The sequence below is a fragment of the Ruditapes philippinarum genome, unplaced genomic scaffold, assembly GCF_026571515.1.
Source record: "Ruditapes philippinarum isolate M1 unplaced genomic scaffold, ASM2657151v2 ctg1874_1_1_1_1, whole genome shotgun sequence".
NCBI lineage: Eukaryota > Metazoa > Mollusca > Bivalvia > Venerida > Veneridae > Ruditapes > Ruditapes philippinarum.
In genome coordinates, this window is record NW_026860657.1 from 59 (window position 1) to 72147 (window position 72089).

Genomic DNA, 72089 nt, shown 5'->3' on the forward strand with positions numbered 1-72089 from the left:
TTTAAAAAAGAAAAATTACTTGGTTTTATTTTTATGTAATTTTGTAGATATGTCCTGTATATTAGATTTTGTTGTAAGGTTATGTATACTCTCTTATAACTCATCTATGAGTGGCATTTATGTACAATGTCGTAGGTTTTATATTTGTATTGTTTTAATATTGTACATGATGATGAGACTTTAATAAACTATCTTATCTTATCTATCTTATCATGATCAGTGGTTATTTGCCATTCAAACAGGTCGTTTTAGTACCATGCCATAGTTTATTACTTAAAACTATGAAAATGATTAATCGTAACTGAAGTAACTTTTATTGTTACAAATCTCATCAATGTTTATTGATTTTGTGAAGTGACTAATAATTTACGTGACGTGCATGTCATTGTGTTACAATTAAGGAACCGGACAAAATGTGTATTATTCCACCACCCATCTTAAGTTCTCAAGAGTTTGAACAATTATTTAAATATATATGTGACTTATTTGTTTGACATCTCAGTCAAGTCGTATAAAGGATAAATTTAGATTAACTGAAAACTAAAAATGCATTTTATCACGTCTTCCAACTTTTTTTCAGAATGTTAATTAACCTCGATTTAAAATGTTATAAAATTTATATAAAAATGTTATATATAATATGTTATAAAAAAAATTTTTTATATGGACGATTTCAACAACAATTAAATTGACATCGTTATTTCCTAATACATGTATATATATTTCCATATTTTTTACAACAATAATCACAATGTCTGGTCGGGGAAATTCTTAAACAATCGTCTTTCCCATGTCTTTTTGGTGCAATCTTGGCCACAAAGCTTTGAATGCATCTTCTGTGTTTCTGAAACAAGCTATTTCATATGAATTTCTAATATTTACCTTAAACAAACTCGAAATTGTCTATGAATTTCTACTACATTTTTATGTAGGGTAAGGTTAATTTTTGCCCTACGTAAATTGCGCAAGCGCGAAAAAATCTTACTTCCGGTATTTTTTTCATAGCAACGGACACTGCGTCGTAAAAAGGTCTATAAAACGTTTAATTTTTAAATGTAATAACTTATAAGAATGACTATTACCAAAACTATTATTAATTGAATTTAACCAAAATTGACGACAGGTTTCCAAAATAAGGTTAACCAATAATCTCATTCACTTTTCAATCAATTAGCACCAACACATACAAAACATACACTGACTCTTACAAATTGGCGAGATATCTTTTTGCAGTTGCGGAAAATTTGTATATTTGTTCAAATGGCGGGAAAGTAGAACATTTCTGTTTAGTCGAATTGCTTCTGCATAGAATAGCAACATATCGGCTATTTTCATCAGTCACTAGATAAGCTCTTATTAGAAATTATTTTCCTCAGTCATTAAGCTCTTATTATGAATGAACGGCGAGGTGTTCCGAAGTTAAAGGAGCAACACAATTTCGGTATACGGTTCACTCGGTCATATAATAGGCTAGTGCTTGGTGATATGTTGAAATTCAGTAAGACGTGCCGATATTAAACGTCACCTAGAAATCCAAAGCATTCAGAATGTACTATGGGTGCGTCCATTTTAATATTAGAAAGTTTTAATTTGTGTACTATGGTAATTAAAGTAACTAGAAGTTGACGCGATAGAAAACGGTATATGTAATATAATTGATCAAACGAAGCAAAGTTTAATAGCAAAATGGCAAAAAAAATATTATCCTTCATCATACATTTTATTTCAAGTATAATACTTGTTTGAAATATTTCGTTTGTTCTCTGTAATCACATAGTGCTTCCCGTCCAGTCGGATGAGTTTATATGTTTTATCGCATGTTAAAAGCATCGTATAGTAAAATATTCCGTCAGTTATAGCCCGTTTCAAAGTCAAAGGAATCACACCTTTCGATCCCTCTACTTGTACTCCTGTTTATAACCATTTTTTTTCGAAACATAAAATAGAAGTAAAACACAATTTAGCAATATCTATAAATCTAAATGTTATTTTAAGAATTGCTAAAGCAATTGAAGTAAGATAAAATCGAAATTTTGATAGGAAATTTTGTAAATGAGAACGTTTTGTGAATGCTAAATATAACCGACACTTAAAATTTGGAAAAAACGTAGGTGACCTATTACATGTGAAATCTTAAAATACTTTTGAAAATCAATTCGTTGGCAGTCATATAAATATTTCATTAGTATGCAAAAATATATTTAAACTTATAAACTTTATTGTAAACTTATAAAAATGTAAGGGATGCGTTCATTGAATACTGCCCTTCCTTAATGGTTTTGTCTTTAATAGTTTATATCAATCACCTATTTAAATAACTGAGAGTACCAGAAAAAAATCGTTTGTCTGTGTAGTTTTGATATTTTCATGCGCATGAATTACGGGATCAACGTTATTGGTGGTATTGATATTTTGTGCGCAATTTATAACTCAATAATGAGATTTCAAAAGCTCTAGTATAATTTTAAATAATTTATGGAAGGAAACCTGGTTAACCAAAAATATCCAATAGGTTACTCATTCGCGAGTTACATGAACAATCCTTTTCAGTTACAGTGAATAAGAATTTTGTATGATAGTCAAATATTACTTTGTTTACACTTGGCTACTTTTCACATTTATCGCTACTTTTTTCAGGTAACAAGGTAAATGAAGATAGATAGCAGCAGGCTCAATATTTGAAAGGTTAGTTAAAGATGTATCGATTGTGCCATGCTTGCATGTATGCTATAGATATGAAAATATCTAGAGACAATACGACAAGGCGCCGTCTGGCGCGTTTCGCTAGTGACGAGACGAAAAAGCGATAACAATATAAGCTGTGTTGTCGCTATTGATAACGCATAACACAAAATGAACCAAATCAGCTTCAATAGTTGTTTTTCCTGTTAACAAATATTATAATTATTATAAAACCCGTTGCTCAAGACCTGAGCAAGAAGCAGATGTGTGAATTTAATTTCTCAGTACAATTTTATTATGTCCCACACCGAGACGATATATCTGCAAGTACACAAAATAATTGTCCATTAATTTGATACATATAGGATGGAAAAGTATCAATTTAAATATTGGATACTTTTAAGCAAATATTGGATAGATTTTTCATCTCAGATTCTGTAAGTAAAATATACGCACTTTGCTTGAATTGTGTTAATACAAATTTGTAAATGCAATCCTAGTAAACCGAGCCGATACATTATAAAAGTGTTACCAAAATGAATGAGGCCTTCATTCTTAACTAAAAACACAGTGTTTTCAAAAAGTGCAAATCGTGTTGAAAAATCAGTAACGTACCCATGTGCTGAAGTAAATCGATAGTAAAACCCCTGTCACACCAGGGCGGCGTTCTCATGGCGTCCAAAGAAATTTCAGAACACCGAGGTGAGCGCAGTTAGATGGCAAACATCGCCGTAGCATCGCAGTGGCATCGCATAGAACGCCGACCGACGGCGCGCATTTTGAGAATGCCCAAAACAAAAGCCGTCACTCGGCGTTTTGATAAGGAGACAGTGGGTTCGCAGTAAGGACGCCGTAGCAAGGCAAGTCAGTAGTATCTCCTTCAACGCATCAGGAACGTCGTGAAAGCGCAGAAGGATCGCTGAATGAATGCCATGGTTAGCCACGGCGCTTGTACAGAGATATTTCAGCGTCTCTACCGCGCTTATACTGCGTGTGTACGACGCTTGTATGGAGCTTTATTTTTCTAAAACGCTCTTACTGCGACTTTACGGCACTGTCACGACGACCATTGCAATCTCAAGGCGATTCTAATGCGCTTATCTGAAATCGAGAATACAGTACAGTAGAATCACTACTTAAGACCACTCAGAAATAAAGATCACCCCTGCATTAAGACCAATTTTTAAAAAGAACGGAATTGTATGTTCTTTATGTTAATGGTAGCATGGTCCACAATTAAGACCATACCACATATCCACTTTTAAGACCACCAGTTTCAGTTTCAATTCATTAATTGATTGATTGATTTATTTATTTAATCCCGCTATTCAGACCACTGATATTCCAGTCAATACCTATTCAGATCACAAGTTTGTTATTATTCATCTGTTTGAATTCTCTAAAGTATGACACTTGATGAAAAAAAGTGTTACAACTGTTATGATTGGAAAATTGTATAAAGGTGAGAACATAAACTTCAGAGTGGTTATAAGTTATTTTCTGCAAATTTATTTTGTAAAGAATTAATTTCTTAATTAGGTGAATTATGTATATGAAACATGATCTATGGAAATCAATCTGTAATATTAAATATCTTCAAACTTCAGGACTAAAGTACGTATTAGGATTAAATATTATAACATCAGTTTATAGTAATATTTGAGGCTTATAATATATTTGTTTAAACATATTTACATATAAAAATTCAAATAGAGTGGTTATGATGTATATATGCCTTGATGATTATAGCCAAAATTAAGACCATCCGCAATTAAAATCACTGTGCCTTAAGTCCAGTCCATTTGGTGTTCTTAATAGAGGGTTTCCACTGTATATATAAAACGTGTTTGCAAGTAAATGTCCGTTCAACCTTGAATGATGAACGACAGCAAGCTAGTTTATTGCTTGCATGCAGTTGCAGCAGGTACACGACTATTCAGAATGAGTGCTTGCTGGTATATGAAGCAAGATTTAAGCGCAGTGTGAACGCCGCTGTGAAAGCGCAGTGGAAGTGCAAAGCACGCAGTAGAAGCGCAGTCCGAACGCAGACATTCGCCAATTAAAACGCCGTGTGAACGCGTTATAACGTCATGGAAGCTCCGTAGCAACGCCATGATCGCCGTGAGGACGTCGTGAAGTCGTCGTGTCATAAAATATATCAGATTTTTCATGCGATCTCGCTGCGCTTTGTGCAAATGAAGTTAAAACGCAGGTTAGTGTGACAGGGCCTTAAGCCACGCGCTTACAAAAAAGTTAAATTTCGCGCAGGTTTCAAAAACATCAAAGAAAGTATAATTCTGCGAAATTGTCTCTTTTTTATCTCTCAAAACATTCTATTATTGGAAGGACTATCGTACGTACAACAATTTGTATAAGTGTCATGTATAACCACTTATAAAGTGACACTTACACTTAAACGTCGATACAGTAAATTATGCCGTAAAATACAAAAATCGAACCTTTTTGTTTTACCCCGTTTCATGACGTGGTTTAACTGACACAAAAATGATAATAATAAAGACAAAAAGTGTTTGAAAATTTAGTCATTAGAAATCAGTTAACCATTATAGCTGGAAAATATGGGGGAAAAAAAAATCAAAAAAAGGAAAGGGGGCAAATTTTAAAAAATGCAAAACTTCCCCAAAAAACAATTTATCTCCAAAATGACCCTCGGGAGAAAAAGCCCAAAAAAATATAAGAACCACCAGATTATGGGAGATTTGAAGATGAAAAGGGAAAACAAAAAATTTAATGCCCTACTATCCCCTTAAAAAAGGAAAATAACAAGTGTTTTGAAAACTTTCGAAAAACTTTATTTTTGGGGGGCCACATTGACATGGAATATGAAAAAAGAAAGATCAAGAAGGAAAAACCTCATTCCATGTTTTACTTGGCCTTCTGAATATTTAATCTAACAACAGAAAAACAATGAGACACGACTATTGATGGTAATGGAGACGCTTAACTGAAATTAAAATATTGTAAATACTGTCACATTACTCAAATCAATGAATTTTTTTTAGAGCCCAAATTTTGTCTTTTGAAAAAAGCCCTTTTGATTACCCCAAAAGCTTTTTTTCCCATTGTTTTAAAACGTTAACCCCTTTAATAATTCCCTTTTCTTTTTTAAAGGGAATAAGTACAGTTTACACTGAAATTTTAAACCTTGAAAAAGGGTTTCAACTTTATATCTTTTAGGGACAACCGCTTGGTCCAACAAGTCAGATTCTTTTTATCACATTACCATTACAATCAATTTGCACTTTATTATATGATGACATTGTGGTACTAATTTTTTTTATTTATACTTTTTGTGGGTGTTTCGTGTTTCAGGCGATGTCTCAAATTTATATTTTAAATATTGTAGAAAGACACGACATATCCAGTTTATATGTGGCCCTACAGGTACTAGGTACTTTTCGTGCATCAAAGATCAAAACGTAAATGGGGGTTTCCTCAATGTTGACTTATTAAAATGTTTTGATGTTTATAAGATTACTTTAATTCTTCTGTCATGTTCAGAAGCTAGTTTATCAAGTAAGAATGACTTAAAGAATTCGAAAGCTATATGTTAAATCTTCACATCTCTCTGTGTGGTCTGTATGAAGGAATCTAGATTTTTTATAAACGACCAACCTATCAATAAAAAAAATTTCATCGATAATCAAAGTATGGAATGTAAGGATTAAATAAAAACTATAAGAGGCCCGTTTCAAAAATTATTGTCGAAAGGCGAAAACACGATATAAAAGACATGTATTGCAGCATAGATATGTATTCTTTATTTTTTCCAACTGTCTGCCACATCGTCCTGTCAGTTGTGTAGTTGTAAATTTGTTGACAAAATTGTTGCTTCGCATGATGAATATATATGATTTAAAATAAAATGTATCAAACTAACTCTTCTTCTTAGGGAAGAGTATTTAATAATTAAAAAAATAACAGTAAGATATCTATGCGTCTAATTAAATTTACTTTGAAATACTCTTGTTTATTCTATCTGTACAAAAGAAACAGAATAGTTTGATGCAAATAAAACTTAGTTTTTAGGTAACAGTAAATATTTCCCAAGAACGATAAGACCTATTATTAACTCCTTTACTTGTACTTAACATTTTTATTCTTTTATTTCTTTTTTAAATATCTAGGAGAAAATACGCATAGAATGGGCTGTGTTTCATTTAACAACCAATCACCAAACCTTGTATATAGGTTATGAGTTACATCTTTAATCTGATATTATCAGTATATTATTTTCAACATTTTACCCTCCTGTTCTCACAATGTGCACTGCAACCGTTATCCTACTTTTGAATAGCGTTTTAAATTTTGTTTAGATATGATAAATGCTTTTAACACCAATTTCAGCTTCTCTCCTTTTATTCGATTAAACCGTTTGCTTATTTCATTTTGATAAATGTTCCTTTCAACTTTAACTGTCTCAAACCGGATGTTATATTGTCAGGTCAACGGACTATTAAATGTTTAATCGAGAAAACAATGGCAAACTTTTTTGTTTTCTGGAAAGTATACCAGACAAGTACAAATGTTGCTGCAATTAACCAATTAAGAAGCTCCGCGCAAAATGACGATCTAGTTCTAGTAGTAATAATAATCAAATTGGATTATTAACTTAGTGTTAATTTTGAAAAAATAGCATTTTAGATTTTCGAATAATTTTGTCTACACCTCTTGAAAAAGTGATGTTCTAATCTATTGCTTGTTAATTATCTCACGTATTAGCATGTCAATAAACAGTAAATCCGCCAGCTTACACGCATTAATCAGCAGATAAATTGATTTTGTTTTCATTGCTGTTTTAGCTCTACTTTTTAAAGAAAAAGCTACAATTACCATGACCCATTCGATGGCATCGGTGTTAAGTAACCTTTTTCGTTAAAGAAGAGACTCGGTTTGATTTAGCCTGTTCATGGACGTTACTGAAAGAAAATTATCGCCCACGGCCCCTAGCACTGGCTTAAGTAGTATTCAACATTTAGTTAACGGTCATTAACTTCAATACTAGTTAGCTAATTCATTAAAAATTTACGCGTGGAAGAACCTTGATGAGTTTTACATGCCACACCCATTTAGGCGCATTGTCACTGGGTCATATATCTGGTACAAAAGTATAGAGAAAAACAGTGTCCATGAAAACGTTTAAAACGACAAAAATAAAAAAAGGGTTACAGGCTCAGTTTGAAGGAGCTCGTTCTTGGACGGTACTGGAAAGTTACTTGAAAGCTACATTCCAAGAATCCAAACACCGGTTCAACTTAATTCATCACATTAAAACAGGTTTAAATAGTTCTACCATCAGCACACACTTACAGGTAAAAACGTCAAAGGATAATGCCAAATGACCTATAATAACAAAACATATTTTTTTTTAATTTAAGTACATTGACGCAGTATCTCAAAAGTTTGTTTGCATGAGATTTACCTTGATGAGTTCTATCTGCAACACCTACTTTCTGGTCAATATATCAAAGGTCAAGGTCTCTGGTATCTGTTATAACAAAACAAAAAACTTGTTATTAAGTGCATTGACCTTAGAACATCAGTCTTTGTATGAAGATCAACCTGGATGAATTTTTCAAATTCATTTTAGGTCAAAACTTTAGAGATCAACGTCATTGAAATAGGTTATGATTTGATATCAGTTTTCTCACAAGCAATGAAAGCTATTCACTTCAAACTTAGTTTGGTTGACAATTATCAAAATGTTAAGGAATAACATAGGCTCGTAAAAATACATCTGAAATAAGAGATAGCAAAGTTAAACTAAACTTTCCCCTGGATAATCATTTTCTCAAATTGTATAAATGATATTCACTTTAAACCTGTAGTAATTGTTGTAGTAATTGTCCACTATCGAAATTAAAATGGCATTTCTTAAGAGCAAAACTCCATGAAAAATCATTCATTGTTTAATTAACCTACGTTTTACTTAATTGATCAAAAACTTTCAGATATATTCACTTTAATTAAATAGTTGTTTACTTTAAAAGGGCAGATAATTCTGATTCTATTTCCAACATCAGTTTTGCGTAATTATGACCCCTTTTTTGCACTATTACGAAGTAAAAAATGTGGAGCGCGCTGCTCCTTGCTCAGCTCTTGTCTTTATCTTACATGTATTAAGAGGTATAAGTACGTTTATAAAGAAGAATAAGTCTTCATTTGAGAAGTATATTTTGACTAGTACTATTGCCCAAAGTTAAGAACAATGGGTTCATTGGGTATTATAATTGTTGTAATTGTCCCTCTAATTAGTTGCAGTAGTTTTGAGCCACAATGTTCGAAGTTTCATTATGAGGAAAAACTGTTAGAAAAAATGATAAGACAGGAATTTTCTGTTGAGGCTTTGAGGAAAGAAATAGAAACTTATCGGAATCAAGTACAGACCGCTCTTAATACTTTACAGAACGAGAGAATTATTTGGGAGAAGAGTTTACAAGCAAAGTCCGACAAAAGTGCTACAGATCTGGCTGCTGTCATCCAAGAAACGAAAACTAAGGTTCAGGAGGAAATGACAAAACTTGAGAAAGAAAAAACTAACTGGAATTCTGAATTGAAAGGTATGCTTACTATTCAATTTTACATAAGTTGTTGTCTAATCTCTTACGGTAAATTACGACCTATAAGGATGCTATCATAATATCCTAATAGGTCCTGTAAGGTCAGAGGCCCTACTCGGGCGTCTATACGTGCATGAAAAAAAATTACCTACGGACACATAGGGTCGCGTCCGCCATTTAATCTTCTTGATTGATGTCAAGTGTATAAAGCTATATATCTGCAAGAATTTTTTTTATTTAAATGTGACAAAATAATACTTCTAAAATACACATTTGAAAGAAATATGCTTATATATTTCCTAAAGAGCGGTTGGCTCATGCTCGACGTCAATTCTAAACAATTTTAACCCTTCTAAAATAGCTGCATAATATTTCGTTCTATTGCCAACATTTTATTCTGTTTACATATAACATTTATATGTGTGAAATACAAAACACAGGCAATGCGTTTCAACGATGTTGAGAATCAACTGTAATATAATTTTACTGTTTATTTCGTTTTTTCATAATGTACAGCTTAATATGTGTAATTGGATTTGCCGTTTTGGCACTGCGTTCAGTGACAACTGTTCGGTTCTCTGCATTGTATATAACGGTAATTACCACACAAAAACATACTATTGTTCGGTATATAAAATTTTATAACCCAATCAACACTTATATTAAATATGTCCCAAATACTTCACAGCACTTAATTGAAAAAGTTGTTTGCAGTCTTTTTTGGAAGAGAATGCCAGAGCCTTTGTATTATTTTTCTGCCCACCGGAATCCGGAATAAACTTACTTAAAAATCGGGACTTACCACGGTCTTCAAAGAAGTCTTATTGAACGAAGGCGGTGCTTACAACAAAGAAAATGGTGTTTTTACAGTTCCTTACGCTGGCGCTTATACATTTAGCGTGCAATTGTGTGTTAACTCAGGAAGATATGTCGATTTTGCTTTTATGGCCAATGATAAGCCTTTTACACAGGTGCGTTTTAACAAACATTCGACAAGTCATCTTTCATGTAACAATTATGATGCTGTCACAATTGCTCGTAAAAACGATCAAATAAAAATAAAGGTTACGAGCTGCAGCTCTGGAGGAATTTTAGGAGAAGACTATAGTAGTTACTGGAACATGTTTTCTGGACGTCTACTTTTTACAAATTAAGATTTGTTGCACAATGTATAAAATGTTAATTGTTACATTTTTGACAGTTATGGTTTAGACTAATATCCAGAACATGTATCAAATAAGATGGTTCATTTCTCTGTATAATGTGTAAAAATTAAAGGTAGTATAATATTTTGTATTGTATTGAGTTGATATATTGTGCTATTTTATGTAAGTGCAATAGACGTAGAAACAATATGTCGACCCCCCAGAATCTGACTTTTGATATTGAAATATTTCGACTATCTGTAGGTTCTGAATCACACTAGTCAATTACTCTTCGGCAAAAGTTTCTATGAGACAAATCAGTTTTTCATGGATGCATGTGACTCAATGGTCATATGCCTTTGCTTTCTATGTTTTTTACATAACGTAATGTTTTACTTTTAAAATTAATATATAACTGATAAGAAGTAAGGATTTCTGATTAGTCGAAATACTTCTGCATACAATAGCAACATATCGGCTATTTACATCTGTCACCGGATAAGCTCTAATAAGGAATAATCGGCGAGGTGTTCCGAAGTTAAAGGAGCAGCACAATTTCGGTACACGGTTCACTCGGTCATATTATTAGCTAGTGCTTGGTGATATGTTTGTTGAAATTCACTAAGACGGGACGATATTAAACGTCACCTAGAAGTCCAAAGCATTCAGAATGTACAATGGGTGCGGTTATCTTAACATTAGAAGTTTTAATTTGTGTTAAATGGTAGTTAAAGTAACCAGAATTTGACGACATAAAACAGTATGTGTGTGATCATTGATGAAACGAAGCAAAGTTTAATAGCAAAATGGCAAAAACATATTATCCTTCATCATATATTTCATTTAAAGTATAATGCTTGTTTGGAATATTTATTTTGTTCTTTGGACTCACCCTGTGCTCCCCCGTCCAATGGGATGAGTTTATATGTTTTATCGCACCATTAAAGCATCGTTTAGTAAAATATTCGGTCAGTTATAGCCCGTTTAAAAGTCAAAGCAAACACACTTTCCGACCCCTCTACTTATACTCCTGTTTATAACCACTTTGTTCGAAACATGAAATAGTAAAACATGATTTAGCAATATGTATAATTTTAAATGTTATTTTAAGAATTGATTAGCTAAATAAAATCGAAATTTTGATAGGAAATTTGTAAATGAGAACATTTTGTGAATGCTTAAGATGACCGAGACATGAACACACGTAGTTAACCTATTACCTGTGCAATCTTAAAATATTTTTCAAAATCAATTCTTTACCAGTCGTATAAATATTTCATTGATATGCAAAAATATATTTGAAAATTATAAACTTTATTGTTAACTTATAAAATGTAGGGGACGCGTTCTTTGAATACCGCCCTTCCTTGCTGATTTTGACTTTCATATTTGATATCAATGAATACATCAATCACCTATTCCAGAAAAATTCGTTTGTCTGTATTTTTTTTATATTTTCATGCGCATGGATTACGGGATCAACGTTATTGGTGCTCTTGTTATTTTGCACACAATTAACAAGTCCATAATGAGGTTTTAAAAGCACATTTATTATTTTTTAATAATAAATGGAAGGAAACCTGGTTATACAAAAAGTATCCAAAAGGTTACCTGAACAAACCGAAAGTAGTCTAAACTCCTCGAAGCGGTTACTTCCCTTTATATGTACACTTACGCCGCAAAATTAAGGGGAAATCACTGCCTAAAGATGTGCAAATGACGAGACGCATTAAATTTTTCAATCTTTCTGGGGGGGGGTGGGAGTTCTTGAATTCGAAAAGAATTCTAATACCTTTATTTGTTATCTTTATAATTCTTTATAAGCTATATATTAAGCCTCATATTATTTACATCAATTTAAAAAAACGTTATACCTAACAAAATATATCGAAATTAAAAGGGCTTACAAAACCCTATATTTAGAAAATTGTTTTCTCGGGCCATTAAACAGGCCTCGATTTATACACCTCTCTTAGAAGCGTGACAGGGTTCAAATCCCCATTAAGGCAAACCTTTTTAAGTCTCTACCTTCACCCTTTCTCCTTTCTTACATCTTAACCCCATAACCAAACTTCAGCGCCTTCTGTGCTTTGATTTGTATAAAGTCAAATATTAGTGCTTTTGAACTTTCACTTAAAATCGCAATTTTCTTAGAAACACATCTAACCCCCCTTTTAACCATTATTTAACATTAAATATATTTTCCCCTTTTCTAAAAAATTAAAAAAACGATATGTTTTTAGCAAATTCCCCTTACATATATTATTCAGAAAAAACAGAAACTGATACACATATGAAAAAATTTTGGGACACACCTTTTTTTTCATGGCAGTCGCAAAAAATTACTAAAAATTGCAAACTCTTTTATTGAGCCTGTACACGGGGGGAAATGAAAAAAGTGAACATCCCTCACGCCTAACACTCTGGGGATGTTTCAAAATTCAAATTTTATATTTCACTTAAATGTTAATTTTGCTTAACCGGCTAGGGGGGGGATTAACTTGCCTTTCCCTACCGCCCCATAACAGGCTAAATAAAACCGAGCCTGCAACATTTTCAATTTTGCCGTGTTGGGCTTTCTTTAGGGATTCTGTATTTATCTGTTTGATGGTTGTAAAATCTTTAAAATAGAGAAAATAAGAATCCCTAAAGAAAGCCCAACACGGCAAAATTGAAAATGTTGCAGGCTCGATTTGAGCCTATTCATGGACGGTACTGTCAATTATACGCCCCCTAGCACCGGCTTAAGCAGAATTCAACATTTAACATGAACTGGTACAATTTTGAATTTTGAAACATCCGCAGATGTGTTCATATGGCGGTCATCATGGAACCTTAAATGTGACACTTTCGTTTCATTCCATGAAAAGCGGCATATGTTCCCCAAGTAAAAAAATGCGTATGCCCTAAACGAAAAAAAACAATGGGTGGAACTAAATTAAATGAAATTTTGAAAGGGGATCAGAGGTTATGAAGCCTGCATATCACAGATAAGACGTCAAAAGACAAAATTAAAAAGCAGGCCACATATCCTAAGATAGATAAATACAGAATCCCTAAAGAAAGCCCAACACGGCAAAATTGAAAATGTTGCAGGCTCGGTTTGATTGAGCCTGTTCATGGACGGTATTGGAAAGTGCAAGCCACCGTCCACGCCCCCTAGCACCAGCTTAAGCAGAATTCAACATTTAAACATGAAATAGTAAAATTTTGAATTTAGAAACATCCACAGATGTGTTCATACGGCGGTGATCATGGAACCTTCAATGTGACACTTCCGTGCCATTCCATGAAAAGCGGCGTATGGTCCCCAAGTAATAAAAAGCGTGTGCCCTAAACGATAAAACAATGGGCGGAACTAAATAAAATGGAATTTTGAAAGGGGATCAGAGGTTATGAAGCCTGCATATCACAGATAAGACGTCAAAAGACAAATTTAAAAAGCAGGCCACATATCCTAAGGGTGATTCAACAGTATTCAAGTGAGGAATACTGGAACCACCCAACAAGAAAATAGCCGAATAGAAAGAACTAAAATACCACAAGCACAACAATAATGTCGTGCTGAACGATCTATAAGGATCGGAAATATAACATCCCTGATTGAATGTACGGGGCGACTTTTTACAGCCTTCATACGGCACAAACAACGCTGATGTGGCGATAAAATAGAGAAAATAAGAATCCCTAAAGAAAGCCCAACACGGCAAAATTAAAAATGATGCAGGCTCGGTTTGATAACCGCCGTATGAACACATCTGCGGATGTTTCTAAATCCAAAATTTTACCAGTTCATGTTTAAATGTTGAATTCTGCTTAAGCCGGTGCTAGGGGGCGTAGACGGTAACTTGCACTTTCCAGTACCGTCCATGAACAGGCTCAATCAAACCGAGCCTGCAACATTTTCAATTTTGTCGTGTTGGGCTTTCTTTAGGGATTTTGTATTTATCTATATTTGATTGAGCCTGTTCATGGACGGTACTGTAAAGTGCAAACTACCGCCCACGCCCCCTAGCACCGGCTTAAGCGGAATTTGAATTTTGAAACATCCGTAGAAAATCAATGATCTTTGGAACTTTTGAAATCAATGAAAAATGCAGAAATGGCATTATTAGCAGTAAGGCAAGTTTGATGGAAATCAGCATAAAAGCATAAACTAGAAATGTGTCCATAGGACACGGGTGCCCCCACCGCGCCACTGTTCTGTCAATCTTTTTACTAAGTCAAGGGAAATAACTCTACAAATACTGGATAAATCCACAAGCAAAACCCCAGGTGCAAATCTAAAATATGCTGAGCAACCTGCCTATAAGGTTAAATGACTATGTCAAATCCTTTTTGAGAAACTTGCGACACAAGTTGAAAATTGCAAAAATTTTCTAAGTGAAGGGCAATAACTCTAAAAATACTAAATAAATCCAGACGAAAATACCTGGTGCACAACTGCACATGCTAATCAATATTCCTGTAAAGTTACTAGGTCAAATACTTTTTGAGTTACCTGTGACACATGTTGAAAATTGCCAAATTTTAACTCAAGGGCAATAACTCTGAAAATACTAAAAATATCCAGACGAAAATACCCAGGTGCACAACTACACATGCTGATCAACATTCCTGTAAAGTTTCATGACTCTAGGTCAAATACTTTTTGAGTTACATGCGACACAAGTTGAAAATTGCAAAAGTTTACTAAGTCAAAGGCAATAACTCTGAAAATACTAAGAATATCCAGACGAAAATACCCAGGTGCACAACTACACATGCTGATCAACATTCCTATAAAGTTTCATGACTCTAGGTCAAATACTTTTTGAGTTACATGCGACACAAGTTGAAAATTGCAAAATTTTACTAAGTCAAGGGCAATAACTCTGAAAATAATAAAAATTTCCAAACGAAAATACCCAGGTGCACATCTACACATGCTGATCAACATTCCTGTAAAGTTTAATGACTCTAGGTCAAATACTTTTTGAGTTACATGCGACACAAGTTCAAAATTGCAAAATTTTACTAAGTCAAGGGCAATAACTCTGAAAATACTTAAAATATCCAAACGAAAATACCCAGGTGCACAACTACACATGCTGATCAACATTCCTGTAAAGTTTAATGACTCTAGGTCAAATACTTTTTGAGTAACATGCGACACAAGTTGAAAATTGCAAAATTTAACTAAGTCAAGGGCAATAACTCTGAAAATACTAAAAATATCCAGACGAAAATACCCAGGTGCACAACTACACATGCTGATCAACATTCCTGTAAAGTTTCATGACTCTAGGTCAAATACTTTTTGAGTTACGTGCGACACAAAAGTGAACGGACGGACGGAAGGACGGGCGGACGGACGGACAAGGGTAAATCTAAATGCCCGCCACTAACGTGGGGGCACAACAAACATTAAAACATTACAGTTGGCGCCAATTATTATATAATAATTATAACGAGACATTTACTGTACACGTTGACGACAACATGGAGCTCTATAAATCAAACAAATCAATTTTTATTTGGCTGTCGAATATAAATTAAAAGAGTCTAAAATGAGAGATTCCAATCCACCATATCTCATTTTATTGAACTTAATAATAATGATTATGTACACGTAAACAGGCGAGGCTTGTTTAAAAAACAACAGTATATATCATTAAATAGTAAACATTTGTTCGTGAAGAAGCTACATTTCATTTGTTTGCTATTGATTAGTGCATACGTCATTGTACGTTATTCATTTATTTCAATATATTTTTTCTTACAATTAGCATTTACAACATGTGATTTCTAAAGCACAGCGAAACAATCTGTTTTTATAATACGATATGTTGGTATCAATACTGGCAGAGATATGAGCTGGAAACTTATGATGAACTCCGAGTCACTGTTTTAAGGTATGACCATCCTAATGCAATACCTCCGTGTTGAAGGGTATTCAAATTGGCTAGTACTACTGTTAAATACATTGAAACTTCGGATCGTGGGTTCCAATCCCAGAAGATCTAACTTTTTCCCCTTTTTATATAATTATTTATGTATCTCTTATATCCCTTTGGGTAAAAAAAGTGTTTAATTTTTATAATTTAATTAATATAGGTATTTTGCGGCTAAATAATGCAAAATTTTATAACAAATATGGTACATGATATTTTTAAAGTGCAATAAAAATCAAAACTTGACGATAAAAGCATTTTACAATTTACAAGATCAACTACTATACATGTGAAAAAAATTAGAAAAATTTTGATAACAAGCACTCATTTAAGTAAATTGTAGGGATTATTTTAATTAGGCTCTGAAAGTAGAACATTGGTCAAAAATGTGTTAAAATAGGTGGGGTAGGGTAACATTTTTAAACATATTTCATAAATTACGAGTAGAAACAATCATTTGCTTATGTGGATTGTTAGCTAAATCTTACATTTTGTTTCTCACCAAAAATTAATGGAAAAAAACGTTTTTATAAGGATGATATTGCAAATTATTTAAAGGTTCCTTATTTCTGAAAAGGGACCCTTCTTACATCAAAGATTAAATTCAGAGAAATGGCCATAACTCGATTTCGTAAGGTACAGTTTGTTAAACTTTTGCATACAAGTGTCCTTTAAGGTATATATCTGACCTATGGATGGTCATACCTTAAAACGTGTAGTATAGTATATAATATAGTTTAATATAACGACAAACCATATATACAATATATAAACAATAATGTTTCAAAACGATTGTATCAAATATTAACACAAACTATATATAAAGTATATATAAACATAAGAAATAAACGAAATACTACCTTTATATTTTTGTACATCATATGTAAAGCAATGTAAAATGGCGTCATTGTGATGGCAACTGGTGAACATAACACCTGTAAGCGATCCGAAAGGCTCTTAATGTATAATCATGACGCTACTTCTTATGTGTTATTTGAAATTGCAAATAATTTCCTTCACAAAAAAAACACGAGCGTCATGGTATAAATTTGATAATTACTAACAAAAATTGTAAGTTGAAAATATTTTTTTAAATTTTTCTGGAACATTTAGAATTAACCTGATTAAATCTTGAATCAGAAAGATTTACATTTACAGTATTTCTATAGTTTCAGTCTTGTTTGTTGTTGGCAACTTGTTACTATCATCTACCTAAAGAACTGAGCCATGTTTTGTCGGAGCTTAATTGCGATTGATTCCTACAATGGAAAGGAAACGCTGCCTTTAGAATAGAAAACAACCCTTCTAAAAATTCGTTGTTACAAAAACAATAGACAAACGGGTTCAAAGCTGAACATAAAAGATAGGACTTTAACAGCAATTGAAAAACTGTTTTCCCAGCTGTCGAGAGTTTGTTGTAATATGCAGGATTACTAAGACGTAAGCAGACGACACTTAAACATGGAAGGTAGCAAATTTCAAATAACAGTGTAAGAATGATCATCATAAATGTTATCTTCTGTATCCGGTTTGCCGACGTCTCTCTCATTTTCCCTTCCTTTTGACACAACGATTCCTTCCGGCGCTTTGCCAAAGAGTTTATGACGAGACTATAGAGCACTATGAGGGCCAGAAATATTACTATAATTGACGAAATATATTGCACGGACGTCACGACAGAAAATGGAAATGATAATTGTTCCATTGCATCATCCATTAAACAAGACTTTCCGTCAATCAGAACATCTAGACCTTCCACAGATGTATTAAATCTGTTACCGTCGGTAATATTCTGTATTGCAAATAACGGAATAGTTTGTGTTCCGTAGACGAAAAACATTGGTAACGCAATAGCAACCGATATTATAATATTCACATAACACATGCGCCTTGATGTTGTATCTGTGAATTTTGGTTTCCAAGGCTTGCAGACTAGTCTGTAACGTTCAAAAGCAATTGCTAGTAGTGTAAGACTTGATATATTATTCACACTGTAGGCAAACCACCGAAAAGACTTGCACAACCATCTTAAATCCAAATCGAAAAAGTGTGTCATTATCACAAGTTCTGTTGGCATGACAACCGCGCATGTTAGAAAATCACATATCGCCATCGTTATAAGAAATTGTCTAGCAATAGCCTTCTTTAAGCGCCGAGTATATACAAGCAAAGTTAATATATTACCAGGTATTCCAATAACCATTAAGATTATTATCAATGTAAATGATGGTAAAAATATTTCAAACTGTTTATCATTGGCCTTTGTAATAACTGTATAGCGGATATCTTGATAATCTTGATGGACCAAAGCATCATACGATACAGCTCTGAGACTGTTATTCGACATGATTACTTTCAGCGAATAGTTTTCAAAAGAATATTAAAATTAACGTAGTCATGAACTTGATTTAACGTCGTATCTCTATCAAACTGCCACTGCCTCGAAAGTTAGCCTGTTGTTAGCTATTACATGTTCCTTGAAGTAATGTTGCGACTGGCGAAACTCAACTGGAATCTCTCCGGTATTAATTTTTTTGGTAGCCTTTCTTTTCTGAAATGTAAATTGGATAAATGTAATATTTTAAAAAATGAGATCTTAGGAGATTATCATCTATTCGATTATTGTCTTAAAATAGAACAATCATATTGTTTGATCACAATGAAAATTGCTATTTAAGAATGCATCAATAATATTAGCAATAACAGATGCATGGTTATCTAAAAGATATCATGGTATAGGCATTTTGTGTGTAACATTTAAAGTTATTGAGCTAAATTTTATAATGTGTTTGATAAATCATGTTAAGTGTATTAAGTGTGAAGGAAACCTGAATATTGACATTATCGAGCATAAAAAGATATTCAGATAGTGTTTTTCTAACAGATAATGTTGCGTTCTGCTAAATCCGGAGCAAGGAGGCGCGGACCGCACCTCTCTTGTTCATGGACAGCCTCAATCAAACCGAGCATGCAACATTTTTAAAAAGATTTTCATTTTTTTTCAATACACAATTAGTATTCAAATTGACATTCTTATGGTTGCTGTTTTCGTTTCCATAATTGGCGCTGTATTAAAATTCGTAAGTTACGCGGAACCATCAAAATGTACTTAGGGGAAATAACCTGAACTTGTTACACAATATGGAATTTAAACAAACACAATTGTAGTAAAACAACTGATGACAAACTAAAACAATCTGGATAAAGTGTGATCCATCGAAAGCATTAATCACAACAAAATTACATTAAAATTGAATACTCGGTTTGATTGAGTATGTACATGAGGGATAATGATAAAGTGCAACTTCCCTCACGCCCCCAAACACCGAGAGCCAGCTTAGTAGAAAAAGGTAAACGATAAATATAATGTCATGCAAAACAAGAAGAATGGTAAAATTTACGAATATAAATGCCACAATTAACATCCAAACACACTATAAACTTGTATGAAAGCTATTATACCAGCGACAAGATAATAATCAAAGCTTTTATGCTTGAAAAATATGTGATTCTGTAATACAATCTTTTAATCACCATACAATATAAAGTTTTATTATGACTATGAGTAACAATGTGAAGTTAGAGATTTAAGCGGAAAAGTCAATTGTTAAGGCTTTTTTAAAAGGAAAAGAAAGTAAAAACTTCACCACATCAAGTAATGAATTTTGTCAATAAGAAAATATTTGATATTTCGAGACAATTAGTTAACACCTACAATATATTTTTGCAGACTTTGAATTAAATTATTGACTGTGAAGTAATGAACTTTGAAACATTTTACGACAGCCGCCAACACAAGAACAATCAACTAGAAATAAAATGTTGAAATCAATAACATAAACACTAATATAAAAACAATAATATAAACACTGATGTAAAATACAACAATATAAACACTGATATAAAAAAACAATAAAGTAAATTCTGATATAAATTATAATAATGTAAACACTGATATAAAGTACAATAATATAAACAAAGATGTAAAATAACAATAATATAAACACTGATATAAAAACCAATGGTATAAACACTGAAATAAAATATAATGATATAAACACTGATATAAAATACAATAATATTAACCATGATATAATACCCAATAATATAAACACTGATATAAAATACAATACTGTTAATACTGATATAAAATACAAAAATATAAACATTGATATAAAATACAATAATGTAACTTCGTTGACTTAATTGTGTGATGCTCATAAGATAAAGGTGTTTCTTAATTTACCACAACTTAATTTAACAGAATATTTGAAACGAAATTCTATTCAATTAATAATACAATAAAGGTATTATTAAAAGCTGCAAGCCGATCAAATAAGGACTTATATTCTTAAATGAGTAAACAGCTTACATGCGTTTGCTTATTTTTGTTTAAAAGAAATATAATTGTACGTATAAAACTGTTTTTATTAAGAGGCATATAAGTTACTGGACCATTTAGCAGACGAAATATTTGAATTGAATAAAGTTCCTAACTTAAACCTGATAGAGTCATTTTTCCACTTTCTATTGAGAGAATGATTTCAAAGAATCTTTTTCTTTCATTTTGAATGGTAACCAAACATTATAAATTTGAATATATTCAGTTATATGAAACAATACATTATCTCATGATTACAAGTCATGTTCAATTACTATAATGGCATAAGTAAAGACAATTCAATAATAGTTGATTTCTGTGTAGTTCATTGTGGTGACAATCATTACGGTTAAGCAATTTTGTCACATATTTGTGTCAGTAATTGATAAATCAGGATATTGAGTAATTACAGCCATCAAGTGATATTATGTTCGATAAATATTGAAAATTGAAAAAGTAGGCCAAGTTGCACTAGTGAAATGCTATTTCAAGAGCAAGTCAATGCTTAATGGGAGATACTACATTTTATTGTAAACTGCGGTTAAAATTCCTTCGTTGTTAAATGCATAGGTGCTATGACCTTATAAGTTGTCACTGATCATATTCTTTTTCTAATCTACTTAATAAATAGAGGATATTCAAGTTTTTTCTATAAATACACGGTTTATGTTCATCGAGTGGTATGAAAATAAATATTTCGTGAGTGGCGGCAGTCACGAGTGAAATACGGTAATTTTCATGCCACAAGATGAAAAAAAATCATGTAGTTATAGAAAAAAACTTGAATTTTCTATTTATTATATACATTTTTCTCTTTTTTGACATTAAAATTTGAAAAACGTTCCCTTAAGTTTTGTGTACTGGCAGAATTTAAAAGAAAGTAGTCCGGCAAGACACCAGTGAAAATACGGAAAATATGTTTCACTGCAGTGAAAAATAATTTTTTTCAGTGATAAATACGCATTTTATTTTATCAATATTTCTCAATAAGTATATAATAAAGAGAAAAATGGAATCCTAAAAGAACGCATAAAAGAACAATATTGAAAATTTTGCAGGCTCGGTTTGATTGAGCCTGTTCATGGACGGTGCTGGAATGTGCAAGTTACCGTTCACACACCTTAGCACCGGCTTTAGCAGAATTCAATATTTAAAATGAAAAGAAGTTTACTTAGTTTTCATAAACTTTTCAGAAAATTGAAAAGCTTTCAATTATTGAATCTATATTGTTGTCCAGTTAACAAACGTTTATTAAATGTAATATTGTACGCACACGACGGCAATGGTTTTAAAGTTTTACCAAAACATATGAGGTTCATTTCAAGGCTATAAATATATGTAGTAACTAGACCAAAAGGTATTTCATTATGTGCAGTCAGTCCTAATGATTTTCTCATAGAATTATACCAAATGTAGATGTAACAGTTTAACAGCTCCTTTATGTTTATTTAAATGTATGTTCATGTATACGTGCGCATGGCTATTTATGAACACCATACATATTTACAGTAATTTCTGTTATCTAAGGAACGTCACCATAATTGTATTTTGGTAGAAAGCTGAATAGTTCTGTACTGTTATGTTTGTATAGACTTTAGTGACAAATATCATTTAAAGGTACTAGTAAAGTAACGATTATATACATGTATTTCATTTCTGAGAAATCCAGCAATGATTTCTTGCTACCCTCACTTAAAACGCATATTAGATATTTTGTTTTGGAACATTTTTATTCACTATACGTATGTGTTAAAGACAATCATAGTTGCAAACTCTCTCGAAACATGAACATGACATTCAATGAATATGACAGCAACGTGAGTGTACACATTCCCAAATTGATACAGTATAATTAATTTTTAATTATACCATTAAACCTTTAATTGACGCATTTTTATCTGATTTAGATTCAAGATATTTCATTTATTTATAATTAGTATAACTGTTTATAATAATTCTCTTTTTCCCGTCAATGATCAAAATTTTCTTGTTACGAAAACCGTATTTCCGTTGATACGTTGTCATAAATATCATTAAAATTTTAACAGTAACATTAGACAAACAAAAGCAGGACCACGAAATCGTCATAAGATTAGCTAGGGACGAGCTCGTTATTGCTAAATCGGTTCACGTATTGGGTTAAATATTTTATATATATACAGTAAGAGTTGTCATATGGCGACAGTCTCTCAGTCGCTTCTTGTGATGTTCACCGAACATTTTTTGTTGATGGCAATTGTTATAAAAAGAGGACATTAACGATATCTTTACATTGCTGGTGGGTATGATTATTTAATTTTGTCTATTAGTTTTCTGTGTATCTTTTGTAAATATATTGTAACAGAGGTATATGTATTTAGATCTACGATTGCCTTGATATATACGCAAAATAATTGAGATTATTTAAAGACTATGTATAATTAAAAAAAGAAAAAAAAACAACAAAAAGCAACAACAACAACAGCACGCGCATGAATTTGCATGATTTCTAAGTACATAGTCATGTTAATGATAAGTTATGCTATTTTGACGTTACACGTATACGTATCCTCAGAAATTGTTCAAAATAATACTCAGCAAACATTAGAACATCTTATCATATGATAAGTATTTACATTATATCTGCTGTCCATATATTGTAAATGATTTAGTTTTCTAGAGCACAATTTAACTTAATTTAATGTTTAAAGAAATATTAACCAGACATTACTTAATAGATGCATAGATTCATAGATTTATATATTTATGTTTTTATGATTGTTTTTCATAAACTAAATCATAAACCAAATCAATCTTAGTTACTAATTGCAAAACAACATTTATTAGATAATTTACACAGTAACATATCAATATAAATTGAAAATTGCAAGTGATTCCTTGCTACATTTAAATGTTTCATGGATCTTTCTGCTTAGTGATATTGTATTTCATTTTTGTCTTTGTCCTGTGTTTTCGTCCAATTGGAACATTTCTGACAGTCTACTTCGTATAAACATGTTTACAATAGCATTTATTTAACGGTTCATTTAATCGTCACATCTATCTTGAAATTTGACATAGACAATAATCAGATACTCGTACAAATGAAAGTCTCTAACAGCTACTGTCGATCCAACGTCACTCCTTTTGAACTGTTTAAGTCGTTTCTGTCTTTTTTCTTAATATCGTCTGTTACATAAATTACAGAATCGAGGATGAATGTTATTACCAAAAGTTTATAAGAGTAAATCAGGTATACAGGATATTCATGGATTTTTAAAAAGCATTTATAACGCTTAAATGATATTGATTTGTTATTCGCTTTAGTGCTCTATACACTTAATATATTTTCTCATGTATGGAAGTTTAATTTCCTGTGATATTCTATCATAGCAACCTTCATCAGACTTTATTGCTAGGTTGTTAGGTCTCATATTGTTTGATTTTAAATAGTTTTATTATACACGTTAATATGGCAATATAGGATATAAAATATTCATCTTTTAAAATGTATTTGTTAAGTACAAATATTCTTTTTAAAAGCGCGCACAAACTTACACACGCACGCACGCACAAGAGGCATAGAAATCAATGTCCTTTGTGGTGTTTTGCTAACGGTTAACTATTTAATTTCTTTTTACCGCTGACCAAAACATGGAAAACTACATGAATTTATACACAACAATCAGTGCACAAAAATATTTCTAATGCATATTTTTGAAACATTTTCAATAAATTAAATGTCAAATGTTATAATTTTTACAGCATATAGTGTTATTTAGCTGTAGAATTGTTTTATATCTATTATAGAAGTACTGGTAAAGAGAATTAGGGATTAAAGGCCCTCTAGGGCAACTACTTGAATAAGCTTTACATCGATTCTTTTTCCTAGAAAGTAAAATACAATTATCTTTTAAATAATAGCATATTTCAGCATCCAATAGTTTAGGTTTTTATTTCTTTAGTGGTATTTGCATTTAGAAGAATCATTTTTTCGATATAAAATTCGTTTTTAGTAGAAGTCACTGTATTATATTTATGTTTTTCCTGGCTTGCATTTTGGACCTATACAATGAACAAAGAAACTTAAATACTTTTAATAACGTTTTCATCTTATATAATAAACGCAATGCGTTTTATATAGCTTAATATACATTAGATATTGTTGTTAACAGTTGAATGGCCATAGCGTTATAAAAAAGTTGAAAAGTAACTAACATTTGATATTCAAATTAAGAAAAAAGTAGAACTTATTAATAATTATGAAAACTAGAGAAAATAAGGCATTTATTTACATGTACTTCTTTATTAAATTTCGTTAAATTAATCTAGAACAATAAATTGTATATTTATTTCTTATTCACAATTTGTCTGGACTAATATTCGAATTTCGAATTAAACTACATGTATATTGCATTTTTATACCTTGAATCAATTTACTGAAAATCAAAGCTAAATGCATAATCAATGATATCTTGTTGTTTTTGCGTAGAGATGTATGTTGATAAATGAACAAACTAAACATTCAATTGCTCATATATGATTAGGTTAATGCATCCTTTCAATATCACCAATTATAGTCAACGATCGAAAGTCTGGTTAAATATTTAATATGAAGTATTCAGGTTATTATCCGTTATATGAAATTACTTAATAACTGTCTATTTTCATTTCATTCGTTGTCGTACTTTAGGTTAGCTAAAATGTGACACGTATTTGTATCAGTAATTGAATTGATTCAGATATTGAATAATGAATTATAAACCTTAATTACACACTCAAATAACTGACAATGAAATGATCATACACTGCATTCAAAGTCCAATGTTATTTCGAGAACAATCAATATTTGTGACTGTTTATTATCACAACAAAACAAAGCTATCACCTTTTATCTACCTTTAGCCATTAATTTAGCTTAATTGAGTTTTCATTGTTCTTCACAGAATGATGATTCGATCTGAAATTATACGTATTTCTCGAACATTTATTAATAAATAATTAAATATATCAATTCATGGTTAATACTGATCACGAAAACCACAAGGTTACATATTTCTGAAATTTTATGAAACCAAAATTTATTAACAGGTCAAAACTACTGGCAAAATTATTGACAACCCGCAAAAGCAGACATATTTGAAACAACAAAAGCAACTGCAATTAAAGTTCTGATTTTCATATGTAACTTACTATTTCCTGATACCTTATAATTCTACAGGTTCGTATACGTGTTGGAGTAGGGTTTGCATTTAAATATCGTCTTTGAAAGCCATCTATTGTGCATGTACAAAATTCTTGAGAAAGGGTGATCCCTCGAAAGCATTAAAAACTACAATATTACATGCAAATTGCAGACTCGGTTTCATTGAGTTTGTACATATCGGATACTGAAAAAATGCAACAGCCTCGCGCCCTCTTACACAAGCTGGTGTGATACTCAATCCTTAACTCTAAACATGCTGGAACCAACGATCCCGAATGGCACGTGACGCCTGTTTATGTGAAGTCAAAAATTCTGCAAACTATCGCTGGATAAGGTAACAATGAAATAACGTTGTTTTCCCTGAAGAGTCGAGATCTTCCACCATCTAAGTGATGTCAGGATTCGTATATACCACATAAGAACTTAATATTAAGCCGACGGTTTGGCACTTGAACGAGATCGTTTTGGAAGAACGGAGGTTCCGTCTCGTCGCACCCCCTTGTCCCTATCAAATGTCTGACACTACAAAGATGAGAATCTGGCGAGGCACATCCCCAACTGTTTCAAAATAATGCCAATATTACTATGTTCCAACAGATTAATGGTACGTGCAAAACTGCAATAAACACTGTGAATTTCCCTAATGCTTGGCCACGTCTCTCTTTTCCACCGTCAAAAATAAATTAAAAGACACAAACCTTATCAAGGAATAAAATATCAGTCGCAGCAAAAATCAAGACACTTGACGTTTCCCTTGCAAATGATTCATGTGAAAGGTAGCCATACCCGGTATTAATTTGTGATCATGTCAAACCGAGTCTGCAATTTCCATGTAATTTTGTTGTTTTAATGCTGTCGAGAGATCATTGTTTTTCCAGATTTTTAGTATACGATCTCTACCACATTTTATCAACCATTTCATCAGTTTTATTTATACCTAGAAAAATTTGCTTTGGAATACAAGTAAAAAAGTTTAACCCTTCTTACCTTTTTAGAATATATCTGATCTTAATTTAAACAGTGGAAGTTTTTTTTGTTCAGTATATATATTAATGTTATTAAGTGTTATTGAGATTATCTATACTTGACATAAATTAGCGATATAAAATATAGAGATACAGAATCCCTAAAGAATGCACAAAAAGCCGAAAAGTGAAATGCAACAGTCTCAATCAATCTAATTCATGTAATTGAGCCTGTTAATGGAAAGAAGTGGTAATTGCAAGCTATGATCCACGCCACCTAAAAATAAATGAAATGGAATTTTGAAAGATGATCAAAGGTAACGAGAGTTGAATATCACAGGCTAACCGTAAAAGGACAAATCTAATCTTTGACGCTGTTATTTTTCACGTCTCTTTATTTGTTGGTGTTTTTTTCTTTCTTACTGGAACTTTTTATTTCTATGAATGATAATGATGTTATGGTGTTTTTTGTTCCTTTATTTGCAGCTGTCTGTTCTCCGTTTGAAACAAATTTTCTAGAATGTCATCAGTTAAAACTTTTTATGTTCTTATTATTTTTTTCTTTGCTTTTGTCATGTGACCACAGAATTATTATATTTGTAATTATTGTATGTAACGAGATACTGTAAATGTATGAGTTAACGAAATAAACTACATGTATTTCTTCTTCCAAAAGAAACACTGTAATCACCCAACTAGAAATTTTTTTTTAAAAAATAAAAAAAAAATCCAAAAAAGAAAAGAAACTTAAATCATTAAAGAATATCAAAGTTGAAAATGTTCTACGAGTATACCTTTCTCAATGTTTAATTTGTTTGTCATTTCGCGATTATTTAGTAAGACAAAAATGACATTAAGTTAAACGGCTTGGTGTATAACAACAACGACAGCAGCAGCAGCAGCATCAACAAAAAATATTAATTGAAAATCTACCAACTGTAACCTATCGTGGAATAGCTTTGCGCTACATCAGTCAATAGTGATATTATATATAATATTTTGAAATACTGGTGTTTTATCACACAATGTTTTAATTTACATTAACTTAAAATATTTTTGTTTTGCATTTTATATTTTGATATTGCCACTTTTAAATTTGCCTCAGTTTGTCATTTTGCAAAGAAAATAATAGCCAATTATTTATTTATCAAAAGATATTTAATCTTTATAGATAGCTATATTCATAAACAATTATGTTTTAAGTTTCATGTTATGATTATAAACTATTTAGGGTAAACAAGGGACATATGTAAAAAAAAGGAAAAATATATACACACCGCATTTATAGCTAAAGGAGGTGATATATTTTTTTTTATTAAATTTATGAAATAATATGTCATTGTTGAATTGAAAAAAAATATAAAATTAATCTTTTCATATTATCTATAATTGTTTATTTATATAGGCATGAACATGTAAAGCTATGATCATTTGAAGCTTAAAATTTGATTATGTTCAAGAGGTTCTTGGTATATATGGAATATTTCAACGTGCATAATTATTTGAACCGTAAACATATGCTTTGAAGAACTGTGCTAATGTTTTCCCCTAAGATTTCAATTTTTTTATCTATATCGTTATTTAACTGACATGGAAACGAAACCAAATTAAAGCTTAAATTTTTTATCGCATATACTGTACAAAATTAGATTTCGAATTCATCTAGTAAACATCAATATGTGAAATTGCAAACCAGTTTTTTTATCAACCTACTTGTGCATAATATTTATGGTTTTGTTTCACAAATCATACAATAGAGATCAAGTTTCAATACATATTTAATAAATGATTACTTTCTAATGAGCAATTACTACATGAGGTTTTTGATGTATAATTTTCAATTATTTTTACAAAATAAACAATGATATTGACCACAAATCGACATGAAACCTCATAGCTTTTCAAGTATATTACGATATTGTAAGTAAGTACTCGTCGAGATATATTATTTGATTCAAACAAATATTAAATTCAAAATATATATTTATTTCTATCAACAATAGAGATATATGTTCATTAATAAGCACACTTTTATAACCGAATGATAATAAAAAAATCAACTGAGGAGAGTAAATTATATTCAAAGTCCTGTATCAATGTAATTTCACAAAAAAGTTACCTATGAGTTTATGCTGTTGCAAAAGGTTTTCCATTTAACGTCATGTGTATGATGAAAAAACCTAACCATTATCTGGACAAGTAATAGAAAGAGCGTGGAAACATTCAGGCTATCTGATTTGTACGAGGGGCGTGATGTTATTTCACTTTTGTGTCACAGTTAGCCTTAAAAACACGTTCTCTGTTGTTACAATATGAAACCCCAGAGAAAGTAACCAATGAACGAGCATCTACATATGATATTTCTATCGCTTTCCCTTTCTCTGATGTCACAATAAGTAAACCCCAGCAAAAATGAGCCAATCAATGGGCATGCTTTAGAATGCGGGTAAATAATACCTGCACGCCAGTTAACGCATGTGCTTGAATTTGTATACGATTTAACTCTGACACATTTTCAACAGAAAGGTCCCAAACTATTATACAAATGAATTATATTGACGATATTTTCAATACTGTGTGCAACCATTTATAATAGAAACAAACATATCGCATTTCAATCGTTAAATAGCTTAAAAATGGAACAAAATTGGAACAAAAGTAAACTCTCTGGCTAGTTTTACACGCAGGAACTGTTGTATCAGATTTACCCACATACAAAAGATAATTGATTCGATACAATTCTTAACATGTGTATGTTTCTGTAGTATACAGAATATTTGTTTCATCACAAATTGGACAACATTTGTATATGGTTTTTGGCCAAAAAAAATATTATATTTGTTTTTATTTTGAGGTAAAAAAAAGCTTGACATTATGTTTCCCCAAGTTGATGTATTTCCTGAACACAGCAACTATCACAGTGCGCATTTTGTATCAAAAACTTAAAATATGATGGTTTGCAAATAAATAATTTATTTCTCTGATAAAAGTGGCAAATATCTTACGTCAAAACAGACATTTGAATCTTGAATTGAATATAAAATGCTATTAAAATCTTTTATTCATTTTTCATTTTTTGCCAAACTCTCTGATTGTTTTTTTTTCTGAAATGTATTTGATAGAAATTTCATTTCATTAAATTATGAATTCAAGGATATAATGAGAAAGAGACCCATGCTGTTCAATAAACAATTTTTAACTCAAAAATGTTTGACTTTTGCGTACAAAACGTAATATGTTATAACACACTAAGTATGATGGAATCAAAATATCAAAATAACTGGAAATTTCAAAAACAAAAGCATCTATTACATTAGGGTATGTTATTATAAATGTTGATATAAGGTATGATTAGATTCATGTTGCTATTGATAACGAATTTTCACAAATAAATTATTTCTATTCCTTTTTTCAAAACAAACAAAACTGAAGTCAATACATTTGTTGATTTCATGTTCAAATGTTAGGCAATATCACATGTTTGCACGTTCAAACATATTTATGAACACAAGCAAAGGAAATGCTATGAAATATGAATTAATAAATCATTAATATCATCCTGTTTACAAGATATGTCTTGATGTTATCCGTTTTAAATCTGTTTTTTTCCACCTCTAAAACCTTTATATATCTTTCATCAATACTCGAATATGTCAATATTGGTTATAAATGTTTGAGAAATATTGCTGAAATAAAATGCATTTTTATTTTCCGTATTTTTACTGTTAAATATTATTTTTCACTGCAGTGAAACATATTTTTCCATATTTTCTATGGTGTCATGCCGGACTACTTTCTATACACAGAATGTTAGAGATTGTCTTTCAAAGTGTGATAGAAAAAGAGAAAAATGTATATAATATAGAAAATTCAAACTTTTGCTATAAATGCAGGATTTACTCCCATCTTCTGGTATGAAATTTATAATATTTCACTCGTGACCACTCGATGAAAATGAAACCTGTAGTTATAGAAAACAACTTGAATATCCTATATTTATTGTGCTGCAACTTTATCCATATAAAATATATCATGATACATCATAATGATAAACTGACAAGATTTGAAAACAATATACCATTTAACTTTTCAGAACACAGCAGCAATACCCAACCTACTGCTAGATGAATATAAATTGAGGATCTAGGAATGTAAATGACTTTTAGAAGACTAGCAGTTTTTATGCGACGTTAGATGTATTGAAGTATTGAAGGAAAATCTATTTTGGAATAGTATCGATGAACTGCAGACTGTTGAAATGTGTTTTGTTTGATAAAATTCCTTAAGTGCTACATATGCAATCAACAGTGAAAGTACACTAATGAGAAATCTCTCTTACGTGTTATAAGTGATTTGAAAATACCGATTACTTCACTGCGGACAACATGAATTAAAACAATTAGTAATTAGAATTACAATTGTGAAGCATCGTTTTATGCAATCTTTCTAGCAAAAAGGTTGGATGTAAATATTGACATTAATTATCTACAAGAGATTTGCAATTTTACAAATGTTAGAAAAAATGTCAAACATAAGTTACAATATTGTAAAATATGATGTGTTGCTTTATCACAGATATCAAGATATCCGCTTTACAGTAATTACAAAGGCCAACGATAAACAGTTTGAAATATTTTTACCATCATTTACATTGATTATAATCTTGATGGTTATTGGAATACCGGGCAATATATTAACTTTACTTGTATATACTAGGCGCTTAAAGAAAGCTATTGCCAGACAATATTTAATGACTATGGCGACATGTGACTTTCTAACTTGCGCGGTTGTCATGCCAACAGAACTTGTGATAATGGCACATTTTTTTAATTTGGATTTAAGATGGTTGTGCAAGTCGTTTCGATGGTTCTCTTACAGTGTTAACAATATATCGAGCATTACATTGATAATTATTGCCATTGAATGTTATAGATTGGTCTGTAAGCCTTGGAAATCGAAATTTACTCCTGATAAATCAAGAAAGATGTGTTACATAAACATTGTATTTTCGATAATAACAGCGTTACCAATGTTCTTCATTAACGGGACACAAAGTATACCATTAATCACATTACATAAAATTCTGGAAACAAAGTGATCCCTCGGAAGCATTAATCACAACAAAATAACATAAGAATTGCAGACTCGGTTTGATTGAGTCTGTACATGAGGGATAATGAATAAGTGCAACATCCCTCACGCCCCCTAGCACCGGCTTGAGCGGTACTCAATTCTCAACACTTTATAGTGTTGGCATCAATGATCCCGAAGGACCAGAAAATAAAACAACACTGAAGTGAAGTACGGGGCAACTTTTTACGGCTGCCACACGGCACTTGACACCTGCTGTTGTGAAGTACAAAATTCTGGAAACAAAGTGATCCCTCGGAAGCATTAATCACAACAAAATAACATAAGAATTGCAGACTCGGTTTGATTTAGTCTGTACATGAGGGATAATGAATAAGTCCAATACTTCAATGGGCGAAATATCAAATTCTTCTCCGGATCATTTAAATGAAATACCGACAATTTACGGAAAGTCATGTTTAATGGATGACACAATGACACAATTGACATTTCCGTTTCCTGTGGTAACTACCTGGGTATACATAACCTCAATCATACTGGCGTTTATTATACTTATATTTTTGTATGGTCAAGTGATACAAACTTTGGTTAAGCGCCGAAAAGAATCAATGTGTCAACAGGATGGAAAAACTAAAGAAGTATCGACGAACCGAATACAGAAGATTACTTTTATGATGATAATTCTAACAATGTTGTTTGAAATTTGCTACCTTCCATGTTTAAGTGTCGTCTGCTTACGTCTTAGTAATCCTACCTTTTACAACAAGCTCTCTAAAGCTGGGAAAACAGTTTTCCAGTTGTTGTTAAAGTCCTACCTTTTATGTTCAGCATTAAATCCGTTTGTTTACTGTTTTTGTAACAAGGAATTCTTAGCGGGCTTGTTTTGGATTCTCCGTTCAGTATGTCCGCTTCAAACAAGACGAAAATCATTTTTACAATCGCAGAAGCTTGTAACAGTTTCAAAATCTAAAGATGAAGAGGAAAATGGAATGATGTCTAGAGCAAAAACATTGGAAACTGAAGACCTGTTGTAAATCATCACATTTTACCAAGATTGTTTAATGCTATTCAAGAAATAATTATTATACAAAGTTCTCGTTTTTTGTTAAATTTCCATTGCTGTGACCATTGCTTTGATACCAAGATAAGCTTGGGAAACCGTGTTCAGTCAGTAAATATTTTGAAATTATCTCTAAAATGGTGAGACATTATGCTCAGATTTATAGATGAACAAGTTTAAAAACATATAGCGTGGTAAGGGTAAAAAAATGATACATCTTATAAATTCTATGCATACTCTGTTTCATACTTAAGATTTTAGAGTTTGCAGATTTGTGTCAGCAGAACGGTCATCGAATAAAAATGAGAAATAAAATTGAATACAGAAGTGTTTTCAAAATAAAAAAAAGTAAATTGCTTTGTTCAGAAATTATGATGATGAGTATGTAAGACAAAAAAAAAACGTAGACAAACCTCTAAAGTAATCCAAAGCACATCAGTGAAATTACTCTCATTTTTTTTTACAAAATGAAGTATACTTTCAAATCATAACTGTAACTCCAACGTTATTCTGGGCATCTTATTACTTATATAATATAAATCATATAGAAATGTTGATTATATTTTACTAATGAAAAACCTCATCATTACTGATCGTTGTTTGATAGCTTTGTTCGGTTAGGTAATTCGGCGTAATGAATTTGAATCTAACGGAGGGCATATCTCTATGAATACAGGACAACAGTTTTACTCCCTCGTATAAATTACAATCATTGTGGGTTTTTGTTGTGTGAGTGTTAATCAATGCGATACAACGTGTTAGTGAAATGTTTCTGATACTAATATGCTATGATCAAAATAAGGTAACACGAACAAAAACTTGCTTCAAAATAATCTTTCTTTATAAAATGTTACAATGAAAGGCGTAGGATAAATTGCAGTGAATTATTGCAGAAGCGATAAATTCTTGTTCTAAGACCGGTTAAGTTATATCTAGTTGATCAAATAATAATATGATACGTTTACTTTTATAATTTATTATTTACATTGAATGAAAATTTTAATAAACTGCCCAGAATTGATTTCAAATTCCAAAATATGCTGCAAACGTTTAAAACATTTAAGAGTTCATAGACTACCCACGTATGCATGCTATGTTATGGAATCATATACATATACAGAGAACTTTTGTGGAAAAAAATATCAACAACTAAACAGACAAGTATACAATTGCATATCAAACAACTAATGAGTATAACATGAATGAGGCAGAGTTTGCTGTGGAGGTAACAAATATATTAGTACATTATATTTTCGAAATATCGTTTGATATCATTATCAAAAGTACTTTATTGGTGGTAAACTTAAATCGTTTTGTGAAGTTTAATGTGTTATTAGACTTACAATTATGACAAGGCTGAATATTTAGGGGACAAATGACCAGTGAAAGGAACCGTGTAACACACATTGTAAGCATATAATCTCACTATTAACACTCGTCATTGTAAACACAGGAAAGAAGCGCGCCATATAAACTTGTAATGTGGGCCTCAACATCTGATGTTGTGATTAAAAAAATTCATAATTAACACTTGTTTTTTGAAGGCAAAGAATTACAAAAGTTCCGCTTGTTGCATGGACATTTACACATGTTATAATGAGTACAGAAATATACCAAATTAATAGCCTTATTTCAATGATTTATAAGGTAGCAAATCTCTGTCTAAAATTTAAAGTTTATATGCATTTAAAAAGTAACGAATTGTCGCAGGGTTTCATTATTAACCTTTTTCTTATTGTTTGTGTAAGATAAATATTTAAAGTCCACCTCCCCTTACACCGAGTTCATTTCCCTTTGTTTCCCGTACCAAACCTTTTGGTTGTATTCTTTTTTAATTTTCCTGTAATTTTTCTAACTAAACAGATATGCTTAACAGATATTGGTTAATCCGTCCCCTCTTTCTCCGCTAGTATGCTCTTTACTGTTTTTGTTTTGGTGTAGTACTGAGTGCTTTGTCGGTGTGGCTGTGGTACGTCGGGGCTGTGTTATGTGATTGTTCTCTTGCCTTATCTTTATTCACATTTTTTCAGACAAAAAAAAAGATGCATGTTGGATTTCATTGTAATGAAAACGATTTAAGGATTTTGTTTTATATTTTATGCTATATATTGAATTCCTTTACTTGTCGGTACCTTCCTTTGCGATTCTTCAAAGTATGCAATTTTAGTCTTTTATTGGCCCATATGCCAGAAATGCTTATATTTTCATTTCCCGAAAGTTTTGTTTTTAATTTTGGTTTCCTGTTATAATTTCAAGAAAGTTACTTATTGGCCAATTACCTGAAACCTCTTTTGTTCTATTGTTTTTTGGCAATTAGTACACTTTTATTTTATAGAGTGTTTAATTCATGATTAGCTTAACTCAGTTACGGAGTTCAAGCTGAAGAAATAATAATTAATTATGAACTTTCCGTGGATAGACAATTCGTGTTTGTATAAACATATCCTTTACAAACATATATTATTTCTTCTCTTTAATAGAAAACGTTTCGATTATATTATCGAATGTTGAAAACCAAACCAAATAGCTTCTTTATTGTTTTTTCTAGTATTTTAAGTTTTCTATTTAAGTTGAAGTAGTTACAATGACTATACTGTAATAAGATATCATTCCATTTATACCCGCATGAATAGATCAAGCTAAACAGAGTTTGTGTTCGTTTATGTAGCAGACATAAATACTGACATTATCTTGAAAATGTATTGAATACATTGGCTCACTATATTGATATTCTTAAATTCTTGTACATTACAATAGGGCACACAAGTAATTCAAATTTTGTTGCAATATAAAGATCTGGTGAAAGAGTGAGCCCTCGGAAGCATTAATCGCAACAAAATTATAATTATATGAAAATTGCAGACTCGTTTTGATTGAGTCTGTACATGAGGGATAGAGAAAAATTGCAACATCCCTTAGTCCCCTAGCACCGGCTTAAAATGTACTCAATTTATATCACTAATAAGTGCTGGAATTAATGATCCCGAAGGACCAGAAAATTATAACAACACTAAAGTTAAGTACTGAGCGACGTTTACAGCTGCCACATGGTACTTGACACCTGCTGTTGTGGTGTATAGCGATCTTGAGACGGAATCATTAATCGCAACAAAATTACATGTACATTGCAGACTTTGTTTGATTAATTAACGAGGATTAATGAATAAGTGCAACATCCCTCACGCCCCCTAAACTTAATGGTTGTAATATTTTTAAAACAACCAAGAAAATCAATGATCTTTAGAAGTTTTTGAAATCAATGCAAATTGCAGTAATGTAATTACTCGCAGAAAGGCAATTTTGATGAAATTCATCTGACTTTTAATCTAAATTACGAACCCTGTTTGTGTACCTGAAGTAAACAGAAAATTAAGGTAAATATTGACAATGCCTTATTAACAACCACTACCATTTATTGACCCTCAGCGAATATGATGAATACAATATGACGTTTGGGTAGGTTAAAATTCATCTTGTATATAAGAAGAGCTTGTATTGTGTTTACCGGTGTATATCAGATATAGAGATGTTTATATCTAATAAACGGTCAACTTCCTGTGTAAAAACGTTTCTTAAAGGGGAAAAAGAAAGGATTCCAATGAATGGGAACGTGTAAAAGCATAAACAAACAACACATTACAGTTGGTGCCAATTATTTTATAACAATTATAACGAAACATTTATTGTACATGTCGATCAACATTTCTTGATAACATGCAGCATGTTATTCTATTTATCAAAAAATCAATTTTTATTTGGCTGTCGGATATAAATTAAGGCAGTCTAAAAATGAGAAATTCCAATCCACCATATCTCATTTTATTTAACTTACTTATAATGATTATGTACATGTAAACAGGTAAGGCTTTTAATCTGTTTTTATCATACGATATGTTGGTATCAAAACGGGCATAGATATGAGCTGGAAACTATTGATGAACTCCGAGACAATGTTAGGAGGTTACGTTTGTATTTTATTACACGATTGCCAATCTATTCAGACCAGAGATAACAATGATTGCGATCTTGTTTACATTGTGTTTAGCAACATGCTTCTGAAGCAAAGCAATATATGTTAGTGCAACAAACAATGGGTATTTTCTCAGGTTTCTGACGGGAACTGTGTCACTATGAATGTGATTCGTGATTTTTATTTTGATTCAAATAATAACAATCCTGCAGACAACAAATGGTGGTGGATATGTAACCCTTATTTTAACATAGTCAGATGAAATTTCTTCCATTTACTTCCAAATAAGATATATATCCAGAAATAATTATAAAAATGTAAATAAATTAACCAAATTTTTATTGATTGACATGCTCTTTATCATATAAAATACATGTATTTACCACTAATTATTTATCTCCCGAAATCTTTATATAACTGTACAGTTATGTATATATATATATAAATCTTATTTGGAGTTGATTTCTATATTAATGTAAAAGCCAACGAAAGTATATGAAAAGAAAAAAAATATCAAGAACCTGTCGCTTCAATTTTCTATCTGTCAAACAGTTACATTTTCATGTGTCTTTTCATTATTATTTTGCGAAATATTGACATTAATATTGGTATTTGCAAATATTTTTGTTGCTGTTACTTATTTATTAAAAAAAAAAGAAAACAGAAATAAGCTATTCAAAATCATTGACATTATGTGATTGATGTTATATAAAATAACCAGCAGCTTCATATTACATTTTGAACTAAATGGTTTTTAGATCACGGATTTAGAAATAAGAAAACAAAGAGCGAAAAAGACCAAATTTTATAACAACATGTTTTTAAAAAACATATTCGTATTCAGAGGTTAATAGAAACATTGTAATGACATAGTTTGTTGTTCTGATTTTTATACTATAAAAGTATTTTTTCCGAATATCTTACATTTATAGTATATTTGCAATCATGATGAGTGGAAAAGTGATGTATATACTTCTCTTAACCACCGTGCTTTTCCATTAAAATAATGTCCTTTATCACTCTTATTGATGTTTCATTTATCTCGTTCACCATTTCCATAAATCTATTATCATTACAGCTTGACCAAGATATAATATAATCGCATTATATATACAACATTAATGTCGGTGATGGGCTTAAAAGTGAAAGATTATCATACAGCATTATCGTTGTAAGTACAAATGCGAATGTTTTTTTTCTGCTTGAATGAAGGCACAAAACAATACTTTTAAATCCAAGTACTAATGGTAGCATACTTCTTACATTAAGATTATCGTTGCGAAATTCGGCACCAAATATGACAACCAATACAATGTTGAAATTTTTTAAACCACATACAAACAAAAACACAAATAAAGTTCAATGTGACAAAGTTCACCTAATAAGAACTTATTGTCATAAACCTTGCACATTATAATTGGTTGGGACAGAAGAAAAAAAATCGACATAAGTATTTAAAGAGTTCCTTTAACAAACACAAACAAAATATAGTTGAATTGCTCTTTTTACCCACGGAATAATACCATTGTTATTTCATACCATTTACACTCTATCTATATATATATTCATATTGACCGCATTTTCTAATCATTCTAATATGTTTATATAACTCGTAGACAAAGCTTTCCAAATACACTTTCCTGACGCATTTGTATCATGATGTGTATTACATTATTATCAACAACAGGTATGAAATGAAACATCTGTTCCACCAGTTGTTTTGTCGCTGCTCAGAAGTGTGTGAATTAAGGAAGAAGTACATAGTTTTTGTTGCTTGTCTCGAAGAACATTTCCATACAACATTGATATCCCGAAAAAGGAAGAATCAACTGTATTAACTTTCGTGATGGTGATTATGTCACGTCTCTAAACGATACCAACACATCTTATTTTGAGATAAATTATTTGACAATTTATACCGACTATAACTTATTGCATGTAGAATTATTTACATCCTGAATATAACAAAGAACATGCTTCAATCAAGCGATGTAACTTGTGTCAAACTAAATATTCGAATTTAAACATTCCAATACAATATCGATTAACAGAAACGATTTCAATCAAGTTTTTGTTAACATTTCTCAACAATTCTTTCTACAGTAACCATAATAAGGACAAACATTTTTAACTGTGTGATTAAGAGAGAAGATAGATAAAAGAGAAGAAAAGACTTAAAGAGATTTGAAGCGGAAAATTATAGTGAGAAGATAACGGAAGATAACAGACGAGCCAAGCCAAGTTAAGGACCAAGCAGGACAACAAAGTCGCAAGGGCTGGACAAAGAGCGGGTGTCAAGACCTGTGTTCAATATTGTTCCGGAAGAAACGTCTTTACACTGTTGGTAACGCTTGCGTGTATTGTAGATCCTGGTCAATGTGTGGTTGCATTAAAGTCGTTGATTTGCAGATCCATAACTTCAACATTATACTAAATGAGCTAAATTAAATGATATTTACGGTGCCATTTTACTGTGTTCCAGAGAGAGAGATAGAGAGATAGAGAGGCATTCCCCGGAATAACAAAAGCCTGAAAAGATCATTTAATATATCGTAAAGTGAGACAGGAATCAATTTATTTATCATTAGTTTAGAATATTAGCATAAATGTTAAGCAAAAATGCATGATTTTGCGTAAACATGTATGACGTCAACTTTGGAGAGATTGCTCTGTTGAGTTAGCCTGTTCGGCAGAAGATAATTTATTGTATCATCATTCTATGCATTCGCATCATTTTCCATATTACTGTACATCTGAACTTCATACCGTGCTGTGTTATAACAATTTTGAAAACAATTATCATTTCGTAGAATTGAACATATTGTCAATGTGTTCAAAGTATTTTAGAAGACTTATAAAAATGAGAACACGTTTGTTTTATTCGGAACAATGTTCAAAATATGATTGTTTATCAAAATTACTTTGCGTTTTGATTTATAATCTTGTCGGAATGTGAAATGCGCCGTTTTTGGCAAATACCGGAATGTTTTAATACAAACTAACACATCTCTTTATATTCAGTCCAATTATAAGCTATGTATAATTAGACATAATTGCCTTGTGAGGCATTGAATATGATGCGATATTAACAGGCAGTATGTCCTATTGACCGACGCGATATCACATCATATTTAATGGCTTACAAGTCAATAATTGTTTAATTCTATGAATAGCCTAAGATTATTTGGAAAAATTAAAAGTAAAGCCTTAAAAGGGAAATTAAAACAGGAACTTTCGGCTGTTCAATGAAGCGCGATGAAAAGACGTAAGTAAAAACATGCGTCAAGTAAAGTTGGGTATAGATGCCATCATAGCGGTGAAATTTTATACTTAAATAGTGAATCATTGATATTTAAATCGAAATATATGCCAAAAAAGAACACAATGCGACGATCAGTTTTTTATGTTCACGTGTACTTTATGGTCAATGCTGAATGATAATCAAACATAAGTCTCATTTTGAAAATGATTTTGAAAAGACAATTCAGGCTGTGAATATTATACAACACCAAATGAATACGAAGTAAAAAGTACATGTTGTATTTTTATAGAACATGAGTTTCAATCTATTTTTAGATTTGGAAAAACCAATCCAGCCAAAAGATAAACATGTATATAAATATTATACTGCATCTTGTTTTTATGGTTTATCATTTGTTCTGTTGACCAATGAGATTGCACCAAATTTTAATATAAATTAGAGTATGTTTGGGACATTTTTGCCATAATGCTATAGGAACATTTTGTGCACTTCAATGCTTTTGCGGAATACTAGTAACGCTAAAACTTTTTTTATATGTCTTAAAAAGTTTTGAGAAATATTTGCCTGACATCAGTATCGAACACGTAGTGTGGCAATTCTTCTAGACAAAACATGGCCCTTACAAAATGATCAATGTTCCTTTGTGTACAAACACTAACGAAGGTGGACAAAAGGTTGATTTTGCAAATATCCCAGTCTCATTTCAGGCCGCTATCATGTAAATATGACGTTGGAACGATTGCTTCTATATAGCAGAGCAATTTTATTCCCAGAGACAATTAGTATGTATATGTTATAAGTACGACTTGGTTTGTTTGTGCTCTCAGAGTTTATATAAATAAATAAATAAATAAATAAATAAATAAATAAATAAATAAATAATAAATAAATAAATAAACAAATAAATAAATAAATAAATAAATAATAATAATAAGCGCTGTTCAAAAATTCAATTGCTCTGGAACAAAAAGCCAGCGGCGTATTTATCATCTGTGTCTCCCATAAAGTAGATAAGTAAAGTTAGGCTGATCAAACTCCGAAAAAACTCCATAAAGGGTTAAACTATCAGCAACAGAAACAAAACTTCTGTAACAAGTACTTCTAACATTTGAACGATGATGTGAAAAAAATCGCACGTGCCATTTTTTTGAAAAAATGACATTGATTTAAGGTCCCAAATCCCGATTTCTGAGAGAAATAATAATGCAAAAAAGCCTTTTACAACGCCTATAGGCCTATAGTATTACTGTTAAAGGCTTTAATTCTTCACTGTTTATTTGAACTCGCTAATATAATGTGTGATTGCCCTACTGTGGGTATTTTTCATGCTGTTTAAGAATTTGTTTACTTTTTGACGGGGTAAATAATGTACCCCACCCACTATTTCATACAAATGTTGATACAGCAACTTAATGGAAAATATACCTTATACTTTGCATTTGCATTCAATGTGACCAAATAAACAATAAAATATCATAATCGTTATCAATGTTATTATTTATTTTTTTCATTCCTATATCTTAACAGCTGTTTTATCTATCATTCTAAAACGTTAGAAAGGTAAGCATTTCATAAACCAAGAGAACTCGTTAGACATACATTATTATAGGAATCGAAAATCAGATATTTGTGTCCATAAAACTTTAGTATACAAATTAATTTTGTAAATATTGGTGAAAACATGCATAAACGATATTTTAGCGCTAATACAAAACAATTTGAAGCTCACAAAATAGCAGTTTAACTGTTAGGCGTTGAAAATTTTATACTCTCAAGCCGTTACTAATTTTTCACTTTTCACACTTTATCATGAACATAACTAAAGAACTTACTTTAAAACATGTATTTGCACTTATTTTATCATAAATCGTGCGAGGGAATTCCCCTTTTAACTGATTCAATGGCACAAAAAAGATAACAAACACATTTCATTGAATATTCACATATTCCTTTAGATATACCGCAGATATGGATGCAAGGAGGCTTTATCAGACTTGATTATTAGCACAGTGACTCAACTGGACTGATTTTATAGGTCATATTGACGTAGGGCGGATATATGTTTTGCATATACAATGTACAACTTGTCTTGTAAAGCTATATTACAGCATTTGGTGCAGTAATTTTGCCGAAGATAATGCAATAATAGCTATATAAGGCATATTATGACATTTTCGCTTTGAACGGTGTTTTACCACTCAAATAAACAATTTGAACGTTATCTCGGCATGATTTGCTCGCAAATCTCAAAACAGTATGTTCCGAAAGTTAAAGCTACAAATATACTACGCGAATGATGCTATCTTATAATACTGGGTGTAGGGTGTAGGTCATTGTGTATTATACAATAACATTCAGTATTGTTGGCACTTTTATTAATATTCAAGGTACTAGACGAAATATAATATTATTCTGCGGATGAAGTCATATCAATTTTTATTATATATTCTGTTTATGCTTATAAATTACAAACATTTTGCCTCAAATTGATAATGAATGATGCAAACAACTTTCTTTTAAAGTATCATTGCACGTTTTGTACAGGAGATAACAATTTGGTGTCGTTTTAAACTATAAAATACCCATGAATCCAAAATAACTATCGACTATGTTAAAGAAGAGAATTATCATGAAATATTGAAACAAAAATCAAATCTAATTAAGAAACATAAATATTCACTTACAAAATTTCTGAAAAGATAGAGTATTACACACTTACCTAATAGCTTAACCAATCCTTTACCTGTGGTAATTACACATGCTAAACTAATTTATTACTCATTTCTCGTTACTGTTTGAAATCAAATGCTGTAAGTGGGTTAGGCATTTCTGTTTTACCGTTTTATCAAAATATAAAAACATAGATGATGTTTTCTCAACCACTACATAGCTAGAAGCATATTTTGTTAAGATACAGGAGTTGATATTGCATTTATACTATATTTATGATCGCTCAAAAGAGATGCATGAACTAAACTTTTATAGTGCGTATAACACATTATCATATTTTATTTAGTGTTTACTGTTAAAAAAATGAAAATAAAAAATAAGGCTAAACGTGCAGTAAGTTTAGTTGTAACAAAAACATTTTTCAATCTTTCTAAATGGAACACAAAACACTATGACCGGTCAATTGTAAAAACGTTTTATTATACATATTAGGTTTTGGAACTAACATCTTCATTCCACATCTAATCAATTTATATACTCTATGAAACATAATTATATTTATTTAATAATTACAATGTATTCAATAATTCAATATCTTTTCCATGGACATACAAGAGATGAGTATTTAACATATATCGAACCAAAATATACCGTCTAGGCATAACATTGATGTTTCATAAAACAGATGATAGAATAGATAGAAAAAGAATCTCTACAGAACGTATAAAACTGAAAAATTGAAAATATTGCAGGCTCGTTTTGATTGAGCCTGCTCAGAGACGGTAATGGAAACTGCAATCTTCCGTCCACGCCCCTAGCACCGATTTTAGCAGAATTCAACGTATAACATGAAATGGTAAAATTATCACTTAGTCTATAGAAACATTCTGCGGCGCTTATCATGGAACGTTAGTGCCATTCCACGAAAAGCGGCATATGGTCCTGAAATAAAAATGAGTGAGCCCTGAATGAAAAACAATGGGCTAAATTAAATTAAATGAAATGGGATTTTGAATCGGGATCAAAGATTATAAGAAGAACGATAGAACTACAAACATAATTCGCAGCAGATGTTCGACTTAACAGATATATGAATGAAAGACGGACAAGAGACGTAAAAATAGCCATGAAATGGGATTAAAAGATAAAAAGCAATCTTGTGTTTCAGATGTAAAGGATGCAATAGAAATTATTTTGGTATATTCTTGTAATTGATACAATATCACTTTTCATGTCTGTCTTTCATTCTAATTATTTTTTAAAGAGTATTTGAAATGCTTTTTGTACATTTGTATATTGTTAATTGAAACATGTATAAGTATTCTGAGAAATAGAAAATAAATGGTTTAAGTTACTTGTCACGTTATTCAGAATAATAAATTACAAATATACCAAAGCAAAATCTTACTACTTAGCTTTGCACAAGGGACTAGAACAATAATGCCATTGACATTTGATAGATTGAAATACATCTAAAATCAAATATTGTGAAAGGACAGGAACTGATCTTGCGCTACATATCATTTATTAAACATTTATATATTTTAACAATTCTTTACGTCAAATGTGCAGATTTGATTCATAATCATACTTTATACTGAACTGATAAATATTTTATATAAATGTTCATACAACGCTTTTATCTTTACCCGCATTTGTCATTTTGTAGCAGCTTTAATCTGGTAAAAGTACTGGAGAAATCGGGTGCATAATTCCAAATGGTTAGTGTGATCGAATATTTAGATGTTGTCTCTCTGATTACGGACATGTGGTTCTTTTTTGACGATAGAGTAATTTAATGTAATGTTATTGAACCTTCTGTTCTGTCCGTGTGGTCTACATATATATAATACTGTATAAATAAAATTGATCTCATCTAACATAAGCACAAGATCAGAATATTAATTGTCACGATTTTGGTATAACAACTTTATCCTTGGGGATATAATTGTACACATATTGTGATAAGGCGACACACGCACGATAAATCCCTTTTTGAGAAAATTTTTAATATTATATTATCATATATTTACGTAACATTATGCCCACCCTAGGTTATATAGTGAGTGAATATGTGAAAATTAAATTTGTTAACAGTTTGCCACGATTCTTTTCAATATTATAACTTACTTCGCACGAACTATACTATAGATAACTCACGAGTCCCAAGGACTTTTCTATAAATATCCATGGGAAATTGCCTGCAAGGATCAATTTATAAAAATATTGGGCCAGACTTTTTATATTTTAGGCAGATTTATATTTTATCCTAGATTTATTTTTATATTTTTTGAAATATATAGTCAATTCAGCTTAACTTGACAATGAAAAATTGAGCATAATGTCAGTTTAATATTTAATGTGTTTAATATGTATTGGCATCATGTTTAGTTTTTTTCAGCACTTGAATTTTTATTGATGCATTGCTATTTAACTCAAACAACGTTATAACCCGCGATAACTTACGTATAGTAGACGGACATCCGCTGGCGTCTTTTTTATTTTTAGAAAAAATGTTTTATTTCATTTGAAGTAAATACAAAATTCATGTATGTAATATAACTAAATAACCTTTCTTGCGGAAAGATTCAAATTCAGTTTATCATTATCTTCCTACATACAAAGTTAAAGGACCCGTTACCAAGATCTAAGAGAAAAGTATATTATTTTTAACAAACAATGTAGGATAAAATTGTTTTTGTCTTGATATATTGAAATTGAAATCATAATGTGAGAAAAATCAGTTTATGAGCACACAGATAATAAGCATTGTTTGCATGTTTCAAAATGAAAACAGGATTTCACACTTCTCCCGAATACGTTGTATATATTTTGCGTAATTCGGCACAACTTTTAAACCTGGATATAAAAATGTAGATTCCTTCGTTAGGGGTTTCAGGGTCAGTAAAAATGAAGTGGGTTTGGGGGGCGAGAAAGGGAAATTTAAATTTTTTAACTTTTTTTAAGTAAATTTGATTTTAGAAACATGTAGATACCATAATCCTGATAATATTTCAAGGCTTTTTATTTAATGAGGGAAAAATTAGCTGGAAATTTCCCGGGGTTTACCAGGAAATATTTTTGGGGGGTTGATTTTTCAAGGCGCGGGTAAAACCTTCGGGGGTTTTGGGGAACCAATATGTTCTGTTATTGTAAAGTATATTATTTTGGTTTGTTTATTTTTGGCTTTTGATGCCTTTATTTAAAAAATTCTTTTGAATAATTTAAGATTATTACGCCTTTTTTTTAAAAATTAAAAATGCTTTTTTTATCTACTTGAAAAAAGGGCCAAAACCCAATATTTTTAAATCAATTTAAAAAATGGTAGGCCATACGTCTTACTTTAAGATTACGTTCCCGAAATTCGGCCCCAAATATGAAAACCCAATAAATGTTGATTTTTTTAAAACCAAATTTAAAACAAAAACACGAAAAAAATTTCCCAAATTTTTGAAAATTTCACTTAAAAAGAAATTCGGGTTTAAAAATTTTTCCCAAATTTTTTTTAATGGGATGAGACAGAAGAAAAAAACTCGGCATATGTATTTAAAGAGTTCCTTTAACAAACACAAACAAAATATAGTTGAATTGCCTTTTTACCCACGGAATTTCATTCCATTTACACACACTTTCTCTCTCGTTATATATATATCTATATATATATATATATATATATATATATATATATATATATATATATATATATATATATATATATATATATATATATATATATATATATATATATATATATATATTCATATTGACCGCATTTTCTAATCATTCTAATATGTTTATATAACTCGTAGACAAAGCTTTCCAAATACACCTTTCTGACGCATTTGTATCATGATGTGTATTACATTATTATCAACAACAGATATGAAATGAAACATCTGTTCCAACATAGTTTTTGTTGCTTGTCTCGAAAACATTTCTATACAATATTGATATCCCGAAAAGGAAGAATAAACTGTATTAACCTTCGTGATGGTGATTATGTCACGTCTCTAAACGATACCAACATATCTTATTTTGAGATAAATTATTTGACGATATATGTATGTTGAATATAACAAAGAACTTGCTTCAATTAAACGATGTAACTTGTGTCAAACTCAATATTCGAATTTAAACATTTCAATACAATATCGATTAACAGAAACATTTCTCAACAATTCTTTCTACAGGGACCATAATAAGAACAAACTTTTAAACCTGGTTTCAGAGAAAATATGAAAGGAAAGACTTAAAAGATAGAGCGAGTTCACTGAGCATACGAAGCTACAGAGGACCACCAGTTAAGGACCAAGCAGGACAACAAAGTCGCAAGGGCTGGACAAAGAGCGGGTGTCAAGACCTGTGTTCAATATTGTTCCGGAAGAAACGTCGTTACACTGTTGGTAACGCTTGCGTGTATTGTAGATCCTGGTCAATGTGTGGTTGCATTTCAGTCGTTGATTTGCAAATCTACAACTTCAACATTATACTAAATGAGCTAAATTAAATGATATTTACGGTGCCATTTTACTGTGTTCCAGAGAGAGAGAGATAGAGAGGGATTCCCCGAAATAACAAAAGCCTAAAAAGATCATTTAATATCTCATAAAGTGAGACAGGCATCAATTTATTTATCATTAGTTTAGAATATTAGTATAAATGTTAAGCAAAAATGCATGATTTTGCGTAAACATGTATGACGTCAACTTTGGAGAGATTGTTCTGTTGAGTTAGCCTGTTCGGCAGAAGATAATTTATTGTATCATCATTCTATGCATTCGCATCATTTTCCATTTTTTATTACTGTACATCTGTACTTCATACCGTGCTGTGTTAAACAATTTTGAAAACAATTATCATTTCGTAGAATTGAACATATTGTCAATGTGTTCAAAGTATTTTAGAAGACTTATAAAAAATGAGAACACGTTTGTTTTTATTCGGAACAATGGTTCAAAATATGATTGTTTATCAAAATTACTTTGCGTTTTGATTTTATAATCTTGTCGGAATGTGAAATGCGCCGTTTTTGGCAAATACCGGAATGTTTTAATACAAACTACACATCTCTTTATATTCAGTCCAATTATAAGCTATGTATAATTAGACATAATTGCCTTGTGAGGTTCATTGAATATGATGCGACATTAACAGGCAGTATGTCCTATTGACCGAAACGATATCACATCATATTTAATGGCTTACAAGTCAATAATTGTTTAATTCTATGACTAGCCTAAGATTATTTGGAATAACTAAAAGTAAAGCCTTATAAGGGAAATTAAAACAGGAACTTTCGGCTGTTCAATGAAGCGCGATGAAAAGACGTGAGTAAAAACATGCGTCAAATAAAGTTATTTGAGTATTAATGCCATCATAGCGGTGACACTTTTAACTTTAATAGTGAATCATTGATATTTAAATCGAAATATATGCCAAAAGAGAACAAAATGCGTCGATTAGTTTTTATGTTCATGTGTCTTTTATGGTCAGTGCCGAATGATAATCAAACATGAGTCTCATTTTGTTAGATTTTGAAAATACAATTCAGGCTGTGAATATAATACTATACCAAATGAATACGATTTACGCACAGGAAGGTATATGTTGTATTGTTATAAAATCTATTTTTAGATTGGGAAAAAACAATCCAGCCAAAAGATATTTATATAAATATTATACTTCATCTTGTTTTTTATGGTTTATCATGTTTTTTTTTTTGTTTTAAATTGACCAATGGGTTTTGCAGCAAATTTTAGTATAAATAAGAGTATGTTTTGGGGATTATTTTTGCAATTAATGCTTATTAGGAACATTTTGTCATTTTGTGCACTTCAATGTATTTGCGGAATACTAGTAACGCTAACACTTTCTTATTATGTCTTAAAAGGTTTTGATAAATATTTGCTTTGACATCATTATCGAACACGTAGTGTGGCATTTCTTCTAAACAAAAACATGGCCCTTTCAAAATGACCAATAATCTTTTGCGCAAAAATACTAACAAAGGTGGACAAAAAGTTGACTTTGCAAACATCCGAGTTTCATTTTAGGCCGCGATCATGTAAATATGACGATGAAACGATCATGTTAATATGAATGATTCTATATAGCAGAGTAATTTTATTCCCAGAGACAATTAGTATGACTATGTTGTAATCACGACCTGGTTTGTTTGTGCTCTCAGAGTTTATATAAATAAATAAATAAATAAATAACAACGTTTTGTACACAATTTATTTTCACTTGAGCTTTTTGAAATATTCAACCATCTGTTGTACAGAAGAAAGAAAGATAAATAATAATAATAAGCGCTGTTCAAAAATTCAATTGCTCTGGAGCAAAAGCCAGCGGCATATTTATCATCTTTGTCTCCCATAAATTAGATAAGTAAAGTTATACAAATGAGAATATTAAGAATAACTGTTTAAAGATAGTAAATCATTTCACAATATATTTCAGATTTCTCTTTAAAGCTTTTGATATAAGATTTCTGATATCTTCAAAAGTTTTGATATATTTAAATCACCGCGAAGATAAACTCAAATATCAATAAACATTTCCCGATATACCTGTGAAATCAAAATGTTAATCATATATTCTTATTTAAAGGAACAGCTGTTTTATCCATCATTCTAACACGTTAGATAACATTGTTTAAATTTTGGAATCGGAAAAACAGATATTTGTGGCCCAATTTAAAAAATTTTTGTTTTACAAAATTTAAATTTTGTAAAAAATTGGGTTTAAAACATGCCCTAAAAGAAAATTTTTAAAGCTAATACAAAACAAGTTTGGGAAACTCATGAAATAGCAGTTTTACTGTTAGGCGTTGATAATTTATACTCTCAAGCTGTTACTGATTTTTCACTTTTCACACTAAATCATGAACATAACTAAAGAACTGACTTTAATACATGTATTTGCACTTGTTATTTTATCATAAATCTTGCGAGGAAATTTTCCTTTTCATGCCATTAACTGATTTAATAACACAAAAAAAAACACAAAAAGATAACAAAACAAATTGCATTGAATATTCATATATTCCTTTATATAAACCGCAGATATATGGATACAAGGAGACTTTATCAGACTTGACTATTAACACAGTGACTCAACTGAGATGATTCTATATTAATTCGAAAACTCAATTGGACTAGTGATCAAAGGGACATACGGGCGGTTATATGCTGTGCATTTACAACCTTATCTTGTACAGCGCTATATTACAACATTTGATGCAGTATTTATCCGAAGAAAACGCGATATAGGCTTTTATTATGGCCTATTGGGTTGTTTTCGCATTGAGCGGTGTTTTACCACTCTTGTGAAGAAGAAGAAGAAAAAGAAGAAGAAGAAGAAGAAAAAGAAGAAGAAGAAGAAGCAGCAGAAGTAGAAGAAGAATTTCAAACTAACTCTCTTAAGTCATGTACAAGCATTCATGATATATACAATTACATGTATGCATAAGTAAATAACTAATTACATAGCATGATGACGTGACTGCAAGTATTGCTTTTCTTTCATTATTAATGGTTACCATTGATTATATATTTAATTTACAAGTTATTTACAGTTTTAGAGATTCCACATTCAAATACATAATATCAAGAAATAGTTCATGTATGAATTATACTTGCAATCTTGGGAGAGACAGTGTCAACATCTATTACATAGTATACTTTAAAACATGAATGAAACTTCCATACACTGATCTATGTAGTAAATTTACTAATCTAAGCTATATGATTTTGATTTATTGTAATAGTAATATGGCACAAAGTATTGAAATTATACAAACAAAACAAATGTTACTTTTAATGTATCAATAACACATCTATGTACATTTACATGGTGTATATGTATAAACAAATTAAACATCATTTCGGCATGATTTGCTCGCAAATCTCAAAACAGTATGTTCCGATAGTAAGCTACAAATATACCACGCACATGATGGCTTTCTTATAATACTGGGTGTAGGGTGAAAGTCATTGTGTTTTTTACAATAACTTTCATTATTGTTTGTACTATTATTAATTTTCCAGGTACTATTATATATATTTAGTTTATGCTTATATATTACAAACCATTTGCCGCAAATTGATAAGGAATGATGCAAGCAACTTTCAATTAAAACTGCATGCCTCTAGATGAGCCTATATATTTCAAGGAAATCAAACTTGAGATTTCCTTTAAAGATTTTCAGAAAGATAAAAAAGATTCAAGAATCAAGTAATATTTTTACATGTTACGTGCAATTATTTACTGATTTTGCAGTATATATCACTATATTTCTACTACGTGACTAACGCGATAAGGGATATTTTATGCATATTTTGTCATCTGTTGCGTAAATTGCGTGGATTGTAAGTGTCGATTTCAATGTTTTAATTATCATCTTTATTTACCTCACAATATGTTACTTTTAAATACATTATCAAAATTTTCATAAAAATTAGCACGAATCTGGAGGTGTGCTGCTTTAAAGCATCATTGCGCGTTTTGTACCGGCGACAAAACTTTTGTGTCGTTTCAAACGATAAAATATTCATCAAAAAAACTATCGACTATGTTAAAGAAGAGATTTATCATGAAATATTGAAAAAAAATCAAATCTAATTAAGAAACATAAGTATTCACTTACGAAATTTCTAAAAAGATATAGTATTTCGCACTTACCTAATAGTTTAACCAATCCTTTACCTGTGAAAATTACACATGCTAAACTAATTTATTACTCATTTTTCGTTTCAGTTTGAAATCAAATGCTGTAAGTGGGTTAGGCATTTCTGTTTTACCGTTTTATCAAAAAATAAAAACATAGATGAAGTTTTCACAGCCACTATATAGCTAGAAGCATATTTTGTTAAGATGCAGGAATTGATATTGCATTTATTCTCTCAAAAGAGATGCAAAAACTGAATTTTTATAGTGCTTATATCTAAAACACATCAGCATATTTTATATAGTGTTTACTAATAAAAGAATAAAAAAGATGAGGCTAAGCGTGTGGTAAGTTTAATTCTAACAAAATCATTTTTCAATCTTTCTAAATGGAACTATTATATTGAGACAAAAACAACACTATAACACTATGATCGTTCGATTGTTAAAAAGCTTGTTTTAAAATGCATTATACGAGTTAGGTTTTGGTATTATCATCTTCATTCAACATATAATCAATTTATATACTCTATGAAACATAATTATATTTATTTAATAATCATTAAATTATTCAATATCTTTTCCATGGACCTACAAGAGATGGATATCTTAAATAAATCAAATCAAAATATACCGTCAAGGCACAACATTGAAGTTTCATAAAATATTACATAATAAGTTGATAAAATAAAGAAAAAACAATCGCTAAACTTGGCTAAAGAACGACAAAATTGAAAATATTGCAGGCTCGGTTTGACTTAGTCTGTTCAGGGACTGTATTGGAAACTGCAATCTACCGTTTACGCACCTGGCACCAATTTAAGCAGAATTCAACATGTTACATAAAGTGGTAGAACTTTGACTGTAGAAAAATTCTGTGGCGGTTATCCTGGAACGTTGGAGTCATTCCATGAAAAGCGGCATATGGACCTACTGAAAAAATGCGTGAGCCCTCAACGAAAAAAAAAAAATGCGCGTAACTAAAAAAATGGAATTTGGAAAGGAGATCACATATTATAAGAAGAACGATAGAAATACAGACATAACGAACATCAGATGTTTAATTCAACATAAATATAAATGAAAGACGGACAAGAGTAAAAATAGCCAAGAAATGAGATAAAAAGATATAACAAACGCTCTTGCAACTCATATGTAAAAGAATGTGATAGAGATCATTTTGGTATATTCTAGAAGTTGATCCATTATAATTTGTTTGTCTTTCATTCTAATTCTGTTTTTTTAAAGAATATTTGAAATGTTTTTTTTTGTATATTGTCAATTGAAACTTGAATTGTAAAAATATTCTAAAGAATAAAATACATGTAGGTTTAAGCTACCTGTCATGCTATTCAGAATAATAAATTACAAATATACCAAAGTAAAATCTTTATTTTATTTCCAGAAGAGACATGAAAAAAATGGAATTGACAGTTGATAGAAATCAAATATTGCGTTACGACATAAACTGATCTTGCGCTACATATCATTTTTTATGATCATCATAAAAGCAATTATATATTTTGACAATTACGGTCAATTTGTAGATTTTGATTTAAATCATACGTTACTGATCTGATAAAACTGTTATTTAAATGTTCATACAACGCTTTTATCTTTACCCGCAATTGTCATCTTGTAGCAGCTTTAATCTGGTAAAAGTATTGGAGAAATCGGGTGCATAATTTAAATGGTAAGTGTGATCGAATATTTAGATGTTGTCTCTCTGATGACGGACATGTGGTTCTTTTTTGACGTTAGTGTAATTTGATGTAATGATATTAAACCTTCAGTTCTGTCCATGTGGTCTATATATATAATTCAGTATAAATAAAATTGATCTCATCTAACATAAGCACAAGATCAGAATATTAATTGTCACCATTTTGGTATTACAACTTTATCCTTGGGGATATAATTGTACACATATTGTGATAAGGCGACACACGCACGATAAATCCCTTTTTGGGAACAATTTTTAATATTATATTATTATATATTTACGTGACATTATGCCCACCCAAGGGAATATAGTGTGTGAATATGTGAAAGTTAAATTAGTTTACATTTTGCCATGATTCTTTTCAATATTATAACTTAATTCACACGAACTATAGTATAGATAACTCACGAGTCCCAAGGACATTTCTTTAAATATCCATGGAAAATTGCCTGCAAGGATCAATTTATAAAACAAGTGGGCCAGACTTTTTATATTTTAGGCAGATTTATATTTTATCCTAGATTTATGTTTATATTTTTTAATATATAGTATTCAGCTTAACTTCAATGAAAAATTGAGCATAATGTCACTTTAACATTTAATTTGTTTAATATGTATTGGCATCATGTTAAATTTGTTCACCACTTGACCATTTGTTTATGCATTGCTATCAAATTCAAACACGGTACTAACGCAGCGATAATTTACATATACTAAAAGATTTAAATTCAGTTTATCATTTTCTTCCGACACACGAAGTTGGATAACATTGCTTTATTCTTGATATGTTAAAATTGAAATCATTATTTGAGGACAATATTAGTTTAGGAGCACACAAAAATTTGGTAAGCATCGTTTTGCGTTGTTTTTTTTTTTTTCCCAAAATTGGGAAGATTAGGATTTTCAACCATAAAAATACTGTTTGATTTCCCTATTCGAATTTAGGACAGTCTGTTAACAATGAAAAGTAGGGGCAAAATGAGCAAAAAATTAGGGGTTTGGCCTCCTTTGCCACCCGGAACTTGTTTGACTGGGTCGTTATGGGTTGGCGTTCCACTGAACGCCTACCTTTCCTTGTTGATCTTGTTTTCATATTTTATCATTTATTCATTTTAAGTTTAATGAATATAAAGATATATTTGGAAACCCCTTAGTGATACTATCTCAAGGTTTTTTTTTATTTTGATGAAATGAAAAAATTAGCGGGTTTTAAATTTCCAGGAAATGTTGCTAGAACTAAGTGATCTCCAGGTAGGGATAAATACCCGGTTGTCCTGAAACATGTATGCCCTTGTTGACATTTATTGTAAGATGTATGAATGTGGTGATAGTTTTGCTGTTGATGTCTTGTAATTGAAAATTTAATCTTTGCCAATACTAAAGGGGAGTGGGGCGGTCTTTTATAGATGCAATATTATACTAATCCCAGGCTACAAATTCTGATAATAATCGAAATATTCTTCTATTCAATGCGTGCTTTATCTATTTTTCATTTTACTACAGATCTTTTCATAAGTGTCAGTAAATAACATTTTGTCCATTGTATAAGCTTGCTCTCATAATAATCTTGAGTTAGATTCATGATATGTTGCTTTATAAGATTACAATGACAATTACAATTACAAGAGGGTATTTCGTTATTTTCATAAATTTGATATCTGTAGCTGTAGCAAATCAAACAGCGGGCCATTCAATTTGGAAGGATATCTTTAATTTTCATCAACGTCGTCACTTATTTGATTGATAAACTAAAATAATGAAATCAATTCTAGTTACTTTAATACTTTTCGGTCTTTTCAAATGAGCCGAAATGCTAAAGTTTTGCATTACGAGGAGAAATTGTTAGAAAAGATGATAAGACAGGAGATTTCCGTTGAAGCTATGAAGAAAGAAATAGAAATATCGCGGAACAAAATAACGACCTATCTTGATAATCTTCAGGAAGAAAGAATTTTTTGGGAGAAAAATTTACTAGCCACAGCTGAAGAGTGCCAAAGACATAGCAGATATTGTAAAAGAAACTAAAGCAAAAGTCCAAGAGGAATTAAGACTCTTGAAAGTGAAAAGGAAAATTTTGTTTCAAAATTAAAAGGTTCGGATTTTTACAGAACAATTATTAACAATTGATTACATTATTTTAGCATCATACCATTTGGTAAGTTAATAAATCATTAAAAAATATTTCAACTGCCAGGTATGACAATAATGAAGTCACAGTATCTGTATTGATCAATGAAATATAAAATGAATAAGTATTTATTAAGTAACATCTGTTACATAACCTCAGATCCCCTTTCAAAATTCCATTTTATTTAGTTCCGCCCATCGTTTAGAGCACACGCATTCTTTTACTTGGGGACCATACGCCGCTTTTCATGGAATGGCACTACTGTGTCACATTGAAGGTTCCATGATAACCGCCGTATGAACGGATCTGCAGATGTTTCTAAATTCAAAATTTTACCATTTTCGTGTTTAAATGTTGAATTGAGCTTAAGCCGGTGCTAGGTGGCGTTGACGGTAACTTGCACTCTCCAGTACCGCCCATGAACAGGCTCAATCAAACCAAGCCTGCAACATTTTCAATTTTGTCGTGTTGGGCCTTCTTTAGTGATTCCGGTTTTCTCTATTTTACGAATTTTCGATACCGATAATTTGGTAACACGGATTTTAAATGTTTTCAACAGATATTGCTCAACATATATATTAATCGTATCTTAATGTAGTGTAATTTAAAATGAAATACACTGGTAAAATATTTCAAGTTAAATTTCACAAGTCTAAAATAAGATGACCTTATAACTAAACTCTGATCCCCTTTACAAATTCCATTTTATTTAGTTTCGCCCATGGTTTACTCGTTTAGAGTACACTCACTTTTTACTACGATACTTTACATGTAATGGCTCTTATGTGTGTCTCATTTAAGGTTCCATGATAACCGCCGTATAAAGACATCTCAATCAAACCGAGCCTGCCGTTTTAAACTAAAAATGTTGAAGGCTCGGTTTGATGCACGGTACTGAATAACGCAAGCTACTGTCCACGCCCTTTAGCAACATCCGCAAATGTATTCATACGGCAGTTATCTTGATATTACTGTGGTTTTTCTTTTATTTTGTACTTGGAAAACTTGTGCATGGATGTTGTGATTTGGGTAATAAATGTTTATATTTCTATTTGGCAGAATTTGCGAGAATACCAGAAATTGTCTTATTTTCTGCACAAAATCCTAAAGATACAACATTAAATACTGGACTTATCATGGTTTCAAGGAAGTCTTATTGAATGAAGGTGGTTCATGATATTTTCACAGTCTCTCAGGCCGGCGCATTTGATTTTGCGTTCATAGCCAATGACAAGCCATTTAAGCGAGTGCGTATACAAAAACTCTCGACAAGTAATTTTTCATGGGCGGCTCTGGACAAACAATATCGGAATATCCAGATGATTTGTGGAACGCGTTTTCAGGTCGTCTACTTTATACACGTTATAAAGTGTAACTTGTTTTGAAAATGATTTAAAACATAAATGACATTTTTTACCTTTGATGTTACGATTTTGTGTTTTCACCGATACATATATCACGTATAGATCATGTTGGATGTTTTTATAAAATGTAGATCATTAATTTGTTAAAGTATTTTTCTTATTTATACTACAACCATAAAAGTTCATTCATATTTATCAAAATTACTATGATTGTTTCAAGAATATATCCGTCAAGTAATAGATATTAAATACACCATAACTGTGAAAAAGTATGAGGAACTATTTACTCCAGATATAAAGCTGTATACTAAGAAAAGTGAATGTTATTATGCTTAATCATTTTGAAATTTTTCCCATTTTTATGGACACGTGGTGGGGGCTTTCAAGCACGCTACTTGTATGGTAATAAAACAAAGAATAGGGACTGCTGAGCCTCAATTAGTAAATAATTTTGTTTTATTTCTGAAACAAATATTTCCGACATACAAAAAGATCTACCTTTCCTTATGCGCAATAACTTTCCTAAAATATTTGTCATAATTGTGTTCTCAAACGTTTTATGGTAAAGTGGCATTATGCTCATATTTCATTGTCAAGTTGCGTTAAATTGACTAAATATTTAAAACATTGACAGCTATAATGCTGATTGACAAACAGTTTGCTTTATAATTTTTCGGGTTTAAATATAAATATGCCAAAAAAGAAAAGACGGCCCCAACAAATTTAACGTTACGGGGTTAACTCTGTTTGATATTTACAAAAATCGTTTTGGGCCCTATTGATTTATGTATGTTTGCGAAAGTAAGATATTTTTTCAAAATTTTAAAGTACTCGGAAAATGCACCTGCTCACGCACTAAACACTTAGTGGGCATAATGTCACAAGGAGAACCCTATATTTAAAAAATTTGACAAGGGGTCTGTGTGCCCAGATTTGTTTATCCTCCACATTATGGACGTTTGAGGGGTTTTTTTTTTTTTTAAAACATGTTCTTTATTGTTTTAATAACGGACAGTTGTATCAATTCGTGATACACAAGGTCGTTTGCACTGTTTTTTTCTTTGTTATTAACATTGTACCATAAACAAATTGCTAATTTCTGTATAATAAATACTCGTATATACTTAGTTAAAATACATGATCACTTCTATTAGAAAAACATAAAAGAGAAAAGTTTGATATTGCTTATATCTCACTCATATTCCTTATAATTCTTTAAGTTAACAGTCATGTGTACGTTTCATTAAATAATGTTATACATGCATTCTAGGAATTTGACATTACAGAGAATAATCCTGATCTAGTGAAACGGACATTTATAGGAAAACCATGTTTAATAATGATTCTTTAGTTAGTTAGTCTCTGAGTAACATCAAACACAAACTGATGTTAAAGTATTCTTGTTTAGAGACGGTCTAGTCCTGTTGACAAATAAAGAATAAATTCTGTGTTACTAAGAACTTAAAAAACTTAAAAGCTCTTATATGAAATACATTATGGGAATATGTCTAATATATAAACAATATCAAACATATTTTTTTTAAATTATTGAATTGAAGGGTTCAACTTAGTATCTGTATTTTAAGTTTAGATGTTAACACTCTTGTAGTGTTTAAAAATTATTTTTTCCCACAAATGGAGCAAAGCGTTGAATTGTCCGTCTTCCCGTCCGTCTTTCCGTAAATCCCAAAAAAAAAACTTGTTTTAACGGCAATTCCTTTAAAAAAACCGGATGGAACTTGCTTAAATTCCGGAAAAACAATTTTTGTAAAATGGAAAAAAAGGAATTTTGGTTTGGAAAACCAAAATTTAAACGAATTTGGCCTTTGGGATTTTTCCCTAATACTATTAGTTTTGAGCAAAATTTTAAAAACGGTGGCCAATTTTGTTAAATTTTAGGGATGAACAACCTATTTTTAATATAAAAAAAGAAAATTTTCGTGCACCCAAATTTTAAAAGAATTTCCCTTTGTTATTTTATATTTCCATATAATTTGTCAGTGGGACTTCCTTGGCACATTTTTTTATATTTCTTTCACTGGACATTATTATTGGAACATTTGCAAAAATTTTATAATTTTTCAAATTTTCAGTACAAAAAAATACAGGTTTATGAAACATTGTGCAATCTCAGTAAACGGAGCCGATACATTATAAATTGTTACCAAAATGATATATAAAAGTTCATATTAAATCTTTTTGAACAATCAGAAGCGAATCAATGTGCTTAAGTAAATCGATAGTAAGCCGCACGCCGCACGCGCAGATGTCAAGAAGTTCAATTTAAGTATAATTTTGCAAAAGTATCTTTTTTTATCTCTCAAAACATTTTATAAGTGGGAGGACTATCGTACAACAATATGTATTATAGTCATGTAAACAAATCAAAACATAGATCAACAAGGAAAGGACATTCAATGAACGCAATCTCCCAACAAGCAATCAGCTATACTTGGTCATCAGCAAGAAGTAAAAATATGTAAGAAACACCAGTTTATGCAGACTGGAGATGGAGGGGAACACAAACAATGAACGTCAAATATGATAAACAAGATCAACAAGGAAAGGCGGTGTTCAATGAACGCAACCCCGATATGACCCAGCAACAAGAACCAGTGGCAAGGAGCCCAGGCGGACCCCAAACAAAAAACAGGACAGGGCAAAGGCAGAGCACGGACAGGTTAATCATTAAATGATAAATAATTTGTAACTGATTAGGAATTCAAAGAAAAGAATAATATGCTCACAAAGGGGAAGGGGACAGGAGACCGGGGGAAGAGGGGGGTTAATCAAAGAAATAAAAAGTAGAGGCAATGGGGAAGATACTTACCGTGGACGAGAAAACAACAAGGGACACAAACAAAAGTGTCACCAAAACACCATTCCTTAAAAATAAAATATAACAACATAAGGTGTTTGTACGGAGAGACCTTTTACGGTCTCCACAATGGAGTCGCTTAACTGAAAGTAAAATATTGTAAATACTGTCATATGTACTCAAGTCAAAGAATTATTCAGGGGCCCAAATAAGCCTCAGAAATGCCTTTTGTTTACTCAGATGTTTTTTTTACTTTTGGTGTAATTTTATAGTATCCAAAAAGTAACTCATTAGCCAGTTACCTGAACCATTTTTTTTTCATCTGTTACTTTTTGTCATTAAGCACAGTTACACGGAATTAGTCCTTGAAATGATCCAAACCCATATCTGTTAAGGCAAGTTATATTAAAACGGCGACCCAACAACCGCTTTGTCCAACAAGTCAGATTCTTTTTACCACATAACCATAACAATCAATCTGCAACTTGATATACATTTAGAAACGGGGCCTCCATGGCTGAGTAGTTTAAGTCAGTGAATATATGTCTTTTGCACTTTTATTATATGATGATATTGTGGTACTAAATGTTTTATTTATACTTTTTGTGGGTGTTCCGTGTTTCAGGCGATGTCTCAAATTTATATTTAAAATATTGTAGAAAGAAACGACATATCAAGTTTATATGTGGCCCTACAGGTACTTTGTACTTTTCGTAAATCGAGTACCTTGCATCAAAGATCAAAACGTAAAGGGGGCTTTCCTCAATGGGTTTAAATTATTAAAATGAAAAGAAGTTTATTTAAAAACTTTTTTTTCTTCTTCCCTGTTAAAAACTAATTTTATCAGGTTTTAAAAATGAATTAAAGAAATTTAAAAAACACCCTGTTAAAAACTTCCCCATCTCTTTTTGTGGTCGGGTTAATTTTTTAATAAACGACCCCAAACTATAAATAAAAAAACCAAAGTCATCGACAACCCAAAAATAATGTAAGGGTTAAATAAAAAACTATAAAGGGCCCTTTTCATAAATTAAAAGACGAAAAAGGGGAAAACCCCAAAAAAAAAAAATTGCAGGGGTTAGACCCAAAAAAAATTTTTTAAACCCCTATCCGCCACCGGTCCCCCGTTTAGGTTGTGGTTTTAAAAAAATAAAAAATTGCCACTTCCAATGAAATTTTTAAAATTGGTTTTTAAAAACAACCCCCTTTATTCACTAAACTTTTTTTCCCCCCAAACCTCCCTTTTTTTTAGCAAAAATTTAATAATTAAAAAAAAATTTTTTTTTTTTTTTTTTTTTTAAAAAAGTTAGATGTATATGCGTCCCAAAATTTTTTTTCAAGTACTCCCTTTTTTATTTTTGCTGTAAAAAAATAAGGAAAAAGAATAGTTTGATTTTAAAAACACATATGTTTTTGGGGAAAAGTACCCGATAAATGATATTTTATTGTAAAAAACACAAAACCATTAGTTAAAAATTTAATTTTAATACCCCCAAAATATACTGATCAAAAATTTTCTGAATTGAAAAATACTTTTAAACAGAAATTTAAAATTAACTTTCCCTTTTTGTTTTTTCTTTTTTCTCTGATATCTCGAGAAATTACGCATAGCTGGTGTTTTCATTTAAAAAACCCAAAACCCCCCAAAACATTAAATAACATTTAAAACTGGATGTTATCAGTATTTGATTCATTGGCTTTTTTACCCTCCTGTTTTTCACAAACGTGCCATTTGCAAATTTCCTTTATCCTACTTTTGATTTTGGGTTTTGATATGTTTAGTTTTTTTTTCAAACCAAATCTTCAGCTGGCCCCTCTTTAGTGCATTTAAAAAAAAAATCTTCGCTGCTCTCCTTTAAAAAAGAATTAAGTTAAACCTTTTGCTTGTTTCATCTTGAATTAAATCCCCATTTCAACTTAACTGTCTAAAACCGGATTGTTAACAACTTTCAGGTTATTTATTAAACTATTTTTTTAAAATGCGAAAAGACACACTACGTTACCAAACAGCTACTTCTTGTGACTCTTGGAAGATCTTAAGGAAAATTAGGACGTTTTAATCGAGAAAACCAATTCTGGGGAAACATTACCAGATTTTACCACAAGATTTTCAATGTTACAAAATTGGGAAAAAAAGGGAAAATTTAAAATGAAACCCGAGTTTTAAATTTAACGGTGCTTCTACCTAGGTAACAGGAAATTTTTCCTGGTCAAATTTAAAAAAACCCCCAAAATTTGGGTAAAAAACTAAAGCAAAACAATTTTGAAAAAAATAAAAGGGTTTTTGGGTATCAAAATTTTATTGTCAACACCTCTTTAAAAAAACTGTTTTTTTGATCTATTGCTTTTTAATTTTTTCTCACGTTTTATTTGGGAATAAACAGTAAAACCCCCCAAACTTTGGGACGATTCAAACAGCAGATAAAATGAAATTTTGTTTTTTTCTTTTTGCTGGGTTTTAAAAAAACATTAAGTTTTCCCCTTTCCCGGGGTTTGAAATTTTTTTGAGTCTTTTTTGGTTTTATGGTCGGTTTCTGGAAAACAAAAACCCTCCCCGCCCCCTAAACACGCGGCTTAAGCAGTATTTAACATTAAGTTAAAGGTCAGTGACTTCAATACTTGTTAAGCTAATCCATTAACAGTTTACGCGTAACAGTACCTTGATGAGTTTACATGCCACACCTATTGAGGTACATTGTCACTGGGACATACATGTATATCTGGTACAATAGTATAGAGAAAAAAGTGTCCCTTAGAACGTCTAGAACGACAAAGGTGAAAATGTTGCAGACTGAGTTTGAAAGAGCTCGTTCTTGGACGGTACTTAAAAATGACTTGAAAGCTACATTCCACACATCCCAGCACCGGTTTAACTGTATTCACAAAATTAAAACATGTTTAAACAGTTTTACCAGCAGCACACACTTACAGGTAAAAAAGTCAAAGGATAATGTCAAAGGACCTATAATAACAAAACATAAACTTGCTATTAAATCGAAGTGCATTGACGTAGTAACTCAAAACCTTGTATGTATGAGATGCACCTTGTCAATTCTATCTGTTACACCTATTTTCTGGTCAATATATCAAAGGTCAAGGTCACTTGTATATGTTATAACAAAACACAAAACTAGTTATTAAGTGGATTGTCCTAGGAAGTGAGTCTTTGTATAAAGATGCATCTTAAGTGAGTTTTTCAAATCTGTTTAGATGAAAAGCTTAGAGGTCAAGGTCATTGAATAAAGTTATGATTTGATATCAGATTTCTAACAATGAAAGCTATTCAGTTCAAACTTAGTTTGCTTGATAATTATCAAAATGTGAAGGAATAATACAGGCTCGTAAAATATAAATCTGAGAGTTAGCAAAGTTAAACATATCCAATTTTTAACTATACTTTCACCTGGATAAACATTTAAATAAGATTAATTTCTCAACTTGAATATATGATATTCACTTTAAACTTGTAATACGTATTGTAGTTATTATTAAAATGGCATTTTTAAAGAGCAAAACTACATAAAAAATCATTCATTGTTTAATTAACCTGTATTTTACTTAATTTATCAAAAACTTTCAGATATATTCACTTTACTTCATTAGTTCTTTACTTTAAAGAGCAGGTAATTCTGATTATATTTCCAACATCAGTTTTGCGTTATTATGCTCCCCTTTTCGCACTATTACGAAGTAAATAATGTGGAGCGCGCTGCTCCTTGCTCAGCTCTTGTCTTTATCTCACATGTATTTATAGGTAATATAAGTACGTTTACAAAGAAGAATAAGTCTACATTTGAGAAGTATATTTTGACTAGTACTATTGCATAAAATTAAAAATAATGGGTTCATTGGGTGTTATAATTGTTATAATTGTTGCCATTGTCCCTCTAATAAGTTGCAGTAGTTTTGAGCCACAATGTTCGAAGTTTCATTATGAGGAAAAACTGTTAGAAAAAATGATTAGACAGGAAATTTCTGTTGACGCTATGAGGAAAGAAATAGAAACTTCTCGGAATCAAGTAGAGACCTCTCTTAATACTTTACAGAACGAGAGAATTATCTGGGAGAAGAGTTTACAAGCAAAATCCGACAAAAGTGCTACTGATCTGGCTGCTGTCATCCAACAAACGAAAACTAAGGTTCAGGAGGAAATGACGAAACTTGAAAACGAAAAAACTAAATGGAATTCTGAATTGAAAGGTATGCTTTACAATTCAATTTCACGTCAGTTGTCTAATAAATCTCTTGCGGTAAATTAGGACCTATAGAAATGCTATCATAATATCCAGATAGGTCACGTAAGGTCAGTAGCTCGGGCGGTTACTTGTGAAATAATTTTCGTGCAGTCACATAGGGTCTCTTGCCACGAGTTAAGCTTGAAAGATGCCAATGGTATAAAGCTATATAAATCTGCAAAAAAGATTGTTTGAATTCTGAAACACCCAAAATACATATATGGAAGAAATATGTTTGTATATTTCCTGAAGAGCGAATGAAGCATCCTCGAAATCATTGCTAAACAATTATAGCCCTTATAAAGAGCTGCAGGATATTTTTGTTGTTTTCTGAACATATTATTCTGTTTACATGAAATATTTATGTGTGTTAAATAACACAGACATTCTCTGTTTCAATAGTGTTGAGAATCATCTGTAGGATAATGTTACTGTGTATTTTTTTCCATAATGTATAACTCTATACCCTTTAAAGGTATTTGTAATGGGTTTTGTTCAGCGTTCTGCCTCTGCATTGTATACACAGTCTAAGTTGTCCTAACGGTCATTTTCGAGTAGCGGTCACTCGCTAACAACGGTCATTCCGAATTCCCCCTATATAAATGACTTCGAATAGCGATCACATGCTGTCAGCGACCATCAGTTTCTAGAATAGGCTTCCCTGTGACCATTTTAATCCCAGAGAATTGTCAGTGTCACCTTGTTTACATCAAACTAAAGGTTTGAAAATATAAATAAGGCTACGTTGAGCATTAAATTATTGGACCCGACATTGTTTTAGTCACGCTTGATTGTAATACATCGAGAATGACCGTTGTAACTTGTCCTTTATTAATAGAACAGAACAGAAGGCTTGCTCATTTGAATGCAATCGGTTAAACATTCTTTTAATAAATCAAGCAAATACAGGAGGTAGCAACAATTGTAATACACACTAATTTAGCGATCATTAGGAGTGTTGTCTACAAATTAACAAGCTCAGTTAATATCAAGCTTTATTTTCTTCAGCTCATCAAAGAAACATAAAATAGAGAACATATGAAATATAAGTTCAAAACAACAAATTTGAAAATGTTACAGGCTCGGTTTGATTGAGCCTGTTATCAAGTGTAAACTACCGTCCACGCCCCCTAGCACCGACTTTAGCAGAATTCAACATTTAAACATGAAACTCACACAAGAAAAAACCTTTTTGACGAGGAGTTTTCTATGAAACATTAACTATAGAGTAGTTTTAGTTTGGTGTTTTTAGACCGACACTTGTTTTTATATATATTAATAATGTATATTTGCTTTCTGTTTCACTACAGCTATTGAAAATTATTTTTGATATGTCTTTATGAAGAAGTTACTTGATTTTATTAAATATTGTATTGTATTATATACTAATAATTAAAAAGTATTAGTAAACATGATTTGAAAATACATGTATGTGGGAGATTTTAAAAATGCCACCAACAAATAATACACATGTGTAGAACCACAACCAGATACATTTATACTAATATAAATTAAATTGTTTTTGCAGATTTTGTAAGAATACCAGAGCTTGTATTATTTTCTGCACGGAATCCGAAAGACACTGAATTAACATCGGGACTTATCATGGTCTTCACAGAGGTCTTATTGAACGAAGGCGGTGCTTACAACAAAGAAAATGGTGTTTTTACAGTTCCTTACGCTGGTGTTTATACATTTAGCGTGCAGTTGTGTGTTTACCCTGGAAAATACGTCGATTTTGCGTTTATGGCCAATGATAAGCCATTTAAACAAGTGCGTATAAACAGACATAGCACAAGTTATTTTTCATGTTACAACTATGATGCTGTGACAATTGTTCGTAAAAACGATCAAGTAATAATAAAGGTTACGAGATGCAGCTCTGGACAAATTTTAAACGAAAACGTTGGTCATCACTGGAACATGTTTTCCGGACGTCTACTTTATACAAATTAAGATTTGTTGCATAATGTATAAAATGTTAAGTGTTACATTTTATTTAATTATGGTTTAGACTGATATCAAGAACATGTATTAAATAAGATGTTTTATTTCTCTGTACAGTGTGTTAAAATTAAAGGTAGTCTAATATTTTGTATTGTATTGAAACAATACACACTTCATATTTATTAAAATGTATATGATTGTATCAAAGATATGTTCTTCCGGTACTTAATTCTCAATATAGACTGTAGAAAGCTATTTCAATATTTTAACATAGTATCATATATGTCATAATAATAAACAAGAAGTATTGTTCCAAAAGATACTTGGCCGAGGTAAATCTGCTTTACTTGCAAAACTTATTTCAGATATTTGTATTCATGAAGAAAAGTTAGCAGTGTCTGTTAAATGATATAATAATGACAATTATTACATGTACAAATTCAAGATTGTGATTGCATACATTAATGCAATGCTCTCAGTAGTGTAAGTCAAACATACAGTACTACGAGTTGATATATTGTGCTATTTTATGTAAGGGCAATAGACGTAGAAACAATATTTCGACCCAAAACAAAAAGTAACCAAGAATCTGACTTTTGATGTTGAAATATTTCGACTATCTGTAGGTTCTGAATCACACAACAATTACTCGTCAAAAGTTTCTATCAGACAAATCAGTTTTTCATGGATGCATGTGACTCAATGATCATATGCTTTTGCTTGCTATATTTTTACATAACGTAATGTTTTACTTTTGAAATTAATATATAACTGATGAGACGTAAGCATTTCTGATTAGTCGAAATGCTTCTGCATACAATAGCAACATATCGGCTATTTACATCTGTCACCGGATAAGCTCTAATAAGGAATAATCGGCGAGGTGTTCCGAAGTTAAAGGAGCAGCACAATTTCGGTACACGGTTCACTCGGTCATATAATAGGCTAGTGCGTGGTGATATGTTTGTTAAAATTCACTGAGAAGAGACGCTATTAAACGTCACCTAGAAGTCCAAAGCATTCAGAATATACAATGGGTGCGTTAATAGTAGAAAGTTTTAAGTTCAGTTTAATTGTTATTAAAGTAACTAGAAGTTGACGACATAAAACGGTATATTTGTGATCATTGATCAAACGAAGCAAAGTTTAATAGCAAAATGGCAAAATCATAGATATTATCCTTCATCATATATTTTATTTAAAGTATAATACTTGCAAAAATATATTTGAAAATTATAAACTTTGTTGTAAACTTATAAAATTTACGGGATGCGTTCATTGAAGTCTTTCATATTTTATATCAATTGAACACATCAATCACCTAATAGACATGAATAACTGAGATACCAGAACAATTCGATATTTTCATGTTCATGGATCACAGGGTCAACGTTATTGCTGCTCTTGTTATTTTGCACATAATTTAAAACTCCTTAATGAGATTATAAAAGCACTATTATCATTTTTAATAATAAATAGCTTGAAACCTGGTTAAAGAAAAAGTATCCAAAATGTTATTCATTGGCCAGTTACCTGAACAATCTTTTTAAGTTACAGTGAATTAGTTATTATCTATTACACTTTTCTATCTCCAACGTTTCGAGGGGTTTAACCCCTCTTTTTCCAGGAGTTTCTGTTTATTTTTACAAATCAAAAAAGATTTCTATTGGAGATAGAAAAGTTTGTGTAATACATGATTATTAACTAACTGTTTCCTGAATGAATTTAAAGTGAATTAGTATTTTGTATGATTGTCAAATATTACTTTGTTTACATTTGGCTACCTTTCACATTTATCGCTACTTTCTTCAGGTAACAAGCATCTAACTTTCTCTTTAACCATTATTTTAACATTATAACATATATGTTTGGCCTTTTTTATAATTAAAAAAACGTATATGTTTCTGAGGCATAATGTGCCTTACATATTATTATTCAGCAAAACAGAAACTGAGTGGACACATATGATAAATTTTGGGACGACACCTTTATTTTGCTATGTCAGTTGTCCTGGACAAAATGAAGTGTAGAGCAACACTACAGTGTCACAAAATTAAATAAATTATCAAGAATGTAACTGTTATAATATATCTGTCGAAAGTTGCGCGCCTGTTATAGGCTAGAATTCACATAAAACGAGTAATAGCGACTATTCAGCATCAGTTACTTCATAATTTTGTTTTATTTCGGTGACACATATTTCCGGAATCCAAACCAGACCTAGTCTATCATATGCGTAGTATCTTTCCTCAGGGTCTTTCAAATAGAAAAATTCTATTTGAAAGACCCTGCTTTCCTGAAAAAAAAGGTGCGTTCTCGTGTGTTTCCTTGATTTCGAGAACATTGTTTGCAACGAAATAATACTGTAACTACTTCGAGTGCGTTTCAATAACAGTATTTAGGGTATGCAAATAACTGATATATTTTCTAAATACGTAAACGCACCATCCCTTGTCATCCTAACATCAATGATAGGATTGTTATGGAAATTAATATCTTTTTAATTATGACAAAATTTAACCAAATCTCTCCTTCATCAAAACAAAATTACTATCTGATAACATGAATTCAAAGTTTAACCTTCTTCGAATCTTTATTTTATGAATGGCAAGGAACAACAAACCCGTGGTGGTATTGGAAGTTTCGTTGGCGCAAAATATGTCGACCTCGGAACTTTAAGTAATTCTTCAAGTTTGATATTTAATTTATATTAAAATGAAAAAAAGATGGCTTAATATGTTTAAAGTTCCCTGGAAGATTCAAATTACGTATCTCATTTATAGTAAATAAAGACAGATGGCGCAAGTTAAATAAATGTCTATTTTGACATGTTTGCACGTATGCTATAGATACGAAAATTATTTATGTCTGATTTCTTTTTAAAAACTGCTGGAGCAAAATGTTGACCGTGTTGGGAAAAACGCTACGGCGAGTTATATACCTTGTAAAAATAAATATATCAAACAGGTGCTGGATAGTAATTTTATTTCTGATGATTAAGTGAAAAATATTTTAATGATAATTAGACAATTATTGACAAAAATGCCTATGTATTTTACGCATTCTATTTTGCAAAATTTCAAAAGTATCTTGATAATTTCATTTTTTGTTGTAGAGCTCATTATTTGTACTAATATATCTTATCAAAACTAACAAAAGAACTAGACTACTGATGTAGTTATTTTGTTATCAAGAATACGTTAAAACCAAATTAACCGCTTATTTTTTTTACATATTTATACCTTTTGCTGGTGTTCCGTTTTTCAGGCGATTTCTCAAATTCATATTTTGATTTTGCAGAAAGACACGACATATACATGTACCAGGTACTTTTCGTAAATTTCAGAGTTCAAAACGTGAAGGGTGCTTTCCACAGTGTTAACATATTAAAATGAATTGACGTTTATAAGATAACTTTTAATTCTTCTGTCATTTTCAGAAGCTAACGTATCAAGTTAGAATGACTTTACGAATTCGAAAGCACTATGTTAAATCTTCACATCTTTCTGTGTGGTCGGTATGAATTAACTAAGATATTCAAAATTACTTTTTAATAGATAAGAAAAATTAAATAAATTAAATAAAATCAATCTTTCAAATGAAATAAAAACATTTTATTGATAGTTTAATCAAAGTATCGAATGTAAGGAATAAATTGAAAATATAAGAGGCCCGTTGCATAAATTATAGACGAAATGCAAATTACAATATAAAAGAACTGTATTGCATCATAAATCTGTATTTTTAATTTTTCGAAATGCTTGCCACGTCGTCCAGTCAGTTGTGTGGTTGTAGATTTGTTGACAAAATAATTAGTTTGCATGACGAATTTATATGATGTAACGCAACGTTTATCAAACTAAACTTTTCACCTCTTCTTTTCAGGGAAAAGTATTTAATTAAAAAAAATTACAGTAAGATGTCTATGCGTCTAATTCAATTTATTTTGAAATACTCTTTTTTATTTTAGCTGTACAATGGGAATAGAATAGTTTGATTCAAATAACACTTAGGTTTTTGGGTGACAGTAAAGATATCCCGAGGACGAGAAATGATATTTTAACTGTAACTTCTCGTGGAATGATTTTATGGAAAATTAGACGTTAAATCGAGAAATCAATGGCAAACTTTTTGTTTTCTGGAAAGTTTACCTGACAAGTACAAATGTTGCTGCAATTAACCAATTGAGAAGATCCACGCAAAAAACTTTGGAAAATTAAACGATGAATTGAGAAATTACTGGTGGGCGTTTTCTTTTCTGCAAAATGTACAACATGGCCAGAGTTTAATTGTTGAAAGGTGCTGTTACCTAGGTAACAGTGCAATATTCTTAGTCGCTTGGAAACTAGTACTAGTAGAAATGATAATCAAATTAGATTATTAACTTAGCGTTAATTTTGAAATTAAGATTTTAGAATGATTTGTCTACACCTCTTGAAAAAGTGTTGTTCCAATTTATTGCTTGTAAATTATCTCACGTATTAGCATGTCAATAAACAGTAAACCCGCCAGCTTACACGCATTAATCAGCAGATAAATTGATTGTGTTTTCATTGCTGTTTTAGCTCTACTTTTCAAAGAAAAAGCTAGAATTGTCATGACCCATTCGATTGCGTCGGTGTAAAGCAACCTTTTTTGTTAAAAATAGATTGAGTATGTTCATGGACGGTACTGAAAGCAAATTACTGCCCATGCCCCTACCACCGGCTTAAGCAGTATTCAACATTTAGTTAACGGTCATTAACTTCTATACTAGTTAGCCAATACATTAAAAATTTACGCGTGGAAGCATCTTGATGAGTTTAAAATGTCATAGTGTCACTGGGACATATATACGGTATAATGGTATAGTGAAAAACAATGACCATGAGAACGTCTAAAACGACAAAAGTTAAAATGTTGCAGGCTCTGTTTGATGGTGCTCATTCTTGGAAGGTACTGGAAAGTGACTTGAAAGCTACATTCTACGCATCCCAGCACCGGTTCAACTTTTTTCACCACATAAACACGTTTAAACAGTTTTACCAGCAGCACACATTTACAGGTGAAAAGTCAAAGGACATATAATGAAAATACATAAACTAGCCATTAAATCGAAGTGCATTGTCTTTGTATCTCAAAACTTTGTATGTTAGAGACGCAACTTGGTGAGTTCTATCTGCAACACCTATTGTAAGGTCAATAAAGCAAATGTCAAGGTCAATGGTATTTGTAATAACAAAACACAAAACTTGTTATTAAGTGCGTTTGCCTTAAGACATCGGTCTTTGTATGAAGATGCACCTTGGTGAGGTTTCAAAATCATTTTAGGTCAAACGTTAAGAGATCAAGGTCATTGAATAAGGTTATAATTTGATATCAGTTTTCTCACAATGAAAGCTATTCAGTTTATACTTATTTGTTAGTTTGATAATTATCAAAATGTGAAGGAATAACACAGGCTCGTAAAATATAAATCTGAAATAAGAGTAAGCAAAGTTAAACCTATCCCATTTTTAACTATACTTCCCCCTGGATAACCATTTCAATAAGATTAATTTCTCAAATTGTATAAATGATATTCACTTTAAACCTGTAGTACTTGTTGTACGGCCGTTCTCAGTTAGAATTTACACCCTTAGTTTTTACTTGTCGCCACCGTCTATCCTCATTATTGCAGGTTATTTGCCTGTAAATCTATGCTGGTTTAAGAAGGTAGATGTTACCTTAAATAACACACAATAACTCGCCATTTGATCATGAATAATTGTTTAATAATATTCACCTAAAGTTACGAAAATGACAGGTTCGTGATTGTCGCCGTCCAATTTATAAAAAGTGAACGTGTATTTAGATGCTTTAATTGTATTGTTTTAATTTTCTTTGATGCCGTATTATTTTGGAACAATTCACGACTATAAATTTGTAAATTAGATCTCAGTAACAATAACTCATAAAAAAATGGTAAGGGATTAGTGTTTGTCGCCGGATAGTATGAAATGTTCGTTATCCTTTTAACCATATATTGCAAGTGAAGTGTTTTTATCATTGAAACAACATTAGATGTTCTTTTTTGTATTAATATCAAAATATAATACTTTCATATTATCACCATGTTCATAGTGTGCACAATTTTTTTATTATTTATGTAGAATTTAACGTTGTGATGTGGTTTGGGTTAAAATTGAAAGGTTCGTTACCTGATTTAAAGGGTTTATGACTACAATATGTACCCCGAGCACATCAAATGTTCTAAGTTACGTAAAAATTAGTATTTTATGCCAAAAATGAAACATTTTG

The 72089-nt window shown here is 31.1% G+C and overlaps 2 protein-coding genes across 2 annotated transcripts; one reads left to right on the forward strand and one right to left on the reverse strand.

The window, feature by feature from the left end:
- Positions 1-17545: 17545 nt before the first annotated feature.
- LOC132712931 (tachykinin-like peptides receptor 99D) lies at positions 17546-43112 on the reverse strand. The gene is made up of 2 exons (XM_060695366.1): positions 42975-43112; positions 17546-18892 (listed from the first exon to the last, which is right to left on the reverse strand). Exon 2 carries the CDS (start codon positions 18686-18688, stop codon positions 17546-17548), a length of 1143 nt encoding a protein of 380 aa, XP_060551349.1. The 5' UTR covers positions 18689-18892; positions 42975-43112.
- Positions 43113-63421: 20309 nt separating this feature from the next.
- Positions 63422-67057, forward strand: LOC132712932 (EMILIN-2-like). Its single transcript, XM_060695367.1, has 2 exons — positions 63422-63828; positions 65392-67057. The coding sequence occupies exons 1-2, from the start codon at positions 63468-63470 to the stop codon at positions 65817-65819; spliced, it is 789 nt and encodes a 262-aa protein (XP_060551350.1). The 5' UTR covers positions 63422-63467; the 3' UTR covers positions 65820-67057.
- The last annotated feature ends 5032 nt before the right edge of the window (positions 67058-72089 follow it).

What these genes read in the sequence shown, in the direction of transcription:
- LOC132712931 (XM_060695366.1), bottom strand. Translation starts at nt 18,688, where the DNA reads ATGTCGAATAACAGTCTCAGAGCTGTATCGTATGATGCTTTGGTCCAT.
- LOC132712932 (XM_060695367.1), top strand. Translation starts at nt 63,468, where the DNA reads ATGGGTTCATTGGGTGTTATAATTGTTATAATTGTTGCCATTGTCCCT. An exon ending in ATGGAATTCTGAATTGAAAG is followed by an intron (nt 63,829 to 65,391) that starts GTATGCTTTACA and finishes TTGTTTTTGCAG; the next exon opens with ATTTTGTAAGAATACCAGAG.